Raw genomic sequence first — 70,166 nt, forward strand, 5'->3', positions numbered from 1 at the left:
GCACCACATCGACCCGACGGCCATCACGCGTCATGACTTCATCGAGACCAATGGAGATAACTGCCTGGTGACACTGCTGCCCCTGTTGAACATGGCCTATACGTTCCGCACCCAGAGCCCCGGTGAGCAGCGGGGACGAACACCCCTCCCTGCCCCCATGAGCCCCCCATGGCTTGTGTACATGTTGGCCCCTCACAAGGCTATGAAAATATTTTTAGCTACCTTCGTGTAAAATTGGGGTGTTTGACATAAAGCTCTGTTTCCAGCTTCTCTCAAACAATTCAGCCTGGCCACCCTGGGTTCTTGTTCACACTTGGCCTCTTCACTGGGCTGGAGCGGAGCTGCGGCTGTGGCCTTTAGACGGGGCGCACAATCCCCAGTGCTCCACAGCCCCCACACCCCCTGCTGTCCTGCCCCCAGCCCCCTCGCTCATTTGTATCCCCTGCCCGGCCCTGCGGGCTTCTGGTTTTGCTGCGCCGGCTTAATGGACAGAGTATCAGCTGTGAACTCAAGCAGCCCCGGGTTCAGATCTCTGCCCTACCTATTTTAGAGAGGGAACATGTCCCAAAGCAGGTCACTTCACCTCTCTGCACCTTGTCTGTCAGGTGGGGAATGAGTCCTTCCTTTCCTGCTCTTGTTCTAACAACTCGACACCCTGTTGATCCTTAGAGACACCCCCCGTGGGTACATGTGATGGGCAGTGGGAGCTGTGGAGTCCCACCCACATCCGCTTCCCAAAGGGTGGGGCCCTCCCTGGCCGCTGTGAGCAGTGTCTCCCAGCTGCCCCTTCTGAGAAGTGCCAGGGCAGGTCCCATCTCTCCCCTGGGTGTAAGCCCGAAGCCAGTCACAGAAACGCCTACAAAAGACCAGCCCCTCAGTTCTGAGTGGGACTGACTCTGGAGCCATTAACGCTCCGGAGATCCATCCCTGCCTCCCGCCAGGATCCGGCTAAGGCAAGACCCCACTACCCCATCTGTGCTTAGTGCTGCCCCTGTACTGCTTCCCTCACTCCCTCAGGTGTTTTTCAGGAGAGGACTCCCCTCACTCCCCCCCCCCCCCCCCCCCCGGTAAATCACATGCACCCGAATCCTTGTCTCAGGCTGTGTTTCTAGGGAACCTAGGTGCAGACTTACTCCCATTTTATTGATGAGGAAGCTAGGATATCAAGAGGCAGCTGCTGACCCAGACTCATGGGTCAGCCAAGAAACGTCATGGCAGGGACCCGAACCCAGCGCTACGACCCCAGAGCCCATGTCCTTAACTAGCACCTGTGCTCACTGAGCAGAGGGGAGTCTGAGCCCGCCCGAGGCCACGTGGGAGGCTGGCACTTGGGTACTAGCCTGGGAGGGGAGCTTCCCCGGGCAGGTGGTGAAGGCCAGGCTGGTGGTCAGTCCCCACCCCATGTGACAATTATGTGGGCCCTGTGGGTACCCCCCTCTCCCCACCCTGCAGAAGCCCTGGAGCAGCGGTACCCCTGGGAATGCTTCATCTTCTGCCTGATCATCTTCTGCACCTTCACTAACCAGATCCACAAGTGGTCACACACGTACTTTGGGCTGCCACGCTGGGTCACCCTCCTGCAGGACTGGCATGTCATCCTGCCACGTAAGCACCACCGCATCCACCACGTCTCTCCCCACGAGACCTACTTCTGCATCACCACAGGTGCGGCTGTAGGGCGGCATGGAATAGGCCACCCCTACCCCTCAGGATCACTCCATCCTCCGGGTCAGAAGGGCACATGTCACTGTGGGAGGTCATATAGTCCTTGCCCTGTAGGAATGTTCTCTCAGAACACATTTATTGAGCACCTACTATGTGCCAGGCACTCTTTTAGGTGCTAAGGACACAGTTGTAAACAAGACAGAAACCACCCTCCCCGCCTCATAGAGTTATAATTCCAACCACCCATTTACCTAGCAAATATTTATTAAGCACCTACTATGTGCCAGGCACTGCTCTGGACATAAGACACAGCACTAAACAGTACTGAGCGAAAGTCCTGCCTTCAAGGCATTTACATTCTAATAGGGGATATTCCAGACAGTAAGTAAGTACTACATCTGATAGTGCTAACTGCTGTGAAGGAAATGGGGAGCTTTGCCTTTTAAATAGGGTAGTCAAGGGAAGGTCTCACTGAGCAGGAGACATTTGAGCTGAGGGAGAAAGTCACACAGATCTGAAAGAAGAGCACTGTAGGTAGCAGGGACAGTGAGTGGGTGCGGAGGCCCCGAGGCAGGGGCCCTCGGATTTGTGTGAAGGGCAGCAAGGAGGCCAGTGTGGCTGGAGTGGAGGGCTCCGGGGCAAAGCGATAAGAAAGATGACAAAGTCCAGGTTTGAGAAATCCTGTGGGGGGAAAACAAAGCAGGGTGAAGGGCAGAGAGTGGCTGTTCATATACGGAGGTCAGAAAGCTGGAATAAATGCAGGAGGGACCTTGCAGATAAGTGGGGAAGGATCGGGCCCAGCAAAGGGAACATCAAGTACAAATGTCCTGAGGCAGAGAGATGCCTGGAGTCTGGCTGAGGAACAGTGAGGAGGCACATATGCCATTGGTACTGGGGTGGTGCCGGAGAGGTCAGGTGCGCAGGTTTGCCAGGACCAGCTGGGTGTCTCTCAAGGTTAAGTATATAAACTGCTGTCAGGTCAGGCCAACTCAGGTTCAACTGTTATGTCCTCCACATGTGCCTGTAGAAGACTCTGGCCTCTCCGAATCTCATGTTTCTCGTCCACAAAATGGGGCTGCAGCCACTTCCTGCACATTCCACCTTCGCAGGGCTAGGGTGTGAATGGCACAGGGCAGGTGCAAAGTGCTTAGCACATAGTAGGTACCCAGTAAGCTACTGGGGTTTTGTTTTGAGGGGGTTGTTTTGTTTTTCTGAAGGCAGAACTAAGAGCCACAAAAAATATTTTTTGCGCATCCTAAAGTCATGGTCTTTGAGAGCAGGTGGAGGGGCTAGAATTTAGGCTGTGTAGGAGTTCAGTTAACTGCTCAGCCACGCCTGGGACCCATCTTGGTTTGGCCACCTATTAACTGGGAAGCACCCTTCTAGGTCTCAGTCTTCTCATGTGGAAAGGAGGCTACTGATAGTATCTGCCTGGTTTGGATGGGAAACTGTAATACAGATAGGAAATAAGATTGTGAGCAATGTGTATTAAACATCTACTATGCGCTAGGCACCATTTGAGGCACTTGGGCATCAACAGTGAAAGAACATGAGGTTCTGCTCTTCAGAGCTAACATTCTAGTTGGGGGTTGGGGAGAAAAGCCAATTTAAAAAACCAGGAAAGTGCTGAATTAATGACAATAGTTACATTATCATAAAGGCTATAAAGAAATAAAAGGGGGGCGTGACAGGCATGGAGTACAGTTTAAGTGGTGGTCAGGGAAGGCTTCCTGGGAGAGGTGGCATTTGAGCCAAGTGATAAGAAACAGCCACCATACCAGCACACAGTAAATGCTCAGTAAGAAAGTGAATGAGTGAGGGTATGAAGGCTTGTCTGAGCAGCCCCTGAGCCCATTGGTGGGTGGCCCCCCTCCCAGATTCTTTGATCACTCCTTGTCCCTTCTCCTCCGCAGACCCACTCCCTGTAGTTTCTGCCCCAGGCAGGACCAGCTCTCTCCCTGTATTCCCTCAACTACTGCTGTGCCATTCAACCCCCTGGTGCTCTGTTTCCACTGCAGGCTGGCTCAACTACCCTCTGGAGAAGGTGGGCTTCTGGCGCCGCCTAGAGGACCTCATCCAGGGCCTGACGGGTGAGAAGCCTCGGGCAGATGACATGAAATGGGCCCAGAAGATCAAATAACTCCTCCAGCCTGCCGCCTTGTTGCCAACCTTCCCCAGCCTCCCCAAACCGAAGCCATCTGCCAAATTCCAGCCTTCCTCGCGCTGGCCCCTCCAGGTGGAGAGGATGCCTCCTGGGCTGGGCCTGGGCACCCCCAGCCCACCCTTTGTGACACAGAATACTTGAGCCACTGATTTTTAATTTCCTTTTTTTTCCCCTCCCGTTTTCTTTCCTTGGCCCCTCCCTAGCCACCTGAGCTGCTCTATCTGCCAAGCCTGACTCTGCAGAAAAAGGAGCCCTTTTGGTAGAGGGAAAGCTCACCCCCACTCCCTACACTGCAACCTCCCCTAGCCCCACTGGGCAGCCCTTCAGCATGGCTGGCATTGGGGTGACTAAGTTGTCTTATTTGTCCCTCTTTGTCTGCCTGCAGTGGTCTAGGAGCCCCCAGGCACACCTGAGTGTCCCTGGAGCATTGCCCTGCCATAGCTCTGCAAACTGACCCCAAAGAAAGGCCTTGGTGGACACCCCCGGCCCAGCCTGTCCATTCACAGATGGCAAAGTGCAGCAAGGGTCTGAGGGGGAGCGGCCAGAAGAGGCCAGAATCCCCTACCCAAGTCTGGACCCCCCTCCCCCATCAGCCCACATGGTTCCAGCCAGAGCGGATGTTTCTAAATGAATGAAGGATGACTTCACAGGGCCCAGCCCCTGCAGTGGGTCTTAATCACTTGTAATGGGACTCAGCGCTCACTCCAGCGGGGGTAGTCAGAGAAGGAAGAATGGGGCTTTTCTTGTTTTGTTTTTTTTTTTAAAGGTGCTTGCTTGTTTAATGTAAATAATAGAAAGCCTTAATATCTTTTCTGTAACACGGAGTAATATTTTAATGTCATGTTTTGGATGTACATAATATATTTATAACAAAGCAGCAAGAGTCTACTTAACCTCAGCAGCCTCGTGTTTCCTGGTTGGCTGGGGAAGGCGGGGTAAGGAGTCTGGAGGGTGAGGTGCCACCCCAACCTGTTCCCAGCATCCCGGCAACCCCGGGCTCAGGGTGGAGGCCCTGTCACCTGAGACAGTTAATGAATGGTGATATCTGCTCCGAACACTTGGAGGGGACTCTTGGAGGGGACTCGCGATTTGGTAAGGAATGATCCTTTGCAAGATATCACGATGATAGAGTAATGAAGGCTGATCCCTATTAGCGCATTCCTTCAGCAAATGCTTACTGGCAACTAGTGTGTACCAGGCCCTGACCTGGGCCCTGGGGCTCAGCAGTGAACAAACCAACAAGGACTTACCCCAGTGGAGATGACCCCCTGGGGAAAGGGAGAATAAACATACATAAATGCATATGGGCATTCAGATGTTGATTTGTAAAGAAAATCAAGCAGCATGGAACCACACTGGAAAAGCAGAGTGGGGCAGCGTGGCCTAGGAGGGCCTGAGGAGGTGACATTTGAGCTGAGACCTGGAGGTGGAGATAGAGCCAGCTGGGGTGAGAACTGGGGAAAGAGGACTCTCGAGGGACAGCAAGTGCAAAGGACCTGAGGCTGGAACAAGCTTGGGGTTTTTAAGTGACAGTGTGATTGGACTGAAGTGAGCAAGGGGAAGGTGGGGTTGGAAAAGTGGGGACTTGTTATACAGACCCTCACAGGCTGCGGCGAGTGGGGAGACACTTGCGACAAGTGAGTACCTTGTTCATTTATTCACTGAACAAATAATCATAAGGCACCTCCTTTGTGCCCAGCACTGGGATTCAGTGGCGAACACTGCAGGTATCACAGTCAATGTCTAGTCTGGGCTAGAGTGTCCCCATTATTAGAAGAAAAAGTCTGTTGAGGACAGAGAAATGACAAAAAAGAAAGGTCACAGATGAAGCACTTTTTTAAAAATGTGACCCGCAACTTCATTTTCCTTAAAGTTTGTCCACTGCTAGACTTGATTTGTGACTGAAGGGACCACAAAGAAGTATTAGAATTCATCTACTCAAGTTATATAAAACAAGCAAAAATAATTCTGTAAGTTCATATAACTGAAAAATTCAGAGGTGGTTTTGACTTAAGGTTTGGCAGGACTCAGGGGCCTACATGACTCATCAGAACTTGGTCTCTGACTAGCTCTTGTTTTTCTCCGAGTTGACATTGGACCAGCTCAGCAATCTCAGTGGACAGTCTCCTTTCCCAGCAGTTATAGCAAAAGCCCTAGGGCAGCCTCTCATTGGCCTGGATGGGATCATGTGTCTATCCCTGAACCAATCACTGGTGGGGGAGGTAGACTGGTGGAAAAGTGTTGTGACTGGCCAGGGCTGAAACATGTCCACCTGGAGTTGCAGAAGCAGGATCGACCCTTCCCAAGCCGCAGAATGTGAGGAGAGAAGGATGGTTCCCAAAAGAAAAATCAAGGTGTTATCAAAAAAAGTCTGCAGGGGAAGGAGCAGACATCCGAACATTTTGGAGGGGCCAGATAGGCAGCCTTGGAGCTGTAGGGCTCAGTTTCCCATCCCCAGTCCTGCTAGGAAGATAGGTTTTCTAGGTCCTAGCAACCTGTGTTAGTTCCCCTGAGCCAGCAAAAACAAACAAAAAACCCAGCATCACTCCAGAGAGCTGAAGTGCCTTGCCCACACCTAGTGTGGCAGAGCCAGGCCTCACACACGTTCTCCCTGCTCTTGAGTCCCCAGGGCTGGGAAATACTTTCAAAACCAGAAGAAGGTGTGCTGTGCATCGGGTCTGAGAGTGTGAGGGCCATTTGTGAGATGGGGCATTGCCAGTAAGTGCCTGTGAGAGTGGGGTGGGGGAGAGCTGTCTGTACTGGGCCCCCTCAGGCAGTCCCTGCAGCTCTCAGAGGAAATCCACTTAGATCCCCTTTTGCAAAAGGCGAAACTGAGGCACAGAGGTCCTGTACCATGCCCAAGGTCACAAAACGGGTAGGTGGCAGGGCTGGAATCTGAGCCTTGATCTGCCCCAGAGCCATGGTGCTCAAACACCCGCCTGCAGCCCCAGTGGAGGGGCCGGCGTAGGGGGCAGGGGGGAGGTGGCCAATGAGACACGTCCCCTGTGAGGAAGCTGCCACACAGCAGGATAAGAAACAGCAGCGGACACTGATGGCCTGGAGACATCAGGCCCAAAGGCTGCTGCTACTCACATCAGCTGATTAACGAGGAGCTGGAAATCCAGACTTTCAAAATGCTGGTTCCATACCAGCATTTTTTTAACATATCTTGGGCGAATAAACATACCCTGGCTGGGCAAACAAAACAGGTACGTCGTGTGGGCTGACTTCTGCCTTGGACTTCCCAGCCGGTGCGTGAAGGCCGGTTTTCGGTGGGTTTGTGCTGCCATCTGGTGGTGGGGTGGAGCCTGTGGCAGCGCAGGGAAAACGGATTTCTAGCTCAAGGGAAAGTCGTGCATCGTCCTCTATGCCCACTTCCTAGAGGGGTCTGGCCGGGGCATGTGCCCCCAACTTTAACCACCCCCACTTTTGATAATCCTACAATGTTAGGTTCCCCTCTTATACATTATTTTGTAATAGTAATGCATATATAAGGTAAAGAATTAGAATTAAACAATACAAAAGGGTCTAGAGCAGAGAGGTCAGCTCACTGCGGCCAGTGCACCAAATTGGCCCAACCCGTTCTTCTTTGGTCCACGAGCAGTTTTTTAAGTTGGGGGAAAAAAGATTTCCTAATACGTAAAATTCCAATTTCAGTATGAATTGTAACCTTGTACTGACACACGGCTACACCCATCCACTTGCACTTTATCTGACTGCTTGTTCGGTACAGCAGTCAAGAGACCAAATGGCCTGCAAAGCCCAAAATATTTACCATCTGGCCCTTTACAGAAAAACTTAACTAACTCCTGGCCTGGAGCAAAGCATAAATTGCTCCCCACTCATGTCCCCCAAAGCCCCCGGTTCCCCAGAGGCCATGGTTTCGACACTGGCATGTCCCTTGCACAGGCACAGAGGCACATCTGTCCCCATTTCCTCCAAGTAGGTAGAATATCGCACACACACAGTTCTGCACTGTGCCTTTTCTCACTCAGTGTGTTGGAGGCCGTGGGATATCCGCGCTTCCTTACTCTGTAGCATTCCAACTTCAGGATGGACCGGCCTTTTTAAACTCATCTCACCAGATGTTGGGTCGTTTTCGGTCTTGGGGAAAACAAACTGCCACTGCTGTGTGCACCAGGGAGCTGACATCTTTGCCCATAAGGGCCCACAGACCCGAGGGCTCAGTCCCGAAGAATGGCGGGGTCAAGGGCTTGTGTTAGGTTTTGAGAGCGCGTGGCATATTTGCTGCCTTCCCCCGAGGCCGCGCCCATCTAAACTCGCACAACTTCGGAGGCTGCCGGTTTCCGCACACCCTTGCCAACACAGTGTGTTCTCGAGTGTTTTCTTCCTTGCCAATCTGATAGGTGGTTTTAATTTGCATTTCTCTTACTGTATTTCATTGAATCTAAGATATCATTGAGTATAAAGATGCATCCTGATTTCACGGATGTTTGAATGTAAAAATTTGCCTTTTAGAATCATTGAAATATAATATGTAAAATGAGGTGGCGTATCTTACCTAATTTCCTTCCTCTGTAGATGTCCTCTTTCTATTTTCCTTGGGAGGCAGGACAGTAGTGGTTAAAAGTTTGGGGTCAAGTCCCAGCTCTGCTACTTACAAGCTTGTGACTTTGGGCAAGTTATCTAACCGTTCTGTCTCAGTTTCCTGCTCTGCAAGATGGGATAATAACAGCACCTACCTTACAGGGTAGTTGTGAAGATTAAATAAATACAAGCAAAACACTATGTTTCTGGAACATACTAAATGCCCCATAACTGTTTGCTATGATTATCATCTTTCTTTGGGGTCCCATCTTTTTTTCTTAATGAGTTGCAAGGGCTCTTTATAAATGTATGAACCTCGTCCTTTTTTTGTTTTCCCCCCACTCCAGATCTCTGGGTTTTATTCCTTTTTCCCCAACCACAAAAGTTACAGCTGGCACAAAAACTCTGGCATTACAGAAATAAATTGTATGGGAGGAAGCCGATGGAAACAACCCAGATGCCCAGCAATGGAGGAGTGAGTGAATGAACTGTACCACGACTCCCTACCCACCCACTCCAATCCCTTGCTGGTTGTATATTGTAGCAACTGCATAAAACATTAAATAAAGTATCTCAATGCCATACTTCAGACACACCCTGGGGGGACATAACTCCACGTGTGTGCCATGAAATGCCACTAGCAAACGTGTCACACACCCCACCAACCACGGACACCTCCCCAGGGGTTCTACCCTCTATCTCCCGTCACCCATGCCACCTCCTCTCAGCAGTTCATCGGCTTTACTTTCTGCAATTTGTGTTATAAAAGCTACGGCATGATGTGGGGGGTTTTCTTAGCCATAACTTGGAAATACAAACAAAATTATATAACGTCAGTCACAACCGTGCTGCTGCTCAAAGTGTGGTCTGCAGGTCAGCATCGACAAGCTAGAAGCTTGTTAGAAACGCAGACTCTCAAGATCCCCACCCCCCAGGGGACCAGAATCAGCATTGTAAGGAGATTCCTAGTGACTTCTGTGCACATTAGAGTTTGAGAAGTATGCATTGCCCTAAAAAATAATACGGTGCATTTTGTAAAGTATATTGCATCTTTTACATTTTGAATATGCTCTTTCAAACTATTCGTGCCTTTCATATCCCAGAGGTTCCAAAACTGCCCTCGAGTTTTCCCACCTTGTTGAGAAGTGTTTTGGAGTGAACGCTGTGGATCAGTCTACACCCACGTATGCCAGCTTCCTGTAACTGTTAGGCATACTTTGGGCTACAACAAAACTGACCTTTAAGAGCAGCCTGCTCTGGCTGAGTAGCTCAGTCGGTTAGGGTGCCATCTGATACACCAAGGTTAAGGGTTGGGTGCCCAGTCAGCGCACGTACAAGAATCAACCAACAAGTGCATACACAGCGGAACGACAAATTGATGTTTCTCTCTCTAAAATCAATAAATTAAAGAAAGAGCAACTTAAGCAATGAGACACTTATTATCTAATGTCTTAAGAAGCCTATAGGTCGGCAGCCCCGGGGTTCATTCAGCAGCTCAAGTGCCTCTTCCAGGTTCTAGCTCTTGTCATCTTCCTGTGCTGTCACCTTTGGTGTGTCGGCTCTTTGGCCTTAGGGCCATGCCTCATGGTTTCTAACCATGACAGCTCTAACCATCACAACCTCATTACAGCAGAGATTTTCAACCAGTGTGTTGCAAGAGGCACACTGGTGTGCCACAAGAATTTTTAAAACATGCAATACCTGACTATTTGGTCAAGAGCACTAACCTCTTTTCCTGTCTGGTGTAAAGGAATCAAAATTATACCTTTTTTTTTCTCTTTTGTCAGATAAGCAAAAAATACGTATGTTTTGGTGCACCACAGAATTTTAGTAATTAGTTTATGTGTGCCATGAGAAAATCGCTGTATCATAGGAAGAAAGGGGACAAAAAAGGCTATTATCGGGGGGGGGGGGGAAACTTTCCAAAAATGTCTCCTCCCCAACTCATTGGCCAGAAATAACTAGGTCACAGGCACACCACAGGATCAATGGCAAAAGGAAATGGCAGGGCCCAGTCCTGGCTTGGACTCACACCTGGCCACTGGACCTTCTGTCCTCCTAAACAAAACGGCTACTGTGAGCAGGAAGGGATGTAGTGCCTGGACTGACAATCGGTGTCCGAGGCACCTCTCTGAATTCCCCATCTCCACTCTTGCTGCTACCCAACTGAGTCTCCTGGAAGCAGCCAGGAAGCACTTGGTAAAAACACAAAGCTGCCCACGTTTTACTTAAAACCTTTCCAAGCTCCAGCTCCCTCACCACAGAGGCAGGTGCCCCAGGTTTAAGAGAAGTGAATTCTAAACCTGATTTTACTCCTTCCTTGCTATGTGGCTCTGGGAAATCCATGTAACTCCTCAGAGCCTCGGTTTCTTCATTTGACAAATGGAAATGATAATAGCTACTTTTCAAGGGTCAATATGGATTAAATAATATAACGGCAGCTAATACTTATATAGCACTCACTCTGGGCCAAGCGCTTTTCTAAATTCTTTAGCTCTGTTTAGCCATTTTAACTTTCCCAACAACCCGATAAAACCGGACTCTCCAATCCGCATCAGCTGAAGTTACGTACTCAAGCAGCGCTGAGAGCTGGATCACGCACGCTGGAGGAGGAACTTGCAATGGGGACTGGCTGTGACCTCAGGGGAGGGGGCGGAGCCTCTCCGAGAGAGTGAGCAAGAGGCAACTACAACTCCCAACAGGCTCCACGACACCGCAGGACTATAATAACCAGCATGCCCCGGGCCCTTCTGCTTAATCTATTCCTTCCTGCGAGGTTCTTTGCATGGGAATATGCTTTATTGTCGATTTTGCTAGCCAGAAATTCCCCACGAGAACCAAGGCATCTGTGCCAGTAAACATTTATGAGCATCGTGGATCAGAGGCTTGTGTTCTAGTCCTCACTTCGCCATCTGTTAGCTCAAAGACTCGGTTTCTTCATCTCTAAAATGGGGATATTCCTAGGAGTTGCCACCTTGAGTTGTGAGGATTAAAGGCTGGATATATCTTGGTAAATATCAGTTCTTTTAGTGCCCCCTCTTCCCAGTGTGCCAAAGCATCTTTATCTACACAGCCACCCTAGGGGGTTGATTCGTTCATCCTTCTTTTCAAAAAGGGAAACCAACGCCAGAAGAAGTTCAAGTCTCTTGTCTGAAGTGATACAGCAAAGTGAACGGTGAAGAAGGACTCGAACCCAGAAAATTACACTCCGGAGTGAGGTCCACCTTAGAAGCCTAAAGCCTTCCCCATTTACTACCTGCTGCTATATAGTGGCCCAAAGTCCAGGGCAAATGTTTTCTGTTCTCAAGGTAAACTTGAATCATGTGGTACATGGGATAATGTCAAGACAATTGTGTGTGGCCAGTGATGGGAAGGAGATACATGACTGAGAATCAATTATGGCTGAATTTGACGGCTGAATTTGACCTCGACTGTCAAATTCACGGGATGATGGTGGCTGTGAGAACTGAAGAGCAGGAACAGCACAGTCCAAGGCCCTGAGGAGGGAAGAGAACGTGTTCCAGAGGCCTTGAAAAGGGCCAGTGTAACTGGAGCGATGCAGCAAGTCTCAAGAGGTGCAGGCGGTGCCACGGAGGGGGGGAGAAGTGAAGCACCCAGGGTGCAGATTCTAGGGAGGCACTCACAGCGTTGTGCAAGTGCAGAGCCGGGGCTTCAGAGTGAAAGCTTTCTTAAATTTGGTGCCTCAGACACCTCCCTGGCCCCAGGTGCAGGGTTGTGGATAGGGCGGCCACCCATCCTGGTTGGCCCTGGAGAATCCTGGTTTCTCCTTGTTGTCCCTACAAGATTATACTAGGGTCCCTGTCATTCTAATGATTGTCCTTAGTGCATGATAATTCTATGGTCACTTAATTTGTGGAGTTTGTATTTTTATCCTCAGGGAATAGGGAACCACTGAAAGTTTTAGCAGAAGGGCTTTTGAGCAGACTCTGCTACCATGTACAGGACAGACCATGAAGGCAGGAATAAAAGCTGCAGGGGTCATTTGAGTGGAAGACAAGGGCGGCCTAACCTGAGTAGGAAGAGTGGATGGAGTTGAGACATGCTCAGGAAGCGCTGCTGTTAGAACAAGGCGATGAATTGGACGTGCTGGGTACAAGGGCTTCCGGCTTCCTTGGTCCTCTCTACTGCACGTTCTAGTCCTTCGTCTGCCAGTGTTTAGCTGTGTGACCTTGAACCAGTCCCTTCACTTCTCACCGCCTGTTTGCACAACCATATAAGGGCCTCTCAGACCATTTACAGTAAAGGAGGAAATATGCACTCAGGGCCTGAAATCAAACCGTTTCCACTCTACCTCCTCATCATTCAGACCTCCTTCTCATCATTCAGGTGTCCCTTGAAATGTGACCACCTCAAGAGTCTCTCTGAGCACCCCCGGCCACCCCTTTCCTGGTTTATTCTCTAACCTATCATAGTTATGTATTTTTCCTATTTTCCTTGCTCTGTCTCTGACTAGAATGCAAGCCAGTAAGGGTGGAAATTTGCTTCTTCAGGGATATATATCCATCCCCAGCACCTAGCACAGTGCCTGGCACATAGTAGATGCTTGTTTAATTATTTGTTTGCACAAATGAATTGATAAGTGAATGAATAAATGGTTTCCCTACCACCTTAATACCTTCAAACCATTTATCTGCGCCGCTGACAAACCTCCACTGGCTAAGTATCAACTCAGGAAGCAAGAACATCTGGCCTGGGTTCAAATTCTGACTCATTTACTTAGCAGCTGAGTTTTAGACAAATCGTTTAACCCTTCTCAGTTTCATTTTTCACCTTAATCCCGACCTGGTAGAGACGTAGCGAGGATCTAACCAGATAGAAAAATGCCCGAAGAGAAATAGACGCTTTTTTACAGCTTTCTTCCCTTCTTTTTCTTTCACAACTGCGTCCTCCCAAGACAGATCACCCCTGCCCTCTCACCAAGCACCTCAATACCTCCTTCACACCCGAGCTCGGAGGGACTTGCAGGTTGCCTGGCCCTCGCGCCCATAAATACTTCCTCACTCTAACAAGGAAGGAAGAAAAAAAAAAAACCTCTTCCCCGCGTCGGGTCGCGTGGTCTGCGGAGCGGGCGTCAGCGGCGGCGTCTGCGCGTCCGCGCACGCCTGCGCAGAAGGGCCCGGGAACGGGTGGGGGGTGAAGAAGGGGCCGGCCTTCGAGCGACAGCGACGCAAGATGGCAGCCACCACGGGCTCTGGTAAGCGGGGGTGCCGGGCCCTGCGGGCTGAGGGAAGGCAGGCCCGGACCGGGGGTCGGGGACTCGCAGAGGCCCTTGCAGCGTGACCGGGGCCTTGGCGCTGCCTCTGTCCGCCGGGCTCCGCGGCGGCGACCCTGCCGGCCTGAAGTGGGGAGGAGGAGCAGGCTGCGGCCGGAAGCACGGGCGGGGGCCTGAGGGGCCTGTGGGCGGCGCGGCGAGGCCCAGAAGCTCCCTTGGGCGGCGTGAGAGCCCCGCGGAGAGGAAGGGCCGGGCCCCGCGGCGCTACTTAGTGGCCTAGACGGGATGGTGGCGAGCCTAGAGGCACTGTTGAGGAGATCGGGGCCGGCGGCTCTTTGGGGGAGATCGATGGGCTCCCCAGAGGAGGAGGAGGAGGAGGCGCCCCAGAGCTGATGGAAGTCTTTTACTGGGTGGTGCGGGTCCGGGTGCGGGGGGAGCCTGAGGATGTCCGTTCGGCTGGGACTTCGAGAAGCCCCAGGATGGATGGGAGGAGGCAACGAGATCCTGAGGGATGGCTGAGAGGATCCCCGGTTGGTTGCGCGGACGGCTCCAGCGTTAGTTCTGGGGACGGGGTTAGCTGAGGAAATGTCTGTTTTTATCTGGAAAGGGGAGCCTTAAGGAATCTCTATTTTAATCAGAAAAGGATGGGGAGCCTTGGGGCTGGGGATCCAGGGCGTCTCCACACAATCGGTGAGCGGGGGAAAAGGATCTCGGGTTCCCTAGGGTGCTGGCAGGCTGGCGCGGCCGGTCGTGGAATGACCCCGGCGTCAGCAGCCCCAGTTTGAGGACACGGATGCTAGGAGGCAGGCTCCGGTGGGGCGGGAGCTGGGAACCTGCGATATTGGGTGAAAAACAGGCGAATTGGCAGCCGTGAGGGTTTCAGAGATGTTTCTGTTAGAGGAGAAAAATGCCCTCCTCCGTCGGGTGAGGGAATCTTGCCCTGGAAGGGTCTGTTTTAGGGAGACTCCTCCGGACATTGGAAATACGCATGCGGGGTCCAAGGGCCCAGTGCGGTGGGACTTTCTGCGTGGCTGCTTGGGGAAGGGAGACCAGCGAGGAAGCCCCCGCTTCTCCGGGATGGGCGGCAGGAACTGAGGGGCTCCCCCTGGGGAGGGGGAGTCCGTCCGGCCCCTGGTAGAAGCCAAGAGAAGCAGCGCTTGTGTTGAGACTGGGTTCCCTGCTCTGCACCCCTAAGGGGGCCCGAGGATCGGATCCCCCGCCCCCGAAGGCCCGTTTCAGACTCAGCGTCCCACCGTTGGACCTGGGATGGTTAATACCCTGAGGAGGCGGGGGGAGGATTGGCTGGCCCGAGGTCCCCAGAGGGGCTGATTCCGGAAGTGCAGGGTTTGGGGGCGCCGGTGTCCCCCTTTTGTTGAGAAGGCTGTGCGGCTGGAGTGCCTGCCAGTGAGGGTGGCCAAGGAGGCCCCCCCAGGTGGGGGCGAGTTCGGAGGGAGGAAGTGAACAGGGCCACTAGCCTGGGTCCTGAAAGCCTCGGCCCTTTGCAGCAGCAGCACTGTTGGGGCTGACGCCCTGAAAGGAGCGGGCTGCGGGGAGGCCGTCTGTCCAGGCTGGTGTTCCTCTGGTACCCCAGGGAGCCATCCTTGTCTGGCCGTCGGTGGGAATAGGAGGCAGTGGGTGTGGGGCATCTGACAGACCTCCCACAGGTTGCCTTTTACAGGTAGAGCAGGGGGTCTTCCTGGAGGGTAGAGGAGACCACAGGGTCTTCCCAGACTGTGGCTTCAGTGGAAACAGTGCCGAGTCTCTTCGTTGCCAAGATAGTGCCGCGGGCACAGTCAGAAGAGAGAGGCCGAGGCAGGCCAGACTGCTGCGGGAGACTCTCCCCAGAGTGACACCCCTGCCAGCCTGCCCTGAACTGGGCGACGGGAGGTGCAGTGTGCCGGTGGCCACCAGCCTTCTGGCGGCATCACGGCATCACATCCCAGCCCTGTTGTCAGTCACTTAACATTGGCCACGTACAAGCCGGAGTAACAGCGACCTGATGCGAAGCCCCTGAGGCCCTGCCCATTGGAGAGCGCTTCAGAAGTGCAGTGGTGGTCCGCCGAGGCTCGTCAGCTCCCGACTGGTGCAGTGCAGGCGCCGCGGGCATGGTGTGGGTAGCAGGGGGTAGGTTTCTCCACACTCCCCTGCCAGTGTCTTCGGCAGACACTGATGGAGGGCCTGCCGTGTCTCATTGTCAACAGTGGGCAGGGTGGGCATAGCCCCTGTCCTTGCAGAGCTTTTCCGATGTCAGGGAGAATGCCGTTAAGAAGCAAATAATAGAGACAATTTCAGAGAGCAGTAAATGCTGGGAAGGAGACCATGCCATGGGGTAAAGGGTGTCTGGAGAGGTGGTTCGGGAAGACTTCGGAGGGGGGCATTTGAACTGAGACACGTGACGGAAGGAGCCACCTGCAGGAAGGGTGTCGCAGGCAGGAGAGGGGGAGACAGTGAGTGCAAGGGCACTGTGGCAGGACCGGGCTTGGCACAAAGCAAATAAAGGCCTTAGTGTGCGAGAGAGGAATGTTACCGATGATGAGCTGAAGAGACGTGGCTTTGGGTTTTGTTCAGCGTGAAGGGAAACTGTTGAACTGGTGCGTGGTGTGAAGTAGATATTCAGTAAACATTTATTGAGTGACTAAGAGTCTGAGAAAGAGGGAATGACAGGATCCAACCGGTGCCCCTAGGCAGTGAAGGGAGCACAGAGCGCTGAGTGGAAGCTGAGAGATTGTAATTGGGCAGAACTAAGACAGTGCACCCACCTCTTTGCTTTCGAACCCTAGGAAGTCTTCGAGGTGTGGTCGGGGGACCTGAGGCCTTCCTTAGTCAAGTTTAGAACAGGCCCCTCGATGAATCCACTCCTGGTTGCCAGGAAACAGCTGTGAAGCCTCTGAGTTCCTGTGAGGGCTGAACTTGGTTTTTTATGGTCACTGCTTTCACTCTTGGCTGCAACACCTTCACACCTCCCTTGCTCCTGCAGGGCATGATTTCTGCATAGATCCTAGAGGGGGATTGTGAAATGCCCACCAGAATCCCTGCATTTGCCCGTGCTGGGACAGGTGACTTCCTCCTGCCTTGTGCAGGCTTGCAGGACCTCATACACTGGCTCCTGGCTGCCAGGTCCTTCTCACCCAGCATCCCTCAGGCTTCCCTGGCAGATAACCGGAAACTGGGTGCCGGAAGAGTAAGCCCTGGCTGGGCACGGCCTTAAGTTTGTGTACATTGGCAAGGCCTCATACACACACTCAGCCTATGGAAACTTAACCATATGGGCAGTGGAGGTTCCATTCCATTCAAGGGTGTTTCCCAGAGGGAGGTAGAGACGGGAGATGTGAACCTGTAGGCTCTTCGTTGGTCTCATTCCGAAGTGTCTCACTGTGTGTGCATCTTGTTGTGCCTGTTGTAGCCTAGTGCCTTTTGTACAGCGTGAGCCTGGCATTCAAGCAAACTGCTCCATCCAGTGCTCAGCTGAACAGACCACCTGCCCCAGGGGTGGGGGAGCTCTTTGCTGGGCCGTCAACCAATCGCTCGCCTTGGGGATTGCCAAGGTTGATTTTGAGGATCATGATTTTCCCCTTTGCAGTAACTTTGAAACCACCCCTTTCCACCAACCACATTCTCCTTCTTCTTCCTCTCTTTCACTTGAATGTTGCTTACAGTAATTTGATGAAAGTGGAATACAGAATGTATTCCTGGCCCCTTGATACCCCATTCTGAGTAATGTGAGGTCCATTTCTAAGGAAGCTGTTACTTGGACCTTATACTCAATAACTTGTACTCGTTGGGCTTGGGACCCTCCCCCCCATATCATGTACAAAGTACATGCAAGCCCTTCAGACTTCTTTCTGAGCTGCACTTCTGAGGCTTACGATGTGCTAGATGCTGTATTAAATACATTATCCCGTTTCTCAGAGCAGCCCTTTGAAGCAGGTAACTTGTGAGTGTGAGGAAACTGAGGCGCAGAGCCGGTGCCTTGCAGAGCCAGGGTACAGAACCAGGATCTGTGCTCTTGGCTATGTTATCATTCTTCCAGCCCCCATTGCCTGTTCTTCAGCTCGGCGTCTCAAGTTCCTGCCACCATCGGCAGGTCTGTTGACGTCAAGGCAGGTCTCTGCCTTGGCTGATGCTTTCTTTCACGGGCAGGTAGTGATGACTGTCAGGTAGGACTCCTTCCTCATCCTTACGTTCTTCCAATCACAAACCAGTAGGTGTGACCACACAGCAGGTGCCGAGTCCTTCTCTCCTCGTCTCCATTATTGTCATCCTGCCCAACCAGAACCATCTTTCTCTTGCCTAGAGGACTGCAAACGCTTCCTGCTTCCAATTGATTAAGCTTAGATTTAACTCTGTCCTCTCCTTCCCTTACTGTCCCCACACACTACCCACGTCTTACTCTTTGTCTCCACCCTGTCAGAAGAAATCTGATCTTTAGCCTCGGTGTCCCTCACAGCAAAAAACAACAACAACAACAAAAAAAAACAAGAAAAACCCCACAGGATCTTGCATTTTTGTCATCAATTGTTTGCTGTCACATTATCCAGACTGTAAAGAATGATAGCCACCGTTTCTTCCCCTTAGATCAGTGGTTCTCAAACGAGTGTGCATCCGAATGGCCCGGAGAGTGTGTCAGCTCGCTGGGCCCCACCCTCGGAGTTTCAGATGCTGGTTCTGTGGTGTAGCGCAGTAGTCTGGTGTGTGGCCTGAGAGGTTGCATTTCTAGCAAGATCCCAGTGATTGGTAGATGCGGGCCTGGGGACCGTACTTGAGAACCAGTGCTGTAGAGGAGAGAGAAATGTGCTCGTGGCAGGCACTAACCAGGCATCCAGACTGCACTTGCCAGTCCCTCAGAAATAAAAGTTAACTTCTCCTAACTTCATATCCGCTTTTCAGGAACATTGAATCCAGATACATCACCTTCTAGGCCTCCGTATTTTCCAACCAGACGCCTAGCTCAATGCACTGTCTTCCCTGAATGGGCACCCAAACCTGTTTTAATTAGCAGCTTTCTTTTCAGGAGAAACCTGTGAGGCTCTGCCATTTTAAATCAAGACCTAGGCCAGGCCAGGGTTCGGGGGGTGGGGGGTGGGGATGGGTGAAGAGGTGAGGGAATCGAGAAGTACAAATAGGCCATTATAGAATGGCCACGGGGATGTAAAGGACAGTATAGGAAATGGAGTAGCCAAAGAAACTACACATGACCCATGGACATGAACAGTGGTGTGAGGGCAGCTGGATGGAGGGGCAAAGGGGGAAAAGTTGGGACAACTATAATAGCACAATCAATAAAACATAATTTTTTAAAAAGATCAGCATGCTGTAATAGCTGCTGCTTCTTTGTAGTCATGGTTTTCCCAAAAGATGTTTCAAAATCCTTTTTATACCAGAAATATTTTAATATGTTGCTGTGTTTCAGATTACTGCATTAAATGTTATACTATAAATAAATACATTCTATACTATGACATGGTGTAAAACTCTATCAAATCTTCATGCTTTTTCAACCTACTTGTCGTATGCGTATTTTCTTTGTAACATCCTGCAGCTGCTGACTTTTCCGTTTATATTTAGCCAGTGGAATAACTGGCTGACTTTTGATACCGACACAGATCCAGGGAAAATCCTTCTGGAAAGAAGAATTCTGAAGTAACAGGAACAAATGTTTTCTTTTTTTAAAAAAATCATGGGTTTTCTGTGATGTTTTAGCACCTTGGTTAAGTTATCTTAACATTTTCATAGTTAACTTTTTAATAGTTGGAGTCTTAATTAGCAACAGTCTACTTCACCTCCTCTGTATTGTCACTCGAAGCTGTTTCTCCAGCTGCCTTTTAGGAGTCAGATTCACACATTAATGTTAGGGATCTTAACATTTAGGTTGATTCAGTGGATTAAATTGCTGTGGGAAGGAAAATATGTTAGAGTATATTTGATCTGCTGTGCTTCTGGGGTCTGGCACCTATGGATTAATTATTTAACATATTCAGTGAACTCTTTTGTTAAAATGAATATATCATAGTTTTGAGCTTATACTCTCCATTTGGAGTGGGATGAAAGCCTCACCTGTGCCTAATGCACTCACAGGATCTTGGTCTCCAGGACCTCCGAACTCCACCAGTGTTTGGGTTTATGTCCCTGAGGTACCTGTGATGTCCTAGAACTAGGATGTAGTTGGGCCATTTGGAGTTAAATGCTCTCGCTTTGTAGAAAATACTGGTGCATTAGCTTTATATTCAGGTTCCAAATGGTTTGGAATACCAGTAGCATGCTCTCATATGCATTTTATGAAACTAAGTTCATTTTACAGTGAAGAATCCTTGGTTTTATGGTTTGAATGAAAACCCATTTTTCCCTCATTAAAAAGTAAGTTTCCCCAAAAGTCTCAATTATACTTCATTAAAAAATAAAACTAAAAAAGATTAAAAGAAAACTAGTTACCAAGTAATAGTTACCTCAAACGAGAAACCAGTCTCGGTGTCCAACGTTGTGCGCACAGTAGGCCATGTTAGAGTGCACAGCGGGGGCGGGAGAGGGGCCGTTTGCCCAGGAAGCATTTATTGAGCACCATTACGTGCCAGACAGCACACCAGGTTCTGGGGAGGCAGGACTGCATGAGTCACAGCTCTACTTGAGAAGCTCGGAGAGTGAGTCAGACAACACAAAAGAAAGAAAATAAAATTTAAAGGAAAGTGCAGCGCAGACATTGTGGGAGGGGGAAGGTATACGGGGAGAGCAGGCTCTGAGAGGACCTCTGCGGACTGGCTTCTAGTCTAAGATTTGTGTTTCTGCTTGAGATCATTACATTAAAATTTTAATATATAGCTTTTCTCAGGCTATTTAAAATTTAACTAAGCCCGTTTGATGATGTTTATAATGTTAGACTTCTTTTAATAGTACTGTGAGTTTCCCTGCTGTATTTTCAGAAATAAACCAGAGTTAGAATTTTGTGACATCGAGCACCATTCTGAAATAATATGCCTAGCTTAACACCCAGTCACTCACTCATTCACTCAGCAAGTGTTTGAGTGCATACTCTGGGCAAAGCACTCTTGAAGGTATTGAACTCAGCACACAGAACAGATGAAGTTTTACCCTAATGAAGTTTATGTTCAGATGCAACAGACAGACAAATTAATGTCAAGTGGTAATGAGTGCTGTGAAGACAGAAAGCAAGACAGGAAACAGAAAGTTACACCTTAATGAAGATTAAGGGAGCCAGCCAGCTACTTAGAGCTGTGGGACAAAGAATTCTAGGATGAGGGAACAGGAAATGCAAAGGTGGAAAGGCAGTTTGCTCATTCAGAAACTTAAAGAAGGGCGGTATGGCTGAAGAAGGCTGAGGAGCACGAGAAAGGGTGGCAGGGAGTGAGTGGTGTTGGAGAAGCAGGTGCATTGCTGTAGGGGAGGTTGGAGTTTGGGTGTGTACTGCTTGCAAGTGGGGACGTGGGGAGGACTTTAAGTAGGGGAGAGGTGGATCTAACTTCTGAAAGGCTCACTGTGGAGAAGGTAGACCAGGTAGACAAAACAGGTAAGCTGAGGCGGCATGGACTACAGTGGTCACAGTGCAGATGGGGAAAATGATCATATTTGGGGTGTATTTGGAAATGGGTTGGCTATGGGATGTAAGGGAAAGATTTCTTATTATGATTCCAAGATCTTTGGCTAGAGCAGTCTGGTAAATGTATGATACACTCAGACTGAGGAGTGGGTCGGTTTTGGTTTTCGAGTAGTGTAAGTGTTTTTGGAAGTGTTTTAAGTCGGAGAGACCTGTTAGGCATCTAAATGGAGATGCCTAGGAGGCAGTTGTTTGAAAATGTAAATTGGAGAGTCATCAGCTTCCCTGAGCTGAGTAAAATCACCTGGGTGATAGAGTAGACAGGAGTCTGGTCTGTGGGCTGTGCCCTGAGGCCAGCAGTTAGTGTTGGGAGGTTAGGGAGGTGGGAAGAGAACCAGAGGCTAAGGGAAGAGTTACAGGGGTCAGTAATCCATTGTTGCTGAGAGCTCCAGGAGCTTGGAGTGGGGACTGAGGCTTGACCTCAGGATTTTGGCTAGAGGGTACTGCTTGGTCCCCCTGACAAGCAGTTTTGGTGAGTGACCGGGTGAAAAGCCTGATCGAAGTAGGTGCAAGTAACATGATGAATTGCAGGCAAGGAATCTAGCCAGCCCTTACAGGGTTTTTTGCTAAGAAGGAACAAAGAAATGAGATGGTAGCTAGAAGGGGATAGAGGGCCAAGTGAGGGTTCTTTAAATCTTACGATGGATAATACGGTGCTGATGGAGGTGATTCAGTAGTCTGTGCCAGGTATTGCACAAGGTGCTTTGTAGGTTTCCCTTCATTCCTTCATCCCACCACCTACAGGGGCAGGGAGTCCTGAGATCCTCAGTGTTGCTGAGGCTCAAAGTCATTTGCACAGTCACACAACTAGATTGCTAGAAAGTTGTGGAGCAGGGATTTGAGCCTGTGCTTTTAATCCTCTGCTGAGAAATTAAAGAATTTTCTCTAAAGTATACTACACTCTGATTCTTATTTGTGAAAGATAACTTAGCCATTACCCTGATCAGCCTTTTTTAAATGGAGCGGTAGATCAGGTATCTTATTTGTGGTCATAAAGTGTTTAAAGATCACCCTGGCCAGTGTGGCTCAGTTGGTTGGAGCATTGTCCTGTAACCAAAAGGTTGCAGGTTCAATTCCCTATCAGGGCACATGCCTAGGTTGCAGTTTGGTCCCAAATCCAGGTGCCTAGCTCCCCAATCCCGGTATGTCCGGGAGGCAGCCAATCAATAGTTCTCTCTCGAGTCGATGTTTTCCTCTCTAAAAAGCAGTGGAAAAAGTGTCCTCAGGTGAGGATTAAAAGAAAGTATCTAAAGATCATTTTTGTGAGTATATACTTACATGGAAGCCTGGGTTGACTTTGTATAGTCTTCGTATAAAAGATTCCCGTCTCTTTTGAAATGGAGTTTGCATACCTTTTTATACTTGGCTCAATTTTTAAAATTTTTTCAACAAATATTTATCTGAAGCCTGTGCTGCATTGTAAAAATGGCATCTGACACCACAGTCATTCAAATTAATATGCTCTGCCTTAAATGTCTTAATACTCGTTCTGTTTTCTATGTATCTAGTCCGAACAGAGAAGTTTGATAACTTGTCTATCAACAGTATTTGCTCTAAGCAAATACCCCTGGTTTGGGAGACTGTTAGTATTACAGTAGCACTTTCCTAATATGGCCTCTGGGCCTTCCGGCGCATCTTGACGTTACCCAGGAGATTTGCCTTCTCTCTCATTTTACTCAGAGCCTTTCAGCTGTCTGCTGATTACCCTCAGGATCCAGTCCGGTCCTGACTAGTAACGTGGCCCCACCTCTTTATCATCAAATTCAGAGGGGTCTGTGACCCCGCTCAGAGGTTAAGAAATATGGTCCCGTGATAGGTTACGTTTGTCATATATTTTAATAGTCCTCCTGTATCGAACTCGGTATGTGTACATCTTGTTTCCATAGTGAGACAACACTCTGGTTGGGAGGCCCCGCTTTTATTTCTTTCACAGCCCCTATGAGGTCTAGCATACTGTTCGATGATTACTGCACTGAAAGAAGGTGTGTATGTGTGTGCGTGCGCGCGCACGCATGCGTGTTACTGACAAATTTACATAAAGGGACATTTTCACAAGCAGGTTAAAAATCCTGGCACACTTTTTTTTATTGCAGTCCTGAGACGTGTGGGTTTTGTGCCTGTGAATGTGAAATAAGCTCAGGTTTGCACGCATTAAACATGGTGAGCCCCCAAATGGCCCCTCACCAAGCAGAGTTCAGCACACCCGCCAAACTGCTGCCAATTAGCAACTTCTATTTAAATGTCAGGAAAGACTAAATGAGTCACTTCATACTTGGCAAATTTTTTTGTAATTCCTGATTTCTGCAAGGTGTTCGTTCCCCAAACTTTGCTTCTAGTGGATATTTGAATGAAAATAAAAGTTTATGCCTTAGAAAAAATGAATTAAAAAATCAGTCTCCTTAATGCTAGCCAGCGTGCGAACTTAAATTCAAGATTCAGCTCATTGAAGGTTCACGAAGCGCTTGACGGCCTGATGCCGAACCAGCACAGCATTTATCGATCTTTATTTACCCTTCTGACAAAAGAAAGGATTTAAAAACATCTGCTGAGCTAAATCTAGGATGTTAGAATTCCAAGAGATTTGGGGAACATAATTAGGTGATCTCAGAGGGTGCAAAGTGCTGGACCGTGAGCAGAATCTGACCCACCGACGTTTGGCCAGAGAGAAGGAGCGACTGCCCTTTGGACAGGATGCGTGCTGTCCGGCTCACCCCAGTGAGGGATTTGCAGTCATGCCGCTCTCCTCACTGGTTTCCCTTTGTTCTTTGGAAAATGTAAGATATGTTATTTATCTTAACACACGGTGGTTTGTTGTGGTTAGTTTAAGTGAATTAAATAGTTTAAAAATCTTTAATTTCTAATTCAGTATATATGAATGGCTGTAACCCACATAAGCAAAGGCTCTATAAAACCTTCAGTAAGTTTTAAGAGTATAAAGGGGTCTTGAAGCCAAAAACGTTTGAGAATTCCTGTTCAAATGGAATAGATGCTTATTGTAATTAATCAGTGTACAGTACAGTTATTCTGATATTAATGCATATTCCAACTCCTGCTTGGAATATTTCAAGACTGCCTAATAGATGGTGAATTTCTAATCCCATGGAAATGTCTGTTGGAAGTATAGGATTCATTACTAATATATTTTCCCCTACTTCACAAGTAGGAATCAGACATCAGAAAAATATAACTTGAGTTCATCACCTGTTTTGAAACTAGTAGTAATGAACTCGTGATATTTGGATTAGGATGTCCTAATCAGATCTGGTGGTTAGATGAAGGGGTAACATTTTTAGCCATAAGGATGTTCTTTGCCAAAGTTTACAAGAGGAGTAGGCATGCTAGAAATAGTTAGTCCAGCCTGACTTAATTTTTTTCTGACACAAGGAAGTAGTACATTTATCTTGCCCAAAAGAGCAACTTCCATTCAGTAGTGAAGGACTTAGCTATGGGAGCTATTGTGCTTTGCTGTTGTTCCTTTGACCTAAAAAGTTAAAATCACAGTCACTTCAGGAGTACCATTAAGTGCGATTCCCACTCTCAGAGAATCTGTGGTCCTTGTTGCAGTCGGGGATCACACAACTGAAGCCCCAGAGAAGGTGAGGGAGCGTGGCTGATGGATATCTGGGGAAGAGAGTTCCAGGCAGAGGGAGTAGCGAGTGCAAAGGCCCAGAAGTAGGACCTTGCCTGCAGTGTGGTTGATGTGGGTCCTAAGTGTGTGGTTAATGTTTTGTTTGTTATGCAAATAACAAGAAGTAAAAGAAATCAGAAAAATACAGAAAAGGGGAAAAATCACCCATAATCTTTGTACCCAGAGATAACTAGTCTTATTACCATCTTGGTCTCTGTCCTTTCCAACTTAAACTTAAGATGTCACTCAGCATCTACATCAGTTTTCTAGGGCTGCCATAACAAAATACCAGACGGGTGGCCTGAACAACAAGTTTATTTGCTCGGAGTTCTGGAGCCTAGAAGTGAAAAAATCCAAGTGCAGATGGCCGCCTGCTCACTGTGTCCTCTCATGGCCATTCCTCCATGCAAGTGTGTGTCCCCTGCTGTCTCTTGTGTGTCTCAATTTCCTCTTTTTTAATTAATTTTATTACTTATTTTATTGAATTTATTGGCGTGACATAAGTTAATAAAATCATATCGGTTTCAGGTTTACGGTTCTACAGTACAACATCCGTATATTGTATTGTGTGTTCGCCATCCCATGTCAGGTCACCGTTTATCCCCCCTTTACCTTCTTCTACCCACCCCAGACTCCCTTCCCTCTGGCAGTCACCATACTGCTGTGTCCCTGAGTCTGTCTGTCTGTCTTTTTTTTATTTCTTTGCTTAATCCCTTCACCCTTCTCACCCAGCCCCAACCCCCTCCCACACAGCTGTCAGTGTGTTTATTCTACGTATCCAGGAATCTGTCCAGTTTCCTCTTTTTGTAAGGACAGCAATCAGATTGGATGAGGTGCCACCCTAGTGGTCTCACTTTGACTAAATCACCTCTTCGGAAGCAGTGTTTCCAAATACAGTCATACTCCGAGGCACGGGCAGTCGGGGCTTCAACAGGAATGTGCAGGAACACGGTTCAGCTGTTGCACCGTCTATGACAGGTACCCAGTACTTCTCAGTCTTCCTGTCGGCATGACTCTGTGCTCTTTGAGTGTTCGGTCTCATTAGTTTCTGGTTTTCAATGAACCGATAGTGATGCACAGTGGGTTTTTTCTCTAAGCCAAATTAGTTAGGATCATTAAAGATTTCGATTTACCTCTTTATGAATAAAAGATGTTGTATTCTCTCGCTTTTTGCTCATAATGTCATAAACATCTTTCAGTTTCGTGTTTGTTGGAAGAGATTTAATTCATAATAGCTGAATAATCCAGTTGGCTGTCTATGGATAAAAACGCCAGTGTTTCCCAAACAAACCATTCAAGTATGCTTTCAGGTTTTTGCTGTGCAATTGGATATTTTTTTCAATCAATTGACTCTCTTGCTTACATTTATTTTACTTTATTTACGTCCTCCCCCGAGGACATACTTAATGATTTTAGAGGGAGAGAAAGAAACATCAGTTAGCTGCCTCTTACATGCAGCCCAACCAAGGACTGAACCCGTATCTGAGGCATGTGCCCTGATCAGGAATCGAACCCACAATCTGGTTCACAGGACGACACTCCAGCCAACTGAGCCACCCCAGCCAGGGCCTCCATTTATTTTAAAAAGGAGAATTTTACTGTCAGCATAAATGGGATGTTAGTATATATTACCTGCCCTAAATAAGTTTTTCTTAAAAGTAAATACATAACTGTAAAAGCAAGTGTTCACTCGTGTGCCACCTAAAGTCCTCTGCTGCGTAGCGCAGACCAGAAGCCCGGGAGCCACAGTTACTCCTGTTTCTCTCGTGCTTCACAGGGGCCTGACAGCAAATCTTGCCAGCTCAGACCTCAGAACGGCCAGGACCATGCTGCCCCTCACCACCCTCACTGCCGTCGCCCCATCCCAGCCAGTGTTCTCTTTGGCGGCACTCTACAAGAGCCTCCCAGCTGTTTCTGCCCTCGCTCCCCTCGCTGTGTCCTTCACACACTAGTCAGGGGGGTCCTGTTAGAAACAAGTCAGGCCCTGTTATTCCTCTTTTTAGAACCCCTGTGGCTTCTTCGTGTCACTCAGTCACAGCTGGAGTCCCTAATTTCCTGCTGCAGCTAAGTTGGCTTCTTTGCTGTTCTGTGACGCTGTGGGCAAGGTCCTGCTTCGGGGCTTTTGCACTTGCTGTTTTCTCTGCTTAGAACACTTTCCCCCCCCTGGCTCTCCATAAGTCAGACTCCCCGATCTTCAGGTCATCAGTCAATGACACCCAATTGTAATAGGACGTTTCGATCACCCTCTTTAAAATCGTAACTCCCTCCCCTCGTTGCTTTCTGCTTCAGAACACCACCGTCTATCATACTAGGTGGATGTGTATTTTGTGTCAGGTTTTTTTTGTCAGTTTTGTGTGTCCCACTAGAATGTAAGCCCCATGGGGGCAAGGCATTTTTATTTTGTTCGCTGCTTGTTCCCCAGGGCCTGATATGTATAGTAGATGCTCAGACGTGTTTTCAAATTGAATTAATATAGCACGTGTCCCACACTTTGGGAAATACTGAGACATACTGGGAACACCTTCCACAAGTCTCGAGTCCCTCCAGGGGGGTCTTTGTTCATAGTCACATGTTAAGGGCTACTTGCCTTCAAGATTCTAGCCAGCTGGGGGCTCAGCACTTAAGGCAAAGAAAGTTCGCAGCTCGCCTGGATCCGGAGGTTTAGCCAGAGGAAGTAGGCCAAATGCCAGGGAAGGAGGAGGGCGCAGGAGGTAGAACTGGCTGGGAGAGCAACCCCAGGAGAGTTGCCCTGTGCCCTCCCACAGCCTTGTGCCCTCTCCGGCCCCAGAACCTAGGCTCTGTTCTGGAAGCCCCCCAGGAACAGCCCAAGCCTCAGCCTGAACTCGGGAGTAGTGGCTGGGACCTGGGAGACATGGTTGGGTGCCTGCCTTCGTGAGCTACTTGTTAGGCTTTAGGGTTTGGGGAAACCAGTAAATCAGAGAACTGACTGCCCTCTTTCAGATTTCTCCTTTAACAGAGTAACTGTGCCTGAAATAACTTAAAATGTTACCCTGATGCCTTCGGTTGGCTCTTGGTTGATCAAGTGGACATCACTGTTACTGGGTACAGCCAGGGCGACTCTTCCTCCTCAGGTAGTTTGAGTCACTCCAGCAGATGAGCACACTCGTCACCTCAGAAGTGTGTATTAAGAACAAAACAGATTGCTCCTTTTCTTCCAAGGCACTTCTGTTAGCACTTGATATTGATGGTTTTCATCTCAAATTAGTGGACCCACATTAATCCACATTTCACATGTAAATGCTTTCTTTACCAAGTTTGTCAAAGGCATGGGGGTGGAGTGGGGTGTCTTTCTAGGTTTGGGCATCTGGCCCCGTTCCGGGCATCCCTTCGCCTGTAACAACACCATGTGCTCCTTACTGGTTGTGCTGGTCAATTACAAGTAGCTTCGGAAAGCAGGGAGTTTGAAGTACAACGACTTTGAGCAATTATTTGCATGTTAGCATCTTCATTCCCAAGTAGTTGTAACGAGCAACTAGCTCTAGGTTTACAAGTTCCCCTGGAGTTGCTAGTATCTTGAATTTCTTTCCATTTATTTTAGGAGTAAAAGTCCCTCGCAATTTTCGACTGTTGGAAGAACTCGAAGAAGGCCAGAAAGGAGTAGGAGATGGCACAGTTAGCTGGGGTCTAGAAGATGACGAAGACATGACACTTACCAGATGGACAGGGATGATAATTGGGCCTCCAAGAGTAAGCGTCGAGCTACTGCTATAAATGTCAATGTCTTACATTCACGGTGCCTCCTTTTAAAAATAGTAGCCTTATCACGGAAAAAGCTCACCAATGGTATATTTTCTGAAATGTGGCTATTCTCTTTTGACCAGTTTCAGTTTATATATTTGAACCTCCTCTGATGCAGTTTAATCCCTCTAAATGGTAAGCAAAAACCTGTTTAGACGCATAGTGTGAATTTACATGACAATGTAGATTAAACAGTGAGGGTTGAGGTAATCGTACCCTCGATGTAGTTTAGAACAAACTATTGGGCTTATCAAATAACAAGGCTCCAGATACAGCCAATGTTCCTAAATACAGTGTTGAAATAAACCTTGGAAAGCCTTCACAGTTGTGGTTTTGATTCATTGCTTCCCAGGTCTGCCATGCATCTGTACCCTAAGTTTTTGGGCCCTTTGACAAAGGGTTATTGCCTGCCTGATCTGCTCTGGTCTGTCCCAGGCACTGTTAGGCCCAGAGGCCTTTGCAAAAAAGAAGACAGTGGAAAGTGACCTCTCTTTTAGAGTTTTGTGTGTGATGCGTGAGAGTTCCAGTCTTTATAATGCCAAATAACCTTTTTTTATGACACATAGTAACCCCCCCCCCCCAAACTGTCATTTAATTCTCACAAGAACCTCTGGTCAGGTTATCAGTTGCATTCCATTTAACTGATGAGGAAACAGGCTCAGAGAGGTAGAATTACGTGCCGTATGGCTCATAATTCCCAAACCAGGTCTTGCCCCCAGAGACTGCTCTTAACCACTCTGCCACATTGTGTCCCTCCTGCTTATATTTTGGGTTTTCCTCTGTCCCCCTTACAGAGTTGCCCAGTGTTACGAAGTGATGTGATGTAGGAGTGAAGAAGTAGATTCCCATGCTATGACACTTTCTTCAGACAAGCAGTAGGAGATTCGGCTTCAGTGCAGCTGGGCCTTTCCTGGGTCCTGCTTGTGCTGAAGGATGGCGGTGTTCATTCTTTGCACTGGCTGCAAGGCCCTGCACCCTCTGTGGGGGTAGAAAGTCACAACCAGAACCCAGTTCACCAAGCATTAGGGCAGTCTGACGTTGATCTGGGACTGTCCTGAACACTCATGGCAGACGGCTGGCTCTACTCACTAGTGTTACTTCTTGACTCATTTTTTTAACATAGTGTTGCTTGGAGTTGTTGGGAGTTTTTTAATATTCAATTTGCTTTTACTCATTTCTTGATCTGTGAAAACCTGGATTTTCGGGATTTGTTAAATACTGGGGAAACACCATCTAGAAAGCTCGTTCCTTCGTGGAGATCATTGTGCTTGCTGTCTCTGAAAGTCTGCGGTGTGGAGACGGCTCCCTTCACTCCTTTGTTTCTCTTTCTAAGAGTGGTTTAGATTTCTTGAGGGTGAGAACTAGTGTTCCCTACTCCTCACTCTGCAGAGCTCCTGGAAACGACTAAGAATGGAGGGGCTCGTGCAGTAGATGTGCCCATCAACAGGCCGGTGTTGGGGTTCTAACAGCCTGACGGTGAGCCGGTGCACAGCGTTGTGAGTGCGCTGAGTGCCACTGAGTGGCCGTCCTTTCCGGGTGTAGTGCCCTCCCACGTGTGATGCGCACCCATGGTTTTGGCCCAAACTTTCATGGGAAAAAATCTTTTGATTTTTTAATTCACTGTTTTTATCTATTTATATTTAGATACTTGTTTTTTTGTATTGTAAAGGAATTTTAGCATTTATTTTTGAACATATTATGGTATAAGAAATTTTTGTAGCAAGTAATTACAAAACACAAGAACAGATACAAGGTATTTCAGATACTACCCAGGTATAATGCACATCCTTATTTTTCCCTCAAAAACATGGGCAGTAAAAGTGCGTATTATACACGGCAAGTATGGGTACAAACTTGAACAAGTAAGTGAACGAGTGAAATAAACCACTAAGGTCTGTTGGAAGGACTCTGTTCTACCAAAAACACTTTGGATCACCGTGAGTTTTAGTTTCTCTCTTTCCAGAAAGGGCTGACTTTTCATGAATAAACCCCAGTATGCAAGGTGCTTCCCATAGAGCCTTTTAGAAAAATAACAGCTTTATTGAGATGTAATTCGCAGACTGTAGAACTCGCTTACCATAGAATACACTTTTAAAATGTGCAGTTCCGCGGTTTTTATCATACTCAGAACAGTGCACCTATCACTAATTTCGAGACATTTTCGTGACCCCAGAGAGAAGGAACCCCATCCCACTGGCAGTCACTCCCATTCTGCCCCCCACTCCTCACCCTTGACAGTCAGTAGCTTAATTTATCTCTGAATTTGCCTGTTCTGGACATTTCATATCATTGGAACCATGTAATGTGGTCTTTTGTGACTGTCTTTTACTTGGTATAATATTTTCAAGGTTTACCCATTGAATAGCACTTAAACTTTTATGACTGAATAATATTCCATTATATGGTATACCATATTTTGTTTATCCATTAAGTAGTTGATGGACATTAGGATTTTTTCCACTTTTTGACTATAATGAAAGATGCGGCAGACTTCCGTGTATAGGTTTCTGTGTGGACACATGTTTTCAGCTCCCTCGGGTGCCCACACCTAGGGTGCGGTTGTCGGCTCCTGTGGTAACTCTGTGTTGAGCATGTTAACTGCCCAAACTGTTCTCAAAAGTGGCCGCCCCAAATTACACTCCCACCACCAACGCAGTAGGGTTTCAGTTTCTCTGCACCCTCACCTGTACTTGCTGTCGTCTCTCTTTTTACCCCTAAAGTTTGGATTGCCCTGTCTTCCCAAGGTGAAAAGCAAACTCATAGAGGAGAGGGGATTACAGGAGCTACTATAAAGGACACATGGACAAAATGAAGGGGGAGGGGGGAGGCCGGGGAAGGAGGTCGGGTTGGCTGGGGTCAGGTGGAGGGATGGGGAGAAAATGCAGACAACTGTAATTGAATAGCAATAAAAATTAAAAAAAAAAAAAAAAAGCAAACTCATAACAGGAACTGTCTGCTTCTAGGTGCTTCCTGTGACCAGTCCGTTTAAGATTAGCTTACAAGGTGTATGCTGTTATTGAAGCATCTAGATAGAGCACTTGAGTAACTCATCTCCCTATTATGTTTCTGTTACTGTATTATTCAAGAGAAAATCCATCAAAATTGAAAAGATGTATATACCCTATGATCCTGAAATTCTGCTAGGAATTTACTCAGCTTTTCTTGAATGTATTGCCCAAAAGCAAGATTATTTTTATGCAGCGTTTTCAGTAGTAGCAAAATATTGGAAACCGCCTTAGGGTGTCTCAGTTGACGATATTATGTACTGTTTAGCTGTCCAATGAAGAAACGAATGTATGTGTGCTGAAAAGGGGACGGTCTCCGTGACATGAGTGAAAAGCGAGGTGCAAAGCTGTGTGTGGAATATGCTGCCACAAGTGATGGGGTGCTGCGGGAGGAAAGGAGGAGGTCCCACGTAATACACGTGCTCCTGTGTGCTTAGGGTACTTTTGGAGGAACATGAAGAAATTGATGGTGGTGGTTGCCTTCAGAAGGGATCTGGCTGGGTGGCTGGGGCCAGGATGGTCATGGGACTGACTTTCACCATATGTATCTTTTTTATATATTTTATTTATTTACTTTTAGAGAGGGGGGAAGAGAGAGAGGGAGAGAAACATCAGTCAGTTGCCCCCTGCATGTGCCCCAACCAGGGACCAAACCTGCAACCCAGGCATGTGTCTGACCTGGAATCCAGCTGGCGACCCTTTGCTTTGCGGGGTGATACCCACCCAGCTGAGCCACACCAGTCAGGGCTACCATATGTCTTCTCGTACTCTTTGAGTATGCTTTATTATATATGTGTGTTAGCTATTTGAATGCCTTTTTTTTTTTCCTTTTTAAAGGAAAACAAGTTCTCCAAGTGTCCCTTGCAAAGTGTGGGCAATGTTCGACTGTCCACAGCGTGAGATGTGGAGTAGTTCTCTTCTGACCACAGAGTATTCCTGTTCTAACCTCCAGGCTCTGGACCTGTAGTGCTGGGGTGACACTGACAGAAACAGGAAGCCAGTGGAAAGGAGCAAGCGCCTTTCTTCTTATTTTATTAGTACTGTGTGGTTGGTGTGACAGTTCAGTCCTTAGCTTGTGGACTGTTGCTGTGGCCCTAGGGTTGAATTAGGGAAATGAGTAGTTACTGTGGCCTCTAGATGGGTCCTGTGGCTCCCTCAGAAGGATGCCCTGCCTGGTGGGGAGAGGGGGAGTTTCTGTACAAAACGAGAGGAGTCTCGTCACTATCTAGAGGGCATGTGCGAGTGCTGGTGAGTGAGCTGCAAGCGTTGGCCCCCCCCCCTTCCCTGCTCTGCTGTGGACCCTGGGGCTAGTGCTCAGCGCACATTTTTCCTTTGTCAGCTGGCTTCCTGTTAGGGTTCACCACTCAGGACGCAGGGGAGGGCCCAAAAGACAAGGAGAGGGGACTTGCTTCTGCCGGTTTGCTTATTGCTCTGTCTGTGCCACTCTGGTAGCAGCCCATCATTCTGGCAGCAGCTTCGGGCTTTGGCCTTCAGCTTTTAGAGGCACTCCCAGCACCGGCCTCACAGCACCCCCTCCTCAGAAGTCATTGGTCAGCTCCCGAGACCTCTCGTCTGAGCCTTCAGTCTGACCAGCTGCAGCCCTGTTCCCTTTGTTCCCCCAACCTTCAGGGTTACCACCTGCTCCCTGCCGTTGTTATCTGTGTTCTAGCTCAGGCCCTCTTTTTTAAGCTCTTTAATTAGTCCAGTGACAGACGTAACCCATTCCCTGTATTAAAGTCTGTTACAGTACCTAGTATGGTGCCTTTTCCTGGTTTATCCTTCACTGCCACATTCCCACTTTCCTCCCCACATTCACTGCAAGCCGCAGTTCGGTGGGGCTCCTTTTGCACCTGCCTCTGATTGGCCTCCCTGGCTACATCCTGAGTCAGTAAGATCTTCCCAGGCTCTACACAGTTTCACTTTTTAGAGGGTCCGCCCCTCATTCTCACACGGCATGTGCCCGCACAACACATAATTTTTCTATAACTACGTAACATTTAGATTGAGTAGCAGTTGACGTTTAGTTAACCTAGTGTCACCATTTTATTATATATTAATTTAGATTTTGCCATTTTCTTTGAATAAATTAAGTAAATACTTTTTTCTTATACATTTTTCAAATAAATTTTAATTTATAATAGTTTTACAGAAAAGTTGCAAGGGTAACGTAGAAAGTTCCCATTCCCCTCAAACCCTACCTATTTCCCTTATTGTTAATATTTTATGTTAATATAGTACATTTGTAAAAACTATTGAGCAAATACTGATACGTTATTATTAACTAAAGTCCATAATTTATTCAGGTGTTCTTAGTTTTTACTTTATGTCTATTTTCCGTTCCAGAATCCTACACAAGATACTACATTGTATTTTGTCACCATATCCCGGATTCCTTGTGGCTGTGACAATTTCAGGTTTTTCTTGTTTTTGTTGCCCTTGACAGTTTTGAGGAGTACTGGTCAGGTATTTTGTAGAATTTCTCTCTCTTGGAATTTGCCTGATGTTCTTCCTCATGATTAAGCTGGGATTATCTCATTTATATATATATATGAATGTCATATATATATGAGAATGACATTTATAGGTCCAGGAAAAGCTTATACTCTCTATGCTCTGGCCCTGTTCTGTCTAGTGGAGAAATAGCCTGTGTGTGCATAAGTGTCCCAGAGTTGGAGGGAGGCCTCTGTTTGTGTCTGTAGATTGTACATGTTTTGCAACTTGAAGGCTGTACCACCAGCTCTGTCTTGGCGGTGTGTGCGTTTGTCGCCGCCTTTGAAAAGGCCACGGAGTGTGCGATTATACGAATGTGCCATGTTTGTGGAGTCAGTCCCTTGCAAGCAGACATTTAGATTGTTTAGTTATTTTTCCTGAGGCAGACAATGCTTTGCATTTTTGTGTACAAGTAGGAGTCCACCTGCAGGGCATTCCTAGCGAGGGTCCTGCTGGGCTGAGCGTGCCTGCTCCACATTTTGGAAGGCACTGCCAAACTGTCCCATGGAGCTCTGCTGGGCTGAGCGTGCCTGCTCCACATTTTGGAAGGCATTGCCAAACTGTCCCATGGAGCTCAGGCCCCATCAACAATGTGAAAAGTGTTTATTTCACGATCAGATAATGAATCTTTAGAACTGTGTTCTTTACAGAGACAGAATGTTCTAGCAATTCTCCATCAGGCTCATTTCCTTTCTGCCAACATCTTACTTCGGGCTTTTCAATGACCCTTCAGGGGTCTCTGTTCACTTGACTTGAGGCATTTTTTACTGTGTTTTAATGAAATTTCCAGTGGAACATCAGTGGTCAGCATTCACTGCTTATTATTTTCTGAGTGAGTCGTAGCATGGATGCATTTAAAAATAGTGTGAGAGTGATGTTAGGGTCTAATCTATGTGGTAGTCAGAATTCCGTTAGTGAGCTGCCCACCTTCTCACCCATTTTATGCTATTGTTAATAGATACCATTCACAGTTTTTCAATACTGGTAAGCCACATACCAGACAGCACATGATACCTGCACAATGTGGTATCAAAACATTTTAAAAGACTTTGTGACTTTGGAAATTACCTCAAGCTCATTCCCCAGGGACTTTTTCATGTAAGAAATTCTGTTTTTAAATTGTATGTCAGACAAAGCCTGCAGGATACACGCAGAGGGGAACTGGGGACCCATGCACTCAACAGATGCCTCATGTGGTTGCTGGTGGCAACCATGCTGGGTCCTGAGGATGCACCTTCTCTGTTGTCCATCAGTCTGTACGGAGAGCACATCTCCCTTTGCTTCCTACTTGTTACATTTACTGAGTGATTGTTTTCCCTCTGAGGAAATTCCTTAATGGCAACAAGCTGTTTATTCACTTTAAATTAACATGAAGGGCAACATCCATTCATTTGACAAACACTGAGTACCAATTCTGTTGAGGCCCCTTCCCTCCTTACTCTGTGTTTGGTAGGGGGAGGTCCGACACCAGACTGGGTGTCAGTCTTCAGGTGTGGGGACAAAGGGGACTTGAGAGCTGCAGGATGCAGAGGAGGGACTGGTGTAGGGGCCCCAAGACAGAGGGAACTTGGCGAGTAAGAAGACCAGAGCACCTGGGTGGGGAGGCAGAAGAATGAAAGGAGAGGAAGGCAGGGTGCACAAGGTCTGTTTGGGAAACTTGGACTTCCTTCTCGGGTCACTAGGAAGCCTTTGGAGGGCCAGTTTCCGGATTGAAAAGGTCAGTCGGGCCGCTGTGTGGAGAACAGAGTGTAGGGAGCTAGAGAGAAAGCAGACTTGGGAGGTTCAGATGAGGTTCCACAGTGGAGGAAAGTGGGTGGGTGCAGGATCTCTTTTGGGAGTAGAAGCTGAGACTGGTCGTCAGAAGGTGGGGGCGCAGGAAGAGGGAGTCACGGCTGGCTGCTAGGTTTCTGCTTTAACTAACTGCCAGATGGTGGAGCCGGCTGAGGGCAGGTAGAAATCCAGATAGGAGTTTTGGTTTTGTTACAGTTGGATGTCTCTGTTAAATGGATGTGAAAGGTTTCTATGGATATATTATGAATGTCTTCTGAACCTTAAAATATGTTCCAGTTTTATTATTTGGGACAGGTCACTATTTAGACAGTGTTTTCACTGTCTAAATAGGGGGTTTAAGTCACATCCTCTGTAATTTATTTCCCCAGAGACCGCCAGATGTCGCTGTTTCCTAAGGAGCAGTTACCTGTGCAGCAGGCACTGAGGAAGGGGCACAGGTGCCTGAGAGGGTGCCAGTCTGATGGGGAGGCATTGCCACAGTGTGGTCTTCAGACACAAGCGATAACAACGCGGTGTCACAATAGGACAGCGGTGCACTAGCCTCCTGTCCTGTACAGTATTGGACCTGGGAGGTGCTGTTTGAGTGGGGTTTTAAAGGCTGTGTGGTAGGTAGTTCAGGTGGGGGCAGGGCACTGGGGGCCAAAGGAACAGCCTGGCAATGGCAGCCCGTTTTGCTGCTCATTGAGCAGACATTGCAGTGAAAAGTTCATTGACGTGGGGCATTGGACTTTCCCAGTGTTTCCCAAAGAGGGCATGGCTGGTGTTTGAAGAAGGAAAATATCTTATGCCAGCCTAATGGCCTTGGTGCTCTCCCCATCCCCGCCTCACACACTGAATGTCCCTCAGGTCATCATAAGGATGGCGGGCAGGGCCGGGCTGGGGGGGGGGCACCTACAGGTTGAGATCCCTTGTGCAGGACACAGCCCCAGAGTGGTGAAGGGGGAAAGCAGCTCTCGTATCTACGCCCCAGCCCTACCTTCTGCTCAGGTTTGAAGTTCTCTAAAGAGATGTCTGTTCTGTGCTTTGGACGTAGTGACATTTAATGCACTGGCTGATGACCCTGGCGTGCGTAGACATGTACTTCTCCGAGTAGAGAATGCCTCCTACACACCACCTCAGAATGTAGGGCAGCTCTGCAAAGTAGAGAAATTAACACAAAAACAAGTCCTGATTGGACTTGATGGTGCTAACTTAAAACTTCCACGATGCTAACTTTTTTGTCTTTTTTGTTCTCCTGAGGCCAGAAATCACAGACACGAGTGTAGGGACTGGTCACCACTGGCTGATCGAATCTAACGGTAGACCTGTGCGGTGGAAGCAGAGGCACCAGTTCTGCGGTCAGGGGTGGTAGGGTCTCAGGAGGTCTGCCTTTTTTAAGTCTTTGTAATTGCCTGACATCTCTGTACCCTTCTCTTCCAGACAATTTATGAAAACCGAATATACAGCCTTAAAATAGAATGTGGACCTAAATACCCAGAAGCACCCCCCTTTGTAAGATTTGTAACAAAAATTAATATGAATGGAGTTAATAGTTCTAATGGAGTGGTAAGTTGTTTTCCCTGCCCCTGCTTGTTCCTCGGGGTTGAAAAATGCTTTGTGCTTCACTTTCAGGGATACTTTGGCCTGATCCCGTGTGTTCCTCAGTTCTCTGATGATGTATTAAAATGTATTGTAGTGTGAACACGTGCAGATTTGGGGCCGGGGCCTGTTTCCCGATTGTATTTGACCATCGCTCATTCAGCACCTACTTGGGGCCAGCGCTCTGCTGACCCCTGTGAAATAGGAGCTCTCTCGGTCCTCGTGATACCCCCCTGAGGTAGAAATGAGGACACTGAGGCACAGCGGGGAAAGATCTTGCCCAGGGTCACACTTCTACCTCATGGGCCTGATTTGTGGGCCACTGGCATATCATATCTATTTTTAATCTAATGGCCTGGCTTTTTTTAAACGTATTTTTACTACCACAAATGGAAACTAGTCTCACTTGTCATAAGGCGGTAGTGGCAACAAGAAATATTACAAAACCAAAGCATGGTTAACAAACTCTTCCTCCTCCTGTTGCTCGCCAAAAGCATGGAGTCTGTGAGGCCTGCTGTCTGTTCAAAAGGGAGGCTGGCAGGTGTTCAAGGGCGTAGCTCACGTTAGCATCACATGAGCCAAGCCTTTATTTTGAGGCATTCCAAAGACTTGGGGGGAAAATTGGAAAGAGATGAGCTTTGTTACTGTATGTTCAAAGTTTAATATTGTACCTGAGTTCCACCTACAGTCTAGAAGTCAACCCATACTTTGAGAACTTTCTTTTAGGGAATGCTGTGTTAACTTGAGGGAGGATGACTCTGAGGCAGGCCCTTGTCACTAGAGCTGGGGTCCAGGCACCCAGCCTTTGGTCTTCCGACTACCCTGCACATCTGTGTCATCCACCACCTGGGTGTGGGGTTGAGAAAGGATGGGCCCTGAGCAGCAGTGACAGCGGCCTAGAGGCAGGTCACTGTTTTAGAGCTGGTTGTGGGGGATCTCACTGAGTAGCAGGGCCGTTTCTCCAGAGGTGGCTTTCCTTACCCATAATTCCCTTCTCCCAAGCAGTGAGGGTTTGGGTCATTGAAAGAGAAAAACAGACTGGCGGGGGCTGTCTCGCAGGTGTTCTGCATGTCAGGTAGCATTGTGTGATCAGCGCGTTCGACTTGAAAAGTGCATCTACTCAAGTTTGTCCTGTAGCGTAACTCCAGCGTTCAGCTGCTCTTTTGTTCGAGAGCCTGACATTTGTTTTTGTTTGCCTTTTTATAGGTGGACCCAAGAGCCATATCAGTGCTAGCAAAGTGGCAGAATTCATATAGTATCAAAGTCGTCCTGCAGGAGCTCCGGCGCCTAATGATGTCTAAAGAAAATATGAAACTCCCTCAGCCGCCCGAAGGACAGTGTTACAGCAATTAATCAACAGAAAAACCACAGGCCCACCCCTTCCCCCATTCGATTTAAGCAGTCTTCATTTTCCACAGTAGTAAATTTTCTAGATACGTCTTGTAGACCTCAAAGTACTGGAAAGGAAGCTCCCATTCAAAGGCAATTTATCTTAAGATACTGTAAATGATACTAATTTTGTCCATTTGAAATATGTAAGTTGTGCTATAACAAATCATCCTGTCAAGTGCAACCACTGTCCACATAGTTGAACTTCTGGGATCAAGAAAGTGTATTTAAATTGATTCCCATCTTAATCGGTGGGGCACATCTAACTCAACTGTGAAAAGACACATCACACAATCACCTTGCTGCTGATTACATGGCCTGGGGTCTCTGCCTTCTCCCCGTCCCCTCCCCCTGCCCTCTCCTTCCCTGCAACAGCCCTCCAGCTTGGGGTGGCTTATTAGAGTAGATGTGAAGGTTTCAGGTCACAGCCTGTGGGACTACTGCTGGGTATGTGGGGGTGCTTCATCAGCACCCCTGGTTTCTTTTCTTAAGTCTTAAATGATGTCCCCCTTCCAAGCCATCATCCTTCCCCACTCTCTACCACCACCCTTGGCCGAAGCATAGATTGTAACCACCCCCCACCCCACCCCACCCCCCCGTTCCCCTCCAAAATTGGCCTTTGGCAAGGAATTCAGGGCTTTCCCCGTATCTTCTTCCCCCTCCCCCCACCTTTATATTGAGGGATGCTGCTTTCTCCTTACTCCTCCTCAAGTCCTTCTCTTCATGGTTCCACCCAACACTATCCGTGACACTCCCTTGCTTTGGCTGGAAGCCATCAGGTGAGGTTGGAGAGTCTCTGACCTCCCTTGTTGAGTTTTGGAACCACGTGGATTTACTCTCCACCAGCCTAGGAGATGAATATCGGGTCCTCAGCCTGCCCCTCTGCTGCCATCATCAGCTGATGCGTTGTTTTTTTTTAGCTCAGGAAGGCCACAGAAGACACTTGCAAGCACACGATCCCTCTGAATGAATTTGTTTCTGTCCCTATAATTGCTTTTGCTTTTACAAATTGAAGTTTCAAACAGGGCTCTCACTTGGTCATCTTTGCCCTCCATTCGGGTCTAGTTTGGAATCTGACAACTGGAACAAAAAGAACCTTGAATCCGGTGCATACTTTGGTTTTGGTGCTGTAGCTCCTCGCGGTCCTCAGCAGGGATTAAGAACGAACTCGGTGTGCATGGCAGAACCCCGAAATTGGCGGGCTCGATTTCCTGGCTAATTGCTACGATTCCCCACTTTTCTGTTCAGGACCACTAAATGCTGAGATGTGGGTGCATACGAAATAAAAACGACTCATTGTGTTCTGAAGGGGTTTTTTTTTTGTAATTTAGTGTTTGTGTAAAACGACCTTTTAAAGCAGCAACTATCCAATCTGAAAAGCACCTGATGTTTCCATTAATCTTTTTCTGGGGAAAACCTTAGTTGTAAGGATTTAACATCCTGTAAGTAAAGTTTAACATAACAGTATTCCATAAGCAGCCTTTTTATTGTCAGACCATTGCCTGATTTTAATATAATAAAAAAAAAGTGTGCGTTAATATTTAAGAAGCTGTGCTCTTCTTCCTCTTGGCATGTAACGGGCAGAATTTAATGTTTTAGATGCTTTGGGATTACACTTGATGTTCCAGTGCTGGGTTAGCAAACGTTGGCTACACAGGGCCGAAGTTAGTAAATACTAGGCTTTGTAAGCCAAAGGGCGAAATCAAAGATAGTATGTAGCTACTTCTAATGAGAGAAAACAGATTTCCACAATTTTTAATTGATGAAATTCAAAATACAGTAATTGAGTACAACTTCTGTCATGTTACACTGGCCTACTAATGAGAAGAGGGAAATGCTTTTTTTCGGGGAGAACACTTTGCGTAGTTGGGTTACAAAGTGGTCCCTGTCATCCAGTCAGCTGCACGTGTTCGTGTGTAAAGCTCCTTCTTCCTTCGAGGGGTCATGCAGAAACAGGCGGTGGGGGTCGTGCAGAAACAGGCGGTGGGCCCGATCGGTCCTGTGGACCGTGGTCTGCCCACCCCTGTCCTAAAAGACTAGTAAACAAAGGGGGTGGCGTCCTTTGGTTTAAGTTGCTTTGTGTGACTCAGCTAGTAAGTCTCTAGAAGCTGTTGGCTGGATTTAGTCTATTGGAAGGGGGAAGGGTTTTCACATGTATTTCTGGTCTATGAAAAGAGACTTTGGATCTGACGAATGACAGTTTGTCTGTCTGCCACTCACTGTGTAAGGGGTGGAAACATCTGTGGCTGTTTTTACCCAGGATTTGAACTTCCTGCTGTGGTCCCAACCGCCAACAGGCACGCCTTGGTGTCCTGTGGCGAGAGCCAGGCCATTCCCTTGTGGTGGTTGGGTCCAGCTCGGGTGTGGGAGTCAGACTGTCTGGAAGGAGCCAGGTTGTTGCTAACAGGCCATCCTCCAGAAAGCACTGCCTGAATTCCTGCCCACGGGCCGCTTCCGAACCCTCGGGAGTGAATTGCTGCCTTTCAGCTTCCCTGCAAGCGGCCTGGGCCAGGGACATTGTGGGTTCTTTACCCTCAGTCAACTCTGCAAAGGGAGAATGGACAGAGAGGTTCTAACGTTATTTCAGCATGCTGGAAAACCCCAAAGCAAGTTCAGGGCTATGTTGCTGGTGGGTTTACAGGCGGTAAAGTTAATGGCTGGAGTTTAGGCCTAACCTTGGGGTTGAGAAGAAACAGGTGGCCTCCCAGATCACACTCCAGTCCCCAGCTCCAGCTGGTCTGCTCCTATAAAGATACTCCCACCGTTGCTGCTCCTTGTGCAGCTCAGGGGTGTGTGGGAGCTCTGCCCAGGGACACGCTGTGGGTCCTTGGAGCACAGCAGTACCACGCGTGGCACAGGCGGAAGGTGCCACAGGAAACAGACCCTCATCTCAGTGTGCTGCTGTCCACTGTGAGAGGCGCCTGTGTACCACCGAGCAAAAATGCCAGTTATCCGTGTAAGACGTGATTTTAAGGAACATCCCAGTTCAGGATTAAGATGGGAAAGAGTGTCCATTTCTAGAGCTGGCAAGAGGAGGTGTATTTGCCAGTGGTGATAGGGACAGAGACAGCGGCCACCCTGGTGTGGAAGCACAGAGACCACCTCACAGCCCCCAATCAAACAAATCTGCCTCTCACACCCCAATGGGCAAATCTGAGCTGCACATCCCATCTCATTGTTACTAAACAGAGAACCCGTGAACCTAGAAGTACCGCAAACAGCAGAAAGGGGATGGAATGGGAGTTTCTTCCTGCTTCTGGCCCCACCCTCTCCAGGTACCAGCGGTGGGCCCCCCACCCACACTCCCCTTTCCTCCCACCCACTTTTTTTTTTAAACCTAATTGGGAATGTGGCCTCCACTTTGCTCTTCTGTAGGTGCTTGTCTCCCTCACAGGCCCTCTCCAGGTCCCTGCAGAGCAGCACCCAGGGAATTGCCCTGTGCTGCACAGCACCCAGTCACCGAGCATGCCATCACCCAGGTGACCAGGCCCCGACTGATGGGCACTGAGGTGGTTTTGCTCACCAGCCTCAGGACGTGGGTGTGTGTGCATGCACTTGAATCCACGGAATAAAGTCGTGGAAGTGGACTTCTCTATCCAGGGACAGGCGCATTTTCAATTCTGTCATTTTCAAGTTGCTACAAAGAAGCATCAACTTCCCCTCCCACCCACAGGGTAGGACAGGTTGCTTCTCTCCGTCTGCGATCACGCTTCTCTGTCTGCTCACAGCTGAATACGCCACCTCCTCGTCTTCATGTGCATTTCCTAGGTGCGAGGCTGGGTGTCCTTTCTCACGTTGAAAGCCATGTCTTTTCCCTCCCAGCTGGGACCTGCCTGCTGGGCCTGGGCGGTGATGAGGGAAGGGCCTGACGGCTGGGAGGCCTCCTGCAGCCCCAGCCACTACTCAGTACGTGAGGGGCGGGCAGCAGGGTAGTCGGTTGGCTGGTGGGGGGACAAACAGATGGACTGGCCACGCAGTGTGGCAGTTCCAGGGGAAGTCTGGGAATGGGTGGTTGGACGGAAGGACAGACACACATGAGGGAGTGAATCGGCTGAGATCTTCGGTCATCTCTCTGCCTCCCTGCACCCCAGCGCAGGACCCAGGGTCGCGCAGGCCAACCCCAGCACGTCCGGCAGGTCCTTAACCTGTCCGTGCCTTTCGGTATCCACTTCACAGGGTTGTTTCAAGGATAACGTGAGGTTTTACGTGACTGGGATCCTCACAGCCCTCGGGACATACCGTCAGTAAACATTAGTTAGCTATTGTTACTGTCCCATTCCCGGAAGGGCAGAGGGAAACTCCCCAGGCCTCCCGCGCTGGCGCTCCCGGTAGTGGCTTGGGCCTCCGCGCCCTCCGCGGCCAGCAGAGGACGCTCGAGCGCCGCGGACCCGCCTTGCTCAGCCCTGGCCCAAGTCCGCTGGCAGTCCCGCTCGCAGGGCTGGGCGTGGAGCAGGCGGCAGATGTGGCCTCTAGGCTGGGAGGCACCACGTCTGAGCGGGGCTCTCATCTGCCTGCGTGCGTTTGACGCAGGGGAACCTGCAGAGGACCCGAGGAGGAGGGTGCGTAACCCCACCCCAGCGTCATACCTGGAGCAGCTCTACCTCTACCTCTTGCACCCGCGGCACCAGCGCACTTTCTACTGAGGTCGAGCTGAGGCCCAGGAAGGGCGTGGCTAAGGCCCCCAGCCCAGGTGTGCAGGGCTACCTCTGGGTGCGGGGGGTGGAAAACTCAAAACCTCAGTTGGGAAGGCCAAAATCTCTTGATTTTTCGAGAGAAGGCTGAGATCAGAAATTAGTAAAAATCTCCATGTTTACGGTGGCAATGGAGTCAAGTCTTTTTAAAATGTTTCCATCACCCGTTGCCACCCATGAGCTATATAGCTCCCTTGGAGAAAGGCATTTGGAGAAAAAAACCATCTCCCTCCTTTTTTCACCTGCCCACCCAGTCCCCCTCATTCAGGCCCCATCCTGCTGCCGTCCCAGGAGTTTTCACCCATTGGTTCGCCATTCATTCTTCAACAAGCATTGATGGAGCGCTATGTGCTGACCCCTGTCATTCATTCATTCACTCATTCATTCATTCCACAAGCAAGCAAGCGTTTATGGAGCACTGTGTGCTGACCCCCGTGCTGGGAACAAAACAAAACAAAACAAAACAAAACCCTACCTTGTTGGAGCCAATCTGTGAATGGCAAAGATGAACAATAGACAAAGCCAGCAGACAGATCGACATGTGACGCACGTAGCACATACCCAAGGAATAGAATGAGAGCACCGCACTGGGCAGGGAGGAGGTGACTTCAAGTATGTGGAAGACCTGCTGTGCTCAGAACCTGGCACAGTAGACAATTCCAGGCACAGGGAACTGCGAGAGCAAAGGCTCTGGGGTGTAGGCCACACGGTCACATTAAAAGCCCACAGCGCCTGTTGCTTAGTAGGCCCTCTGGGAACAGGTGGATAAATAACATGGATGTGCTATACCAGGCTGGGGTGGGGAGGGCAATACCTGATGAATGAATGAATGATGAGTCCATGATTTGCCAAAGTCCAGCTGTTGCTGCCCTGGTTTCATCAACTTGATCCCAGGCCTCGCACACATGTTCTGGTTCATCCACACAGCCAGCTGGGAAGGGCTTTCCAGTCCCACCTCTCGCTGGAAGGGCCCCTGCACAGCCCCAGATATCCCTCCCAGTCTGGCCCGTGCCCCCTTGTTCATGGCCTAGAAACTGGGTCACAGTCCAAGTGGCTTGTGCAGGGGTGCAGGGTGGACGGGGGAGCCGAGCTGATAGCAGATTTCCCTGGGCCGGGTTGGGCAGGAGGTGCCAGCACACCAGGCAGTGATCTGGGGGCTACAGAAGCCCCCACTCCACCCTTGTCCTGGGCCGGAGTCCAGGCTGGAGGAAATGAGATCTTCCCTGAAACAGGGCCTAGTTGGCACATCCAATCCCAAGTGACACAGAGAGGACACGCCTCAGGACTATCATGAAAGGGCCATCAGCTCTTCTAGGTTCTATCTATGGCTTGTCACATCAGCAGCCCCCTCTGTGCCCCCACCAGGGTCTGGCTTTGGGACAGGGCGCCGTCTGGCATGAGGTAGCAGCTCAGCCAGCTGCAGGGTCCCTGAGCGGCACCCCAGCCCAGAGCAGTGGTCTCTCTCCCCAGGAGATGTGACCTGGCTGCCACGCCCCACCCATTCACAGTTTGGGAGTACCTGGTGGGTGCCGAGAACCTCAGGTGTCGCCACCACCTGCCCAGGCCGGCCCTGCCCCTCCCCCATTTCACTCCTACCCCCACCCCCACCCTTCTGTGTCCGCTCCAGCACCAAAGCCATGGAATGTGATTATTTTTCTTCCCAGATAATTCAGGCCAGAAGACTGGGCCAGCCACTTCCGGCCTCGCTGTCCTCACTGCCTTCCTGACCCTTGGCTCCACAAACTTGACACTGTGGTCAGAGGCCTAGAGCCAGACCCAGAAACCCCCTTGCCCTGGCCCCTGCTCAGCGCCCAGCTCTGGAATCTGTAAACACTCAGGACCCTCCGCTGCCCGTTCCCACAAACTCCAACTGGGAACACTCTGACTCAGCCATGGCACCCAGTGAGCACTGCAGTCTACAATTTATGGGGTGACTCCAAATCCTAGGGGTCCCCAGAGCTCCCCATTGGCCCAGGGACACGCAGCAGCATCCGTACTTCCCGATTCATTCATTCAACATGCATTTGATGCGTGTCCTTAGGGAAAATTCTAGTGACAGAGTCAGTGGCTTAACACCAGCCACATCCAGGGGCTGGGGCACCGTGTCACAGAAAGTCACTCTGGTCACCTTCTCTACAACCCTTTGAGGGAGAAACTGTTATTAACCCCCCTTTGGCACAGGAGGAAATTGAGGCACAGAGAGGTCAGGCAACTTGCCCAATGTCACACAGTGAGTAAGTGGCAGAGCAGGGATTGGAACCCTCGCTGCAGGACCCAAGTACCCACCGTCCAACCACTGGGTCCCTTCATCTTTGCTCACTGCCTCAGACATCAAGTAAAGGGCTTTGCAGTTGGGTTTTCCCAGCTGTCTTCTCTAACACTTGGGACAGCTACATCCTCGCTGGGATTCAGATCGCTGCTAAAATGACAGCTGCCCCCGTGCCCAGCCGTACCCTTCTGCCTGGGCCACAGAAACCCTGCTTTACGGTGGGGCCCAGAGAAGGTCTAAGACCACTGGGAAGGTCACGCCCCCTCCTGCCCTGTGCAACGTCAAAACTCTTTGTGTCTTGAGTCCTGCTGTGGTTCCAGGCATTTCATGGGTATGAAATCTAAGCCTTGGTCCCTCCGAAGATACTGAGCTCCTTGGGGGTGGGGTGGCCTTATGGGGCCACTGGACAGGCCACAGGACAGGGGCAGAGCTTTGAGATGATCCCAGGCCAGGGAAGTCTAATCCCCTCTTCAGGACCCAGGGCTGTGTCCCAGGAGATTGGGAGCAGGGCCCACTCATCTCGGTGAACACCTGTGGGCCAGGGGCTCCCCCAGCCTGGGGCCGGCTTCATCTCATCCACTTTACAACGGCTTCCTCGAAGCCGGGCAACTGTCCTCCCGTTACAGGCGGAGAAACTGAGGCTCAGAGAGGAGCAGCCACTCACCCGCCACTCAGCACAGAACCAAGTTACAGGCTCTTTCTCCTGCACCCCGCCACCGTCCCATCTCCAGAGGCCACAGCAAAAGCGACTAAGGGCCCTCAGGTGGCTGAGGAGTGTCCAGGACTTGGGGACAAGTGCTGCCAGCAGAGTATCTGAAAGGCATCAGCGTCAGGGGGTGTCAGGCCCTCGGATCCCTGACCCTGGGTGTCCAGGCTGGGTGTGGACATGGGTGTCTGGGGACAGAGGTGACAACTGCAGAACCTGGTTTCCTTGTCACCTCAGCAGGATGACCTCAACAGCTCCTCACACCCACCGCACCCTGGCTGGACTGCCTTCCTGTCCTAAGGGATGGGGGCTGGCCCCTCGCCACCCGTTCCTGACCCTGGACAGCCACCAAAGCTGAGCTGCTGCCAGTTCATTCATCGTTCACCCATAGGAGTGAAATCTGTATGAGCTTCCTGTGGCTGCTGTAACAAACTGCCACCAACTTGGTGGCTTAAAACAAGACAAATGTATTCTCTCAGAGTCCTGGAGAATTCTGAAATGAAGGCGTCAGCAGAGCCGGCCCCCTCTGAGGGCTGCAGGTGAGAACCAGTGATCCTTGGCGCTCCTTGGCTTGCAGACACATCGCAGCCTATGCCTCTGTCTTCACATGGCCTTCTTCTGTGTCCCTGTGTCCTCTCCTTAAAAGGACACCAGTCACCCTAATCCAGCACGATCTCATCTGAAGATCCTTAACTAGTGACATCTGCAGATACCCTATTTCCAAATATGGTCACGTTCTGAGCTTCCGGATAAATATGAAATTTGAGGGGTACTTTCAACTCACTACAAACACCTACTGTGTGCTCCAGGCCCCAGGGGACAGAGGGATGGACAAGACGGAGCAGGCTCTGCCCTCGTAGAGCTTGAGCTCAGGGGCAGGATGGGGAGAGACAGAAAAACAGGTCACTACAGAAACAACGGCGCAATTAGTGCCACCAAGACACGTCAGATGAGGGGACACACGCAGCAAGAGGCCTGACCTTCAGCTGGGCTAAGCACCAGACCGTCAGCTCCCCGACTGACCGGCTGCCCCCCCAGGTCTGTGCAGTGGCCTACTCGGGGCTCTCCTCTCCGCCATTAGCCCTGCACCGTGAGTCCTGGGGCCTCAGCTCAGAGCTCACCTCCTCCTGGAAGCCTCCCCAGAGTCTAAAGGAGCCCCCTCTGGGTCCCCAGATCTCCTGAGCGTCCTCCCAGCAACGGCAGGTGGTAAGGCTGTATTTTTTCATACTTGGGGATTCTCCGTGTCAATTTATTTACACAAAGAAAGCTTTCTGTAGAAAGATATGTTTTAATTAAAAGCATCGACAGAAAGTGCACGGACTTTTTCCTCTCCTTAAATCCCCTGCCTGGAAACCCTCTCTCTTGGCATGTAGATGCCCTCAGCAGAGTCACTAGTACACAGTCGGTGCCCCATAAATGTTGGAGCACATGGCGGCCGTTGAAAGGCCCTGCAGTGGGGACAAGATGAAGTCACTCCTTGACCCCCAGGAATTCACTGAGGTGCCGTCTCTATACTGCCCAGTCCCAAGTGGGGCAAACTGTCAGTGCTCCGTAAATGCTGGCAGTGGTTGGGGAGTTGCCCGTGGCGGCCCTCTGTCTTTGCCACTGTCCCGGGGGAGGGAAGCCCTCGTGCCACTAGGGTGGGACCAGGGTGAGGTGGGTGCAGGATGCTGGTGAGATGGCCACTGGGTCTTCTGTCCCCAGCTGCGGCCTAGACACCAGTATCTTGGGGTGAGGGTGAGGGGTCTACTAGTCAATCTATTAGCATTTACTGAGTACCTACTGTGTGCTAGAGGCTGTGTAACCTGCCCAGCAGTGAATGAGACCAGCCCTGTTCCTCTGTCGAGGAGCTTTAGACATCTGGCCCGAGTGCCAGGGACAAAGGAGGCAGAAGTGCTCAGTGAGTGGCTGGTATTAAATAGGGAGGTCATGGAGACCTTCCTGGGGGAGATGACACTTGACACGGTCAGAAGGGGAGGAGGGAGTATTGGATGTTTGGGAAAGAGAGTTTGAGAAAAGCAGAGGGAAGGCCTGAGATAGGAGGAAGAGGGAGGCACTGATGTGGCTGGAGCTGGGCGGGGGGTCTGAGGGGGCGGGTGAGCACCCATTTGGGGCCCTGTGGTCATGGAGGGACTCTGGCTGTTCTCTGGATGACATCTGAGCACAGGACGGCTGTGATGTAACTTGGGTCGAAAGTAAGTGTCTCAGCCCCAGCACTAAGGACAGTGGAGCAGGATCCTTTTCTGTCCTGGGGACTGTCCTGTGTGCTGGAAGATACTTAGCAACACCCCTGGCCTCTGTCCGCCAGGTGCCAGTAGCATACCCCTCCGCCCGATGCAACAACCTAAAATGTCCCCAGACATGGCCACATGTCCCTCATGGGTTGGGGGGCAACATCGCCCTGTGAGCCAGTAAGGAGAAAGTGTCAGAGAGGAGCCTGGGAGCCGGGTGACCAGTGAGGAGGGGGCTGTGATGGTCCTGCCAGAGAGGCTGGCGATGGGGAGTGGGGAGGCTTCATTCTCTAAATCTGCCATTTCTGTATTTTCTAAAGTTTCTGAACATGTGTCCCTTTTGCAATCAGGCAGAAAAGGTTTAAAGCTGCTCCCATTCACCCATATGAACAGCTGACTACCTCTGTGCCTCAGTTTCCTTGTGCGTGGCTGCATTGGGGGTGGGAAAATACAAGGACACAAACTTCAGAGGGAGTGAGTCAGCAACGGCTCACAGAAAAGTAAATAGGTCCACCTTTTGGTTCTGCTTCTAAGAGCTGATCATCTAGAAAATACTTGCCTGAGTTCCCAAAGGCACGTACAAAGGGCGTTCATCTCATCGTGGCCCGTGGGAGTGAACACGGGCAGAAATGTAAATGTCCACCAAAGCGAGCCTGGAGAAGGCGGCATGGTAGCTTCACACTGTGGAATACTATGCAGCTGTGAAAAAATGAGGCTGCATTGACCAGAACCAGGTGCTAAACAGTTCATACTTTGATACTGCGTGTAAAACAAAAAGAAAATAGGTGGGTTCGTTTGTGGCTTCTCAGACAGTCCCTAGAACATTTCAGAAGACAATCTTCACAGAGGCCAACAACGAAAATACAAAGAATAACATTGCCACTGCCCCACTCAAGAAAGGAAATATTATGGAGAGAACGGAGCCACTGTGAGCCCTCCTAGTTAACTTTCCTCCCTGCCATTCAGAGTCTGCAATTTACCCTTCCCATGAGCGTTCCCACTTTGGCTACTCACGTAGCATCCCTGGAATTTTATTGAGTTTTGCACTTTTTTTCCTGTTTGGATTACCTTTCCTCCTCAGGGATGTAAAAAGCAAATTAAAAAGACGTTTTCTTGCATTGTCACCCCTCCAGATTGCTCCTGGAGCCTCGGCTTCCTGGGGAAGGGGGCTGCTCCCCTTGCCTGGACGCCCAGAGGACCCAAGGGAAGGAGAGGAGATGGGCTGGGAAGCAGACGAAGACCTGGGCACAAAGGCCCGAGTGCAGCTCACTGGCTTCTGCGAGCCCGGGGCTTGGAGCCAGCAAGCTGGAGCCAGGCGGCCTCCCGGGCCTCCTCACAGCCGCTTTTGATAAAGCCCCTCTGTGCACTGGGTGGGGGGGCCCGGCCGGCTGGAGCCAGCTCACATCTGGAGGCCAGCACAGGCCTGGGGCAGCCGTCGCGGCTGACAGCGGCGCCACCCCGAGCCACACGCCCGGCCCTGGGTAAACACGCCTGCGCCCACCCAACGGCTCACCTTTCGCCCACAAGGCTGCCTTTCTTCTCGGACCCCAGCCGAGGCCACCATGAACATTCCTCCTGGCGCAGGGCAGAACGGGCGCTGACCTCAAGGCTGGGCCTAAATCTGAATCCAGGCGCTGGGCGTTGTAGAGGGGGCTGTGGGAAAGTGCCTACTGTGTGCCAGGCGCTGAACTCTTTTCAGGCTCACTGCTGCCCTGGGAGTGAGTACAGGTGGTTAAGAGTGTGTGGTCTGGAGCTAGAAGACCTGGGTTCAAATTCCAGTTCCAGCTGTGTGGCCTTGAGCAAGGCACTCAACCTCTCTGAGCCTCAGTTTCCTCCTCTATCAAGTGGGGATAATAATAGCCCCTCCCCCAGCAGGTTAAGTAAATATTAAGACAGTTACCACAAGTTCATTGTTCAGAAGAGTCCCTGGCCCCTGAGTTCTCCCTATTATGACTACTCAGCCACTCGTTCAACACAGCAGTCCTGAAGGCGTCCTGTGCAGGGCAAGGGGGTTAAGATGGCGAAAATCAGGGCTCAGCCGCTGAGGATCTGCATCCTTGCTCAGCCGGGTGGAAAGAGATGACCAGCAGGGAACCCCTGAGAGCAGACAGCCCCCACCTTGTCCTGCAGCCTGCTCCCCTGGAACGTGGCTACTGCTCAGCCACCCAAGCATATCCAGGCCTGGGTGGGAACAGGGGGTTGGGCCAGGACTCCATACCCATTTCCTCGGGAATCACGACCAGGACCAGACTGGGGGCAGCAAACCTGGGTCCTCGTGTCCCGTGACACCATGTGGGCCCTCAGGTTGGTAGGTGGGGCCAGAGACCCAGGCAGGTCTCCTATCTTCGGACCAGGCGCTGTGTGACCAGGAGTACCCAATCAGCTCTGCCTTTTCCTGGCATCCTGCTGCTTCCCTGACCCCTATTTCCTCATTTGCAGGGGCAGGGGGGTGGGAACGATGGCACAGGTGCCACCTGACCCTCCATTTCCTCATCTGCAGGAAGGGCAATAGCCTGGAGACCAGTCGTGCCACCAGTGTTAGGGAGACTCTGTGAGAGAGGCCATGGGAGGGGCACAGTGCCTGGCACAGAGGGCAAGGTCTGAGTGGAAGTCAGGGCGGCTTCCTGGAGGAGGCCATGGTGCTCTAACTGGGGGAAGTAGCAGGAAGAGGGAGAACTGAGCCCCTGCAGTGCAGGTAGCCTGCCAGCTGAGCAGTTCACGGGAGCCGTGTGGCTGACTCTTCCAAGAGGCTGACAAAGCCTGCACTCAGCCATTCCCGTTTCACAGATGAAGAAACTGAGGCCCAGGGAATGAAAATCATTTATTCCCTCAGGGAGTAAAAGCCAGAGGCAGAATGTGAACCCAGGAGGCAATCATGCCTCCCTCTCTCCCTTCCTTGGGTCTTCACTGTGTACTGGATTCACAGAGACGAGCCCGGTGTCAGCCCTCAGGAGCCCACTTCTCACATCTCTGTCATTAACCTTGAACTATCCCTTGCCCCTTCTCAGCCTCAGTTTCTCTCCTCTGAGCAATGGGTTCAACCTCTATGACCCCTCTGGCTGGCTCAGTGTCCCTGACTCAGGGCAGCGCGGAAGAGCAGCAGCAGGGGCTTCCCTGCCCCAACGAGGCAGGATGGGGGTCCTCCACCTGCTGCCACCCCCCCTCCAGTCCCCCGTGAACCTGCTCGCCAGGCTGGAGCCGGCCGCCATCTGGAGCGACGGGCTGTTTATGGAGCCAGGCGGCGGCGGCCCTGGCCCTGACCCGGCCAATCTGGAAGCGATTAGCAGCCCAGGCTGGGGAGCATTTGGAGTTCTCATCAGTTGGTCGGGACGCCCCCCCCAGCCCCCACACCCTCCCCCCCACACTCCCCCACCACCCGGAGCTGAGGCCGCTCTAGGGGTCTCCAAGGAGCCCCCTTTCTTGCAGGGCACTCCAGCTCGGACCTGCTCCAAGGCCTAGAGCTCTGCAAACCAGCAGCGGCGAGACAGGGCCACACACAGGCCAGGATGCGGGGGTGGGGGGGCGGGGATCTGGGGCCTTCCTGAAGGAAACTGCTAGCAAAGTTGCTTTCTGGAGGGTTTGGTTTTGAGTATACACACAAGTGCATTGGCAAAACGCGCCCCCAACATGCACCTCGGACAGCAAAGGTGTAAAGGGCACAGAGTGAAAAGTCGATGTCCCCCTCCCCGCACGTCCCCGCCCGCTCCCCCCACCAGAGGAAGACCAGTGTCTCTGATCTCCCGAGATGGTGTGAGCATCTACACGACAGCAGTGTCTACAGGTGGCGGCCACTTCACATTCTGTCCTGCCCCTTCCTTTTTCGTCCCTTGGGTGAGTCCGCATTTCTACCACTACTACCGCTAATGATCATAATGTCAGTAAGAGTGATGTGAGAGCAAAGGTGTCTGTAGGTCTTTCTATGTGCCGGGCACACTTCCCAATGCTTAGCATGGATTAATTTACTAATCATGGGGTGATGTGATCCCATTAGGGGGTTCTATGATTCTCATCATCCCCATTTTATACATGGGGAAACTGAGGCATGGAGTGGCAAGGCACCTGGCCAGTACCACACAGCAGTGACTGGCAGGGCCAGGAGTCAGGCCTAGGCTGTTGGGCTCCCAGGTCTGTGCTCCGAACTTCTGCACCTCCTGCCTCTCCCAGAATGTTGCAGAATGTTCCGCTTCTGGGTGGATCCCAGTGGATTTGACAAGCCCTCAGAGATGCACCACTGGACTGTTTCCACCTTGTGCTGACGCCGACGTTGTGGTGAACATCCTGGCAGTGCTCGCGCCGCCTGGCCGTGGGGGGAAGGGTGTGTCCATTCCCAGCAGGGCCTGGCCAGTCACAGGACAAGCCATCCGAGGGCCCAGGGCCACTGCCTAACTGTCCTCCATGGCAGAGGTGCTGCTGACGCCTGATCCAGTCCCCTGGGAGGAGGGAGGAAGCTCCTTGGCAGCCACATCCTGGGCCTGTTTCCCAGGAAACCCAGGCCCAGCCTGGCCCGTCTGAGCTCTCGGTCTGTACTCAGACTGCCCGCTGGTCTCCTGTGCCGGGTGGACAGGATTCCAGTCTCCCTTCAGGTCTTCCCACCTCCAGCCCCACCCTTTCAGTTTGGGCTCTGCACTGTAGCCAGAGCAAACCTTGTAAAATCTAAATCCATTCAGGCCTCTCCCGGCTTAGCCCCATCCTCACCCTCAGGGCCAGGTCCTACCCACCCCCTCTATCCAGGCCAAGCCATAGGCAGGTCCCCAAACTGCCATGCCCACCAGAGCCCCAGGCCTTTGCACAGGCCGGTCCCTTCATCTGGAGCCTTCTCTCATCTGTCTACCTTCTCCTGCTCCTCCTTCCCGTCTGAGTGCACAGCCTTCCCCAAAGCCCCCAGCTGGGTTAGGCAGGTGCCTCACTGGTGCCCCCTGCCCGGGGCCCGGTGAGTCTTAGCTGGGGTCACTCGTCAGATGTCTATCTCCCCTGACAGCAGGTCGGCTCCAGGGAGATAGAGATGTTTGCCTGGTTTATTTATTTCGGGATCCCTAGAGCATAGAGCAGAGTCTGCAGCACAGTAGGTGCTCAAGAAACTGCCTTCGATGCACACATGCAGGAATGAATGCAGGAATGTGTGAATGAATGAATGAGTCAGTGGGGAGCCCAGATCTGTGGCATAATGGCAGTCCCGAGGCGAGCGGGGGTAGGGGCGGGGGAAGGAGGGAATACGGCTGAGAGAGGAGGGAACAAAGAGTGTCTAAAGCACCTTGTGTGTAGCGGGCCTTTCTCATTCCCGTGGACTGCGAGGCCCATTGGACAGATGAGAAGTGGAAGCCCCCTTCCTTCACCCCACACGTCCATCCCACGAGTCTCCGAGCCCTGGGCCAGGAGCTGGGGTGACAGCAGAGAGTAAGCCGGGCCGGACTCTGGTTCTTCAGAGCGGATGGGGGCAGCCAACCCAACAGGAAGTGGAGTGGAATGAACCAGAGTTAGTGCCTCAGCACCTCAGTGACACCACGCTCCCAGCCAGCCGCTGCCGCGTGTCCTGGCTCCAGCATGACAGCTGGTTCAAAGGTTGTGTTCTTGCCTAAATGATGTTGGTCCGCACCCTGTGCTGGGGGTTCAGTGGCAATATGAGCTCTCTATGCACCCGGCCCTCATCTAAGCACTTCACACAAATGAGCTCATTGAATTCCCACCAGTCCTCTGGGGTGGGGTAGGGGCCTTTATCATCTCCATCTTACAGATGAGGAAACCGAGGCCCAGAGAGGGTAAGTGACTTGCCCAGGGACACGCAGAGGTAGACCCAGGAAAGTGACACGAGATTACACAGGATGAAATCACTTCTGGAGGGAGGGTGGGGGAGGCGCGGGGATGCCTGCCACGTTTCATTTCTCACTGGTGGTGGGAACCCGGACTCTCAGGCACTGTTTCTCAACTCTTTTTGCAAGTCAGAAATAGTTCATCCCAGCACATAAGCCATGGAGGCACATTACGTGGGGTGACTAACTGTTGACACGGGACAGGCCTTTGACCCAGCTCTGTCTGACTCGGGGCCCTCCAAGTCCGTCCCCCTCTGTCTCCCAGCCCTCCTGATTCTCAGTGACGTAGCTGTGGCGGAGTTTGGCAACCCGGCTGCCCGCAGTTGCGACAGCACCTGCATCTGCCAGCTGGGGTTGCAGAGGGGAAAGCCTGACGCCTGCCCCTGCCTCTGCCGGCTGACACCCCCTCCAGCAGCCCAGCCGAGGTGCCCAGATGCCCTCCCTCCTCCAGCAGTACCTTTCCTGAGTTCATTACCACTCTTCTCCCCAGAACTGGCAGACAGTTGGCGCTCAATAAGTATTTGCCGAATGAACAAATGAAAAACTGGATACATGAATTGCAACCCCTCCGTCCCTTTCTTCTTTCCTTCCTTCTTTGCAGAGATAGTTATTAAGCACCTACTATGTGCCAGCCACTGTCCTAGGCGATGGAGACACAATGGTGAATGCGCCAGGATCTCTGTTCTGATATTCAGAGAGGACACAGGTCAACAGCAGTCATCCCACCAACAAAATGCGAAGACGCTGCAGCAGAAAGGGCCGGGAGAGCCGTTCCAGACGAGTGCACCTGCAGTGGAGGCTGACCTCCGGGGAGGTGGGCGCGTCTCCCCCAGGAGGTGACCCTGTGGAGGCTCCTTCACACACTGCCCGGGCACCTCCTCTGTGCCGGGTAAAGCGGCAAACCTGCGCCTCCTCGGGAAGCTTGCAGAGCATTGGGAGTGAGAAGGCACCTTAGGAAAGAGGAAACCGTTGGTTACCGAGCAGGAGTGTCAGGGCCTGACCTCGCCCTCCAGCCCGGAAGCAGCCCTGAGGAAGTGACGCCCGTGCAGTGCCCGGAACACTGCGCTGAGCCCAAGTGGCCGGGGAAGAATATTCCGGGCAGGGGCACCAGCCGGTGCAAAGGCAGGAAGGTGACCACATCCCTCGGAAGCTGCAGGCTGTGCACGGGATGCTCCATCTCTGGCCTCAGTTTCTCCTTTGTGAAAAGGAAGCTGTGCCCCAGCCAGGCAGGGGGGCTGGAAGGTTCTCTGGGAGCCTTTTGGGGGCTGGGCAAGGCCCTCAGTTTAAACCCTGCAGGCGGCTTTGCCCCGAGGGAGAGGGCCCAGGACAACCTGCGCACAGCAGGTGCCCAGGGATGACAGGAGCCAGTGCCCTCAGTTTCCCCATCTGTGTGATGGGGAGAACACAGGTGTGGCCACGAAAAAGAAATGAAACGTTCCTTACACTTCATGCTGTCTCCTCTCCCCACCTCCTGGTGGGGGCTCAGGCCTCTCTGGACTCCCGAGTCCTCAAAAATGACCCTCCCAGGGGGCTGGGTGGGGGGAGATGAAAGGGTGGACCGAGTGGTTCTCCAGCCCCAGACTTTGAGGTGGGATCCTGAGGTGCCTACAAGGAAATGACAAGCAGCCTCACTGACAATGGAAGGAAACTGAGGTACAGAAACAATAATAATAAAAATCGAAGGCTTGCTGAGCACCCGCTCCAGGCCAGGCTCCTAGCTAAGCCCTCTGCCCCAAAGCATTTCATGTCATCCTTTCCACAGTCATCGCTGTGGTATCAGCAAGGAAATGAAGACTGAGGTAGGTAGGTCAAGGCCACACCGGCAGCTGGTGGGGGAGCTGGGGTGGGAACACAGGTCTGGCTCCAGAACCGGAAGCTGACACCTAGCTCTCCGTGGGGTGGGGGAGGGGGTGACAAAGGACACCTGGGAGAGACTGGAGACAAGTCCTCATCTGGAGACCAAGTTCTGTGAAATAAATAATTGCAAGAGTGAGGGGTCAGGGATCAGTCTCCTGTTCTTTCCATCTGGAAAGGCCCAGGACAGCTTGGGGAAGCCCCATCCTAGCAACCTGGAATTATCTCTGCTTCATTCATTCATTCATTTATTCATTCAACCGATCGATCAGTCAGCCGGCCAACAGGAAACAGAACATAGGATGACTCATAATCAGACACGTCCCTGTAAACAATAAATGTAAATGGGTTAAATGGGCCTATTAAAAAACAAAGACTCCTACTAGATCAAACTTCACTCATTTACTCGTGGGACAAATATTTATTACATGCCTAAAATATTCTAAGTCCTGTTTTAGATTCTAATGATAGAACCTAAAAATAAAAATTTCTGTTAAAGAAGGGAAAACAAGGGGAGAAGGCGATGTGGGCAGAGAGACCCGTAGGTGCAGGTGCTGTGAGGCTGGCGTGAGCTCGGAGAACGGAGGAATGGAGAGGGCGCTGGCACGGCTGGAGAACGGCGGGGGCATGCGAGTGCGGTGGGTGACCTTGGAAACCAGGCACCCAAGGCTGTGCACCAGACACCAGACCCAAGGAGGGTCAAGATGCAGGAGATCCAGGGCCTGTGGGTCAGTGACTGCTCCTCACTCTCCCAGAAAACCCAGCCCCTGCTCCCCATGGAGCCAAGATGGGGAGCACTGCCTCCCCCCGACTCTGAGAAGAAGGCCTGCCAGGAATTGAAGGTCAGCTGGGCGCCAGGCTCCACCAGCGGTGGTTTACATGTTGGATCAGCTCATGAAGTCCTGACATTGGTTTAGTTTTCCCATTTTGCAGAAGAGAAAACTGAGCCTCAGAGGAGTAGATGGCCTGCCCGGGGCCAACAGTGGGTGGGCGGGCAGGTGGTGGCACAGCTGGGGTTTGAACTCAGGGTCCCCGGCACTGTCACGGGCCTTCTTGGCCCTGCATAGCTGTCTCCTAGGAAGTGGCAGTGGAGAGACCTCGACTGGCTGCGTTCTGACCTCTACGCCTCGGTTCTGTCTAGTCTGAGACACTTCCAGGCAGGTCAGCGGCAGAACCTTGATGACTCAGGCGCTCCCTCCGGGCGGTGACGTTCCTAAAGTGTGGAGCTGGCGACTCTCATTTGCAGTGACTCCACTGAACGGAGGAGGAAACTGAGGCTCAGACAGGGAAGCGATTGTGCAGCGTCATGGCCTCGGGCTCTCCTGAGGACCTGGGACTTCAGTTGAGTCTGCTCATTGGATGGTAAGAATGGAGACTCAAGAGTGGGGTTGGGGGACAGGGGCAAGGACACACGGACAATAAGGGACAGCAGGGTTGGAATCCAGGACACGGCCTCCTCCCAGGCTTCTGCCCTTCACTGTGTCCTAGGGAAAGGTGGAGGCCTGGCCCCTGGGTACAGGAAGGGGCCACGAGAAGTGTCCCCATATCGCCCTGCTCAGGTCATGTCCTGGGTCCTGCCCGAACAAACAGGAAATGCCAGGCGGTCCCCTCATCCCCCACCCCAGGGCGTGAGAAGGCTCCCCCTGGATTCCAATGATTCCAGCACTAGCCCAGCCTCCGTGGGGATCTGGGCCCTCGCAGGCCTACGTGACCTCAGGCAAGGCCCTTCCATTCCTGGGACCTCAGACTCCCCCTCTGTAGCCATAGGCTCTGGGGCAGACAGAGCTCTGCCACCTCCTGACTGTGTGACTTCAGGCCAGTGTCTGTTCCTCTCTGAAGCCCAGGTGCCTCTTCTGTAAAACGGGGGACAGAGCATGTGCTCCAGCCACTGGGCCATTCACAATTAGCACAAGCGAGGGTGTGATGGGGAAGGCTGTCCTTTGGGAAGATGGCCTGGCTGCCTTGGACTCAGGACCACTCTGGGCACCTGTTTCCCCGTCTGTGAAAGGGGCAGAGCAGGACACAGGCTGAATTGCAGGCGCTGAGTGGCAGGAGAACCATGGGCAGGTGGCAGCGGGAGGGGGTGAAATGAAGTGGGTTCAGTGAGTAAATCGGCGAGTGTGGCCTTCTGGTTCTGCACGTCTCTTTCCCAGTGAGAAACCCTGGCCAGAAGAGGGCTGGGTGGGACAGGTGGGCAGGCCTGGGCTGCGTCTCTTGGGAGCTTGCAGAGTTTTTGTTTTAGTTTTTAAGATTTTATTTATTTGAGAACATCAGTCGGTTGCCTCTGATACCCACCCTGACCGGGGAGTGCACCCACAACCCAGTTGTGTGCCCTGACTAGGACCGAACTGGCGACCCTTCCCTTTGCGGGATGACATCCAACCTGTCAGGGTGCTTGCAGAGTTCTAATGGGGGGACAGGGTGGGAAGGTGAATCTGCTCCCTCCTCCTGTTCCTTCCAGGCAGGGAGCAGGTGCTCCCAGGCGCCAGGCCCTTGGCGCATAGTCCTCACCCCTCGGAGGACCCTGGCTCCAGATCCCAGAAGCCTCTTAGCCAGCCGTGACTCCATGGAGTCATTTGTGCCCAGCAGCTCAGAAAGGCACAGCAACTCACCCTAGGCCACACAGCAGAGTTGCCACTACTTCCTCAAGCCCTCTCTGGAGACAGCGGGACCCCATGTGTCGATGGGAAGGAAGCCACCCACCAGTTCCTTACTGGGGGACAACATGTGCCCCAGACGCTAAAAGGGCTTGGGGAAACTAAGCACCAGAGAGGGTCCCCTGGCTTTGAAGCACCTGGGCCTGTGTAATGGGCCTGCCCACCTCCCAGTGCCAGGCTTGTCCTGGGCAGAAGAACCTGGGAAATGGACTCAAGCTCCCTCATCCTCATTCCACCTCATAACAGGCATGCAGCCACTGCACTTCTTAGAAGCTGGGGCTCTTTGCCATAAAGTGTAATACAAAGTGTGGTGAGGGTGAGAGATGCCGGCGTAAGCCGGTGCCCAGGGCACAGCTCAGTCAACCGGGGCTGTTGCTGTTGCTGTTATGGTTGGAGACCCATCCCTTACTCCCTCTGAGCCTCTGCACAACAGGTGTGACAGACCCCTCTACAGGGAGTCCCCCCGAGGGGTCTGAGTTACCCACATAAAGCTTGTACTATGTGCCTGGCTTTTTCTTCCACGCCTACTCTGATGCCCAGCACAGTGCCTGGCCCCTAGCAGGAGCCCAATATGGCTGAGCCACTGTATTATTGCTGTTATTAGTATTATTCTTACCCTGACTCTCCCACTCCCCAGCTGTCTGAGGTCTTGGGCAACTCGCCAACTTCCCACCTCGCTCAGCCGCACTTTCTTCCTTCATAAAATCGAAGTAACAATGGTGCCTGCCTCTGGAGCTGGGTGAGGAGCCATTCACGCATTCCACGAATACTTATGAAGTGCCTACGTTTTAGGAGCTGGGGGTCCAGCTGGGAACCAGACAGGAAAACACCAATAAGCCTGCCCTCATGGAGGCCACCTTGTCAGGGGCGACAGGGTGAACGGGTGTTTCGTACAGTGCGTTAGACAGCGGGTGGGCTGTTGAGCGCAGGCTGAGACAGTTTCGTGGGGTGAGGCCGGATATGAGAGCGAGGAGGAGGGTGGACGTGGGCAAGGGCGTGCTGGCCCTGTGAGCGGGGGTAGGGTGTGGGGGGCTTTCTGTGTGAGGCAGGAACCCTGGAGGGTTCTGAGCAAGAGAGACTTAGTTTGACTTAAGTTCTCTGGCTGAGTGTGGACCGCAGGGGGACGAGGGGGAAGGCAGGGCAGCCTGGGAGGTGGGAGAGGATGGGGCTGGACCAGGACCCTGGCGATGGGGAGACACCGTAGGATCCTGGGTGCGTTTCTGTCCTCCAATCTCCCTCAGGCAGATTTTCATCCCCATGTGGTGGCTGAGGGAACAGAGCCTCAGAGAGGGCTGGTGGGACCCCCAAGAGGCCCCAAAGCCTAGAAAGTGCTACTTCACCAGGCCCTTGGCTGTGGCCCCGTCAAGCCTCTGCTTGGCCTGGGCATCCTCGCCAGACCTACCCAGAAGGAGCAGGTGAGGGGCCCGGACCCTGCGCACAGCCTGGCCTCTAGCCCCACAAACTGCTGCCAGTGCTCCTGCCTGGGACACAGCTTCACACCTGGACACCTGAGGATCGTTACAGTGATTATTCCCTAAGTAACAAGCTACAGCGATAAGGCATAGAAACAAAAGCCCGTGGCCTGAGGACGCTGAAGGAGACACTACCACTAGCTCCATTCGGGAGCTGAGGACAGAGTCTGGGGTGGGGGGTCGCTGCCTGGGGCCACACAGCAGCGTCCAAACCCCACCCCGAGCAGCGGCTCCAGAGGCTAAGCTTTGGTCAATGATACAGAACCAGACAGGCTGTCCAGAGGGTCCAGTCAGTCTCCCCCTGCGAGACAAACGGGGAAGCAGGCCTGCACAGGCTCAGGGACGTAGCTGCCCCTGGCCACAGACAGACCCCAGAGCGGGTCCAAGAGACCGAGAGGCCCCTTCTCGGGGCTCCAGGCCCTGCAGGAAGTGGCCGGCGCTGGGGCAGGCTTGCTGCTTTGATCGGCTTTACGAGCCCTGCTGTTTATGGAGGCCCGGCCCCCACCCCCTGCTACTGGGACTGTGTCTCGTCACCGGCACTCGGGATATTAGCAGTCCCAGGGGAGTCTGCCCGCCGGGGTCTTGGCCCCATTTCCTCCAGCCTGGCCCATGCCCTGCCCCTTGGCCTCCACCCCTGGGAACAAGGTGAGAGGGTCCCCTCAGGCCAGATCCCCTCTTGGAGGGGCCTCCTTGCTTGGTCTGCAAATGCAGAGCAGGCTGGTCCCACCTCAGGGTCTTTGCCGTGGCTGTGCTGGCTGCCTGGAGCCCATTCCCCCAGCTCCCGCCATGCTGCCCCTCCATGTCACCTCCTCAGAGATGCCCCCAACCTCCCCCGTCACCCTCTAGCACAGCCTTCATGGAGTCCTCCATTGCCCAGGTCATGGGAATATTCTCACTCATTCTTTCTACTGTGAATTTTCTGACCTCTTCCCAGGATAGGGGCCTCATCTGTCCCCTGCAGTCCTGTGCCCCTGGTGCCTAGCGTGGTTTTAGCCCACAATAGGCACCCAATCAATGTTTCTTGAGTGAAAGAGTAATCAAATCTTTTGGTGGGGGGATGAGCAGTGAGCAGCCTGAGGCCCCAGAGCACTGCTCGGAGCCCCCAACTCCCACCCTCGAATATGCCCGGAAACTTCACAGGCACAGACGCTGTGCGTAGAGGGGAGTTTCAGCCCCATTTTATGGATAAGGAAGCTGAGGCTCAGAGAAGCAATGTGACCTGCTCAGCGCTCCCCGCTTAAAGGAGAGCTGGGGTTCAGTCCCAGGTCCCACTGCACCAGGCTTCATGGCCTCTCTTCTCACCTCCCCCCACACCCCCTATGCCCCCTCCCACCTTCCACCTCCCCATACTTCCAGCCCTCCACCCCCTCTCCCCAGGCCGGCTAATGCCTGTGATGGCTCCGGACAAGAAGCAGCGGGAACAGGTGTCCGACCAGCCAGGCCAGTTCTGGAGCATGTACGGGTGGCACTCCCCTACCCTGGGGCAATGCCGAGGGAAGACCGTGGACACCTGCTCCCACACCTGCCCCTGTCTTCTCGCCCTCACTCAGGCCCTGCGAGTCCCCGACACCCACAAGGCCACAAGGGGCGGTTTGTTCTCAGAGACCCCAGACGCCTGCTGCCCGTTCCCTCAGCCCCGCCTGTGCTCTGGGACCTGGGGCAGGTGCACCCAGCTCCAGCCGGGGGAAGGAGCAGCAGGCGGGAGTTTTCCAGCCCTCTGTGCAGACATGGTTGGCGCCAGCCTCCCCGTGCACCCCCACCAGCTGCTGAGGAGCCTCGGGGCCCAGGGGCAGGGGGCATGTGGGCACCTGCTAGGGGCGGGCCGGTTCCCATTTCTCGCAGAATTTGCTAGTCTTCCCGGAGGCAGTCTGTGGTCATCCCTGGTTCCAGCTGAGGCAATGGCGGCCCAGGGACAGAAAGGGCAGGGCACTTGCCCAAGGTCACAACCCAAGTTGTCAGGTTTTTCCTATTCCTCTAACTTGTCCCTCCTTGGCCCAATAGTGTCACAATAACCTCTGCCGAAAACCTACTCTGTGGTGGGCCTTTAACTGGGTCCCCGTCCATTTAAAACGTTCGGGCAGCAGAGAGGGGTTCGCCACGCACGGTGCTGGGCAGAGTGAGGGAGACGCCCCGGCCCTCAGCCCCGGGAGGGCTGACCTTCCAGTGGGGAGACAGAGGATAAACAAGCAAAGGAAGAAACCAGAGGAATTACTCAGCTGTGATAAGGATGAGGCGCTAGAAGGGACCTTAGGGGGTGAGGTCGGGCTGCTGGGGCTCTGAGGAGGGAACGCGTGAGCGAGACCTGAGGAAGGAGAAGGAGCTAGCAAGTGCAGAGGAGACGGGGCCTTGGAGGGTGCTGGACCCGGGACAGCAAAGCCCCAAGGCGTGACAGCACCGGGTGTGTGTGAGACCCAGTGGGCACTCTCCTCTCACAAATGGTCACTGAGTGCGGACTGTGTGCCAGGGTCTGAGCTAGGTGCTAGGGACACAGAGGGACCGAGGTGAAATAATCACTGCCCTTGTGAGAGCGTAATTGCGGCCCAAGTGCCCAACGCCCAGGCGAGCCTCTGCTGAGCCGCTTTGAGCCCCACCCCTTCCTCCAGGAAGACTTCCCTCATGACCCTGGCCTGCTAAGACCTGCCTTACTCCAGGGCTCCGGGGGCCCCCACACCCACGGGTGCCCAGAGCCACTCCTCTGGAGCTGGCTCCCACCTCAGGATGGAGGCGAGGGCTCAGGCGCTGGCAGGATGTTTTATCCATTAAGGTCCTGGCAGACGCCAGGAGACGGGTAGGGTGGAGGTGGGAGTGAGAAATGACTTCTGCAGGCAGGAAAGTGCCTCCCCTGAAGTCCAGGTCTGGCGCTGCCCAAGATAGTCCCAGCTCTCTGCCCGTGTGTCCTCCGCCAGGCCTGGCCACGGGGACACTGAGCCCAGAGAAGCCTGCGCGGCTTCTCTAGGGCACACAGCGAGCTCCCTGCCTCTGGGCCCAACCGACAGGCAGAGACCACACTGGAGGCCCTTGGACGGAGTCAGAGCCACAGAGGGGCAGAATAGTCATGCTGGCCTCTGAGGCATCTGAAACAACTTCCCACAGATTTCCAATGAAATCCAGACCTCCAGTTTTCCCAAGGCAGTGGGCCCACTCTCCTGCAGGACAGTGAATTCTGCCCACCACAATCCCCACTAAGCCCTATTGCCCCACACTTTGCTCACTTGAGTACCAGCCTAGCATCTGTAGGCACTGGAGTTATCTGATATTTGCTTAAAACAAGGAAAATAAGAACAAATAGGGGAATTTTAGGCAGGGGTGAGGGGAGGAAGAATTTGGGCTCTCAAAAGCATCCCCTGGAGGTGCTAGAATTTGGCACCCCAGCCTTGCAACTGACCTTTCCAGGCTCTGCTGACCCCAGGGCTGTTCTCTAAATGGAGCCCTGCACTTTTCCAGGGCGGATTTGTGGGCCTGGTACACACATTTTGCAGACACACGTGTTTGTAGACACAGAGTACTTCTGTGGACTCGAATGGTGGATGTCATTTCCTGGCTGTGTGAGGTTGGGCAAGGGCCTTACCCTTGCTGGGCCAGTTTTCTCATTGGTAAGAAGGGCTGGCGCCAGGCAGGAGGAAGAACGACTTTTACTCTTTAATGTAAAGCCAAGTGCTCAGTATCTGCTAACATCTACAGTACTTGCCCAGAGATGAGGAGATGGAGGCAGAGAGGTAAAGCACTTGGCCTAGGGCAATGATTTATCAATTAAAAGAACTTAACACCCCTCTGGCTGGTGTGGCTCAGTGGATTGAGTGTTGACCTGTGAACCAAAGGGTCCCCGGTTTGATTCCTAGTCAGGGCACGTGCCTGGGTTGTGGGCCAGGTCCCCAGTTAGGGGTGTAGAGGCAACCAATGTTTCTCTCTCACATCAACATTTCTCTCCTACTCTTTCTCCCTCCCTTCCCCTATCTCTAAAAATAAATTTTAAAAAAATTTTTTAAAGGAAAAATAAATCCTTAAATTGCTCAAAATGCACAGAGGACTTGTCTGCCACTCCATCTCTCCTGCTAGCAGTCACACTGGCCTCTGGGCTGTTCCTTGGAAACACCAGGTACATTCCAGCCTCAGGGCCCTTGCACTTGCAGTTCCCTCTGCCTGGAATGCTCTTCCTGATCTGCAAGCAGCTGTGTGGCTCCCTCCCTCATCTTCTTCAGGTCTCAGCTCAAATGTCACCTTCCCAGTGAGGCCACTCTTGCCCCCCAGTCCGCCCCCTCGATGAAGTGCCCACCCCCTCCTTGTTCAGCTCTAGTCTGTGATGTGATCTGCCTTTTGCTGAGGCTGTTCTTGCAGCTCCCACGGCTGCCTGGTGTGGTATGTCCATTCGCTGCTAGTCTCCTGCTGAACTCCTGGGGCACGGATCTTGCTTCATTCAAAGTTGTAACTCCAGCACCGAGAACACTGCCTGGCACATAGTAGGTGCTCAGTAAATAACTGTGGAATGAATAAATAAATAAACCCAATAGTAAGGAATGGAAGGCCCTAGAACTGACCAGAACATACAACAGAGCAGAAACAATGCAATGGGAAGACCATGATACACCATGACAACCAACCCACCCCAGCAGAGCCAGACTGACCCTCAAGGCCTTAACAGAACTGGACGGAATTGCCAAGAACCCCCTCTTAAAACTGTGCTCAAGAACCCAGCAGGCACCACTGGGGACAGGTGACCCAGAACTGTATTTGGACTGGGGGTCTTCCCATGCCTCCTCCGCGCCCAGCTCTCCTGGTCTGAGGGCTTCCCCACCCACTCTGCCTCAGTTCCTGCCCAGCCGGACAGGTCAGGCGTGGTTTCTGGTCTGGGCACCGGGGTTCTGGCTGCTGTCTGTGGTGATTCCTGCTGAGTCACTGGCCACGGCTCTGGACAGAATCCCATGGGCCTGATCGTGGGGGTGGGGGTCGACCTTGGCCAAAGGGATGAGACACTGAGTCTACATGGGGAGGCGGGGTGTTGGGCTGGCCACAGGCTGCTTCCCCCCTCACTAGTGGTTTCTGCTTCACCCCCACCCCACCCCCAGCATGGCTCTAAAGGGGCCAGCCCCTCTCCGCCAGCCGCCTTCCAGACCTGACCAAGGCCCTAGCTAGCCCGCTGGTTACAAAGGACAAGGAGAGAAGACTTACGGTACCCTCCTCCAGAAAGCCCTCCCTGGGGGAGGGCTGACCAGTGAGAAGTCGCCCCCTGCCCACCACAGATTCGGGCCTGACCTTGGAAGCCTCAATTTATCTGTAGGGTGGGGTGCTGACCTGAGGCTTGGTCCCCACGTCAAGGCAGTGGCAGGAAGGGGGACCCTGCCTGTCTGCCTGGAGAACCGGAAGGTGCTGATTCCCATCTGACCATCCTGGCACCTCCCTCTCCCCAGCCCTCACCCCAACCCATCCCTGAGACAGACCAGTTCTCCCCCTAGTCTGCCTGGAATGTGACCACTTCTCACCCCTCTGCCGCCCCTCCGTTCAGGACTCTTCAGGAGCTCCCACCTCACTCGGGGCAAAAGCTGAACCCTCACCACGGCCCGCTTGGCCTGCCCACCTCATTCCCTCGCCGAACTCATCCCATCTCTGTACCCTCTTCCAGCCACACTGGCCTTCTTGCAGCGCCTTGATTAGGCCGGCCACATTCCTGCCTCCGGGCCTTTGCATTTGCTGTTCCCTCAGCCTGAAACTTCCCAGATACTCACGTGGCCCCCCTCCCTTACTTTCCTCAATACTTTGCCTGGCATTACTTCCTGAGGGTCACCTCCCTTCAGCCCCCACCCTACATGGAGGCCGCTCCCTCCAGCATCCTGACTCCCCCAGCTGAGCTTGTTTCTTCCCTCCAGACCCCACCAGCACGCTCACTGGAGCAGTCTGTCTCCCACGGTAGAATGACGGCTCTGTGACAGCAGCGAGGTCGTCTGCTCTGCGCACTGTTTTGCCCCTATTTGGGGCAGATGAATGAAAGAATGGATGAGCTGGAGGAACTGGGAGGGGGAGGAGGAAGAGCATGCTTTGAAGCTCAGGGAGCCAGGGAGAGCATCTCTGAGGAGGTGACATTTAAGCTGAAGCCTGAGGCTGAGAAAGAGCCAGTCCCTTGAAATGTCTGAGGAAGAAGAAATAGCAAGTGCAAAGGCCCTGAGGCTGGATTGGAACCTGATCCGAAAACTCTCAAGACGCAGAAAGAAGGTCAGGAAGCTGTGTGTAGTCCGTGTGAATGCTGGAGGTGGGAGGGACGGATTAGGAAATGTGGGGTTTGACCTTGCTGCCTGTAACCCAGGAGGTACAAGGATCCGACTCTGACCACCTACCCCCTCGGCCCCCTGCTGTCTGTCTGACAGATGGTTCTCTGTCTGTCCCACCCAACAGCAGCCACAGATCTCAGCTCTCCACCCACACCTCCTCCCAAGACTCCCTCCCCTCCCCCACTTCCACCCACATCCCCCACCCGCCTGGTGCTGGCAGCAATGGGAAACTCTGACTCAGGAGTCTGGCTGGCTAGGGGCCTCCCTCCCGCCACGTCCGGGAGACCAGGCAGGAGCCAGCCTTGGCCGAGGCCAAGGGCCCTCCCACCTGACATCCAAGGGGCTTGGGCCAGGGGTGTCCTCCCTCAGCAGGGCAGATGCGCCACGCGGATTCCCGCTGGTGGCAGCAGCAGGACTAAGTGCGGCAGTACCAGCTACATAATCTTTCCAGCTGCGTGCAGTGGTTATTCTCACTGTCCAGGGGAGGAACTGAGGTTCGGAGAGCCTGGTACACTCGCCCGAGTCACACAGCGGAACTGGGTGCTGTGCGGGGGTGCCGGTGCTCAGCTGGCAAGTCCAGGGCAGCAGGCCAGATAGAGCTGAGCCTTCGCCGGTGTAGACAGACCACACGCTCCCCCAGGCACCTCCTAAGTAGGAGGGACCCCAGGCTGCTGACCTGGCCTTGGATCCCCACACCCCTCAGGAAGGAAAATGCCCAGCAAATGGGACACAGGGTGCTTCCTGGGGTGCCTGACCCCCTCCCCATTTCCTTCATCAGCAACCTGCCGCCCAGCAGCTGGGACACCATCCATTTTGCAGAACATGAAACGATGTTTTCCCCCGCCCTCCCCTGAGGAAGACTCCTGGTGGTGCAGAGCGTGGGCTCCGTTCACATGCTGACCATCTGGGTTCAAACCCCAGCTCAGCCACTTCTTAGATGCCCAGCCCTGGGCAAGCATCCTGGCCTGGCTGGGTCGCGGTCGGCCCATCTGCCCCACCTTCCAGGGTTGCTCTGTGTGTTGAATGAGTCAGTGCCTTCAGCGAGCAATGCCGCTGTGGTTCTGCGCTTGCCAGCCCTAGTCTGTGCCGAGATCAGCAAAGATGCTTGGGGACCCCCGCCCTATGCCTGCACTGGAAGTTCATCTGTGACACCGTCCTCCCGGCACCCCATCCCTCCTGTTAGAGTTACATGTCCAGGCTAGATCTTGACCTCTGGAGCCCATTAACAAGCCGTAGTTATTATTTCTGCTGAAAATGCAGTGTGGTTCTGGGAAATTAATGGGCCCGCGCTACTTTCTCTTTTGACGAGGTGGTGCCCAAGCTTTTCCGGAGAACTGTGCACGGTTTTCCCGCCCGAGTCCTTCAGTGTCAGCATAGACACGGCATTTCAAGGTGGGCGCCCCTTCCGGCCGTGGGCTGCCCACCCCTTCCAGCTCTGGGCCCTGGTGCTCCCACAAGCCCCTCTGAAGAGGACATTCTGGGCATCCTTGGCTCACTTCTGCCCTCAGCTCCACCCAAACTAAGAGCATGGGGTCTTGTGGGATTCTCTTAGCACCACTTAATGAGGCCCAGAGAGGTGAACCAACTTGCCCAAAGTCACACAGCCAGGAAGGAGCATGGGAGATTAGAACCAAGCAAGTCTAATAGAGAAACACTGGCTTTTACCTCTTTCTTCAGCTTCCTCTGCAGATGGCAACTTGAGAGGCTAAAGACAGCCTGCAGGCAGCCTGGTTCTCGCTCTGCCCCTCTCCCGTTCCAGTTCCAGCCTGGATTCAAGGTGGTTTGGAATGCAACGGACCCAGTTTTACCCCTACTTACCAGTGCACCCTGGGCTCATGAATACCACTCTCTGAGCCTCAGTTTCTTCACCTGCAGAATGGGGGCAATGCAGAGGCTCCCTCATTAGTTTGTTGCGTGAATTCCCCAAGATCATGCACAGTTTAAAGTGCTTAGCTGGCAGTTCCTCAATAAATTAAATGTAGAATTACCATATGACCCGGCAACTCCACGCCGAGGTGTACATTCAGGAGAATTAAAAACAGATGTTCGAACAAAAACTAGCACACAAATGTTCATAGGAGCACTATTCATAAGACAAAACATGGAAACAAATGTCCATCAGCTGATGAATGAGTGAACAAAATGTGATACGTCCACACAATAGACTATTATTCGGCAATAACAAGCAGTGGAGCCCCGACACACGCTAGGCCACGGAGGAACATGTGAAAGAATCCAGACACCAAAGCCCACACAGTGCATGATTCCATTCACGCGAAATACCCGGCGAAGGCACATTCACAGACGCAAAAGTAGGTTAGTGGTTTGCAGAGGCTCGGGGGAGGGGGATGGGGAGGACTGTTGAATGAGTACAGAGTTTCCTTCTGGAGTGATGGAATGTTCTGGAGCGAGATAGCGGTGATGGTTGCACAACGCTGTGAACGTACTACATGCCACTGAATTGCACACTTTAAAATGGTTAAAATAGCCCTCGCCAAGCAGCTCCAGTTGGCTGGTGCGTCATCCCATACACCAAAAGGTTGCGGGTTCGATCCCCGGTGGGGGTGCGTATGGGAGGCAACCTGTCCATGTTTCTCCCTCACATCAGTGTTTCACTCTCTCGCTCTCCCTTCCTTGAGTGAGAGCTAAAAAAAATTAAAATGGTTAGAATGGTAAACTTGGCGTATATTTTGCCACCATGAAAAGAAGTGCTTGGCACAGTGTCTGGTGGACAGCAAGGGTCCAGGGTAAGTTAGCCGCGCTTCTTAGCGTTGTTTCGGGATAACTCATTGTCCTCAGGGCTCGGGATCCCGAGCTGGCTTGCAAGGCTTGAATGGAGTCAAAACTACAACCCACAAGACACAGGACCTATTTCCCGGCCACCCATCCAGGGCATGCACCTGAGCTTGGGTCCATGTGGCCCCATTTTCCGTGCTACACGGCAGCCAATAGGTAACTTCGGGTGACCCTGCCTGACTGACACTGTAACAGTGGGGAGAGGCAAACAATGCATCCCCATGTACCCAATAAAGGGAGAGTGTGACCCCGAGAAACAAGGAGTGTCAGGAGGAAGAATAAAAGAGGCTTGTTGAACCGGGGTCATCAGGGAAGGCTACTTAGAGGAGGTGAGTCAGAGAACAGTCTGACTGAATCGAGGGAGGAGTCCAGAGGATCTCTGTTATCTGCATGACCTTGCATAATCCGCCGTCTCCCACCTCAGCCCCACCAGCTCCCCCTCACTCACCGAGCTCCAGCAGCACCTTCTCTCACCTCCACCCAGCTCGCTCTGTCCCCAGGGCCTTTGCACTTGCTGTTTACTTTGCCAGGAACACTTTCTCTGTTATCTGTCCCAGATGGGCTGCT

At 51.7% G+C, this 70,166-nt stretch overlaps 2 protein-coding genes across 3 annotated transcripts in view; both read left to right on the forward strand.

Moving 5' to 3' along the window:
- Positions 1-5,131, forward strand: part of PEDS1 (plasmanylethanolamine desaturase 1) — a 23,017-nt gene extending 17,886 nt beyond the window's left edge. The window contains exons 4-6 of the mRNA XM_024559299.4: positions 1-122; positions 1,453-1,665; positions 3,684-5,131. The exon at positions 1-122 is cut by the window's left edge and continues 23 nt beyond it. Coding sequence (XP_024415067.2) covers positions 1-122; positions 1,453-1,665; positions 3,684-3,805 — 457 coding nt within the window. The 3' untranslated portion in view covers positions 3,806-5,131. The remainder of the gene's footprint in view (positions 123-1,452; positions 1,666-3,683) is intronic.
- An 8,365-nt stretch (positions 5,132-13,496) lies between these two features.
- Positions 13,497-40,394, forward strand: UBE2V1 (ubiquitin conjugating enzyme E2 V1). 2 transcript variants are annotated; one of them, XM_024559332.4, is made up of 4 exons: positions 13,497-13,592; positions 28,404-28,552; positions 37,309-37,434; positions 38,674-40,394. In XM_024559332.4, exons 1-4 carry the CDS (start codon positions 13,571-13,573, stop codon positions 38,818-38,820), a joined length of 444 nt encoding a protein of 147 aa, XP_024415100.2. In that variant the 5' UTR covers positions 13,497-13,570; the 3' UTR covers positions 38,821-40,394. The 2 variants fall into 2 exon arrangements, with proteins under 2 accessions (XP_024415100.2, XP_071077837.1); XM_071221736.1 differs by lacking the exons at positions 13,497-13,592; positions 28,404-28,552 and adding an exon at positions 28,594-28,738.
- Positions 40,395-70,166: the final 29,772 nt, after the last annotated feature.

Source organism: Desmodus rotundus, chromosome 6 (assembly GCF_022682495.2).
Source record: "Desmodus rotundus isolate HL8 chromosome 6, HLdesRot8A.1, whole genome shotgun sequence".
NCBI classification, from domain to species: Eukaryota; Metazoa; Chordata; class Mammalia; order Chiroptera; family Phyllostomidae; genus Desmodus; species Desmodus rotundus.

Bases quoted from the DNA above. Each gene is read 5' to 3' on its own strand.
- UBE2V1 (XM_024559332.4), top strand. From the start codon at position 13,571: ATGGCAGCCACCACGGGCTCTG. The intron at 13,593-28,403 runs GTAAGCGGGGGT...CATTTATTTTAG, and splicing joins GGCAGCCACCACGGGCTCTG to GAGTAAAAGTCCCTCGCAAT. The intron at 28,553-37,308 runs GTAAGCGTCGAG...CTTCTCTTCCAG, and splicing joins TGATAATTGGGCCTCCAAGA to ACAATTTATGAAAACCGAAT.